The sequence below is a fragment of the Hibiscus syriacus genome, unplaced genomic scaffold, assembly GCF_006381635.1.
Source record: "Hibiscus syriacus cultivar Baekdansim isolate YM2019G1 unplaced genomic scaffold, ASM638163v2 tig00111648_pilon, whole genome shotgun sequence".
NCBI lineage: Eukaryota > Viridiplantae > Streptophyta > Magnoliopsida > Malvales > Malvaceae > Hibiscus > Hibiscus syriacus.
The window spans coordinates 548549-620637 of record NW_024063145.1 but is presented as its reverse complement, the minus strand read 5'-3'; the positions used below and the strand labels follow the sequence as shown (position 1 = coordinate 620637).

At 34.5% G+C, this 72089-nt stretch overlaps 1 protein-coding gene and 2 pseudogenes across 1 annotated transcript; all 3 read right to left on the bottom strand.

Moving 5' to 3' along the window:
* Nucleotides 1-4269: 4269 nt before the first annotated feature.
* Nucleotides 4270-21659, bottom strand: LOC120166882 (annotated as a pseudogene).
* A 30284-nt stretch (nt 21660-51943) lies between these two features.
* LOC120166837 lies at nt 51944-58573 on the bottom strand (annotated as a pseudogene).
* A 754-nt stretch (nt 58574-59327) lies between these two features.
* LOC120166839 lies at nt 59328-60713 on the bottom strand. The gene is made up of 3 exons (XM_039176030.1): nt 60137-60713; nt 59662-59953; nt 59328-59403 (listed from the first exon to the last, which is right to left on the bottom strand). Exons 1-3 carry the CDS (start codon nt 60704-60706, stop codon nt 59381-59383), a joined length of 885 nt encoding a protein of 294 aa, XP_039031961.1. The 5' UTR covers nt 60707-60713; the 3' UTR covers nt 59328-59380.
* Between the last annotated feature and the right edge of the window lie 11376 nt (nt 60714-72089).

Sequence of the window (72089 nt, the reverse complement as noted above, 5' to 3'; positions counted from 1 at the left end):
TTTGAATTTCTTTCTGAAGTTCTCCCTCTAGACTCCATGTGCAAGGCTGAGGATCTTGATGCTTCACCCGATTCTCTCCGTCGAATTTCTTCACTCAATACCAGATCCCGAACATCGTCAAATTTTAATTTGTTATTTCCCGACGAGCTGCTGACTGTTGTAACAGTAGCATTCCGACTATCTGTTGAGATGATAAGAGAATTAAAGCTCAAACTTCATCATCGAATTCAATTTCCACGAAACTCAACTGGGTTGTGATTGTGTTGAGTTCATTTAGGTGTTGAGCCACTGATGCCCCTTCCGCCATCCTCAAATTGAATAATCACCTCATCAAGTAAACTTTGTTTGAGGCTGATGGCTTCTCATACATACTAGAGAGAGCCGTCATAAGACCCATTGTGGTCTTTTCCTTTACTATGTTGAAAGCAACATTTCGGGACAATGTCAGTTGGATAACTCAGAGGGTTTGTCTGTCGAGAAGAGCCCATCTTCATTCTTCATGCCCTCTAGTTGCTTTCCTGAGAGAGGTTGATATAAATTTTTCTGGTACAAAAAATATTCAATCTGCATCTTCCAAAAGCCAAAGTCCGCACCATCAAACTTTTCAATTTTCACATTCCCTTCGTCTGCAGCCATCGCTCCCACTCGAATCTGGCTTCATTTGGATCGTTTCTGACAATTTCTGAAAACCGCCGTGTATTATAACACCTCCGTCGACAAAATCGTATCGCCGAAAATTTTTTTTACTATTCACAAAATTCATTATTCATGTGAATAGTAACCTCACAAAAAAATTGACAAAATTCATAATCAAAAGCTCTGATTACCAGTTGTTGGGAAATAAATCGAGTACGAGTAATTTCCCTATAACCAGATTAGTGAGAATGCGAAATCAAAGCGGAAAAATAATACTCGAAATTGATAATAGAGTTCAACCAATTTTGCATACGTCTCCGGACTGCTGCAGATCTTTTACTAAGGAGAGAAAATTTACAGGTGTTTACAAAACACACTTGAGAGAGAGCTAGAATGATTTTGGGATGATTTTGAAGCTAAATGGGCTAGGGTATTTATAGTTGAAGCTTAGACACTAATATTGTAAATACTCTAAAAAATGCAATGACTAAAGTTGCAATTACCCCAAAAAATTCAACAAAACATTTATGACACCGAATTCGGTACCCCTAGCAATCGCACACACATATTGACTTTACAGAAACAAATGTTCCTAATCAATTAACTATCCACCTATAGTTCTTGTTGTTGATTTGCCTCCAACACATGTCCTTTTATGTTTGAGAGTCTCATGCAAACCATGGCCTGACCTCAACATCAACCTCAACTTTTAATCTCTCGAGCTTTGATTGATAAGCTCTCTTAGTATCGAGCTTATACATTGAGTGGTTTAGATGATTGTCGTGAAATAACTGAGTATTGGTTAGATAATATTTTGAATATCTTGGAAAGCAACCATCATATTCTGATTAACGTAATGTGTGAGGAGGGAGGATATTGAGCCAATTTTGGATTGATTAATAGATAGAAATCAGGAACGGAGCTACTCTTTGTATGAGAAGGATTATTGTCCTTCCCAAATATTTTGGTATAATATCATTTTAAGTCTTTTTTAATTTATATAATAGTTAAATAAGACCTTTATCGTTTTTCTAATTTATTAATTTAAATATTTAATAAATCTTGCTCTTCAATCATAGGACTGTCCCTGGTAGGAATCCAACTCCTCGATTTGGTGGAGCTTCATAAGGGCTTCTGCTTTAAAAGCAATGAGCTGCGGGTTCATTTCAACATTATAAAATGGAGCCAACCTTCGACGAGCTCTCCCATAACACGAAGAGTTGCATGATTTTATGTTAAGAATGTAAATTTTTAAAATTTTAGGAATGGACGAAGTTATAAAACTTTAGAGGATAAAAACAGATTTTCAATAATAAATATATAATTTTTTTAAAATATATGATAATTTTAAATCTTATTATGAAAATAAGAGTCCAAACTATACTCAAAGTTAACTTCTGATGCCTGAAGAATTTTGTTTAAAATATGTATCTAATTTTTCTTCATTACACTTTTATGAGGCAACTGTTAAAAAAACTGTTAAGTGACACAAGTCACATTTAGATTTTTTTAAAATATTTTATTTAAAAAATTAAAAATATAAATGTGACACGTGTCACTTAACGATTTTTTTAACGGTTGAAACTTAAAAGTATAAAATAGAAAAATGTTATGCACCTATCTTTAACAAAAAAATTATCTAGGCACCAGAAGTTAACTTTGAGAACTTATTTTTATATAAAGCTTTAAAATTATCATTTATTTTTTATTTGTTTCTATGTATTTACTATTAAAAATCTATTTTAGTCTTCTTAAAATTTTATTACTTCACCTTTCTAAAATTTTAAAAGCTTATCCTTAACATAAAATCCTGTCACATGTTCTGACCATAACCAGGTCCAATCTAACAACCTCTCCCAATCTTCCCACCGCCGCCAATGTTGCCGCTCTGTTACTTCTGTATGCGGCGTTTTCGGGTGAAATGGATATAGCCTTAATGGGGTTACACCACCTATCTTAGATTAGGTATACTAACAGATTATGGATCCGAGAGATACATAAGAAAATGGGATGAAGCAATGAAATAAAGAATGTATATCACTTCACTCTCAATCTGACCGCCTACTGAAGTAATAACACTGAAACACTACTTCATTTATGAGGTAAAAAGGAAAATTTGTATTTGAAAAGTTATTTGAATTCTTTTAGGCTAAACTATTAAACTCCCCACTATTATTTTATTGGGTAAAGTACACAAATGATCTCTCAATTATAGAGTATTATTTTATTGAGTCGTGATTATTAAAAGATAAAATTATCCTTCAATTATAGGTGTTGTTTTGTTGAGTATCCCGATTATTAAAAGTTACAAATGGTCACTTAACTATTCATATGTTTCAAATTGTCGTTTTCTGTTAAAAAATTTACGATTGTCTGAGTTGGATGTTAACATGCTTACTGGATAGAATATGATAAAATATGATTTCATAATCTCAAATAACTATATAATTCAAACAGATCTGGGATCAAATTTATCACATCTTAGTCAGCATGTTAAAGTCTAGCTCAGACGACCGTCATTTTTTAACAAAAACTGACAAGTTTGAAACATATGAATAGTCAAGTGATCATTTTGTAACTTTTAATAGTCGAGAGACTCAACAAAGCATCACTCGTAGTCAGGGGATCATTTATATATTTTATCCTATTTTATTTTTATTCACTTTTGATCGTTGATTTTATTAAATTAACATTTTAATCGTTTATATTTTCCATTTATAAGGTACAGTGAAATTAGTTAGTTAGTTAATGACATGACATGTTAGCAAAAGAGGTTAATTTTTAATTTAACTATTAATATTTCAATAAAATATTAATTTGACCCTTGAATTTTAATAAAATATTAATTTAAGGTGGTCATTTTAGAAAAAAATGTATAAACTAGTTAAAATATTTTGTTACTTTCAATATAAATTATATATCAAAATATCATACGAATAAAAGAAAATTTTATAAATTCTTAAAATTTATTTGTTCAGAAAAAATTTAAAGAAATAAAATAAATCAATGATGATGTTATAAAAAAAACTGTGTAGTTTTCATTTTCAGAGATGAAAATTAATAAACTCACAATAAATATAGATATTTGAAACTAATAAATATAAATTGAATTGAAAAATATTTTTAAAAAAAAGAATACCTTCAAATGAAATGAAATTAAAATTGTATACTTAATAGCTTGATCAAAGTCTCAAAGTAGGCGAACACTCAAAGGAGATGAACAAACAAGAAAAAATACATATTATTTTTTTTTAAATCTTGGAATCAAAAGTGAAAGGAAATTAGATTTTCATTCATTTAGAAATGAAACAATAATACAAAAAATCTATGTTGACTTTTTTAATAAATGATATTTAAGTGATTTCCAAATTCATCAACATCCGAGACAACAATGAATATCTGAATTGATCAACATATAAGATACCTATTTACATAAACCAAAAGCTACAGCAGATTAAAAAGGGGTGTGTGGGTTGGGGGGGATGCCTACAGACAGAACCTTTAATATTCCACGAGACTGCAGGTTAGAACAAGCATGGGTGAGCAAACATTAGTGATGAATAACAATCTCCATATTTTCACCCATAACTGAGTAATGAAATAAATTTTTTATAAAATAGAAAAGCAGAAAAATTATTATCAGAAAGCTGCTGCATTGTTGACAATCTGTTGTTTTCTTCTTTTTCATATGAATGTCAAGCTTTCAACAAGGTAAAGTATTTACATGAAACCAATTATATCAGAGGTATCAATAACTGCAGATTCCATGCATTCCAATTTCAGGTTCCTCCATTGCAGTAATGGATGCCATTACCGTGAGGTTCTTTCTGCTTCGTGCTCGTGCTTAGATTATTCAATCCCCATATCCGAATCGTGCCATCATCACTAGCCGATGCCAACATGTGAGGGTTTGCTGGATTCCAGCTCACACAATTAACTGCTCCTGAGTGACCTGGTAAGGACTCTATAAGCTCCGCTGTGGCTCTATGCCAGATATATACCTAAACATATATAGTAAAACATAAGAAATAAATAAATTTCACTCGAGCTCTCAAGTAAATCAAATTCCTCCTAAGTTTACATTAAATTTCACTTGTGCTTCAAAAGTAAATCAATCTCCACATAAGTCTAGAACAGTTAGAAAAGGTGTACGCATAATGTCACATAACTAATCAGTATTCCAGCACTAGCAATCCATACCACATAGACTCCCCATTTCCCTTGAAAACTTAGGCATGGCTCATAAATAGCGAGACCATCATCAGCAAATAAATAATTGTCTAGCATTTCCTGTGAGATGAAGATATTATACAGACGTAAACAACTACCAAGGCAATCCAGCAATGTAAACATGTCTCCATGTATTCTTTTTCGTGTCATAGTTGTGTTAAAGGTAATTGATATAAATTTCGATACATCAAACTCAATATTAGTAACCGTATTAAGAGAATACTGCTTTACATATTAATCATAGGCTTACTTCCTATTAGAGGTTATATAGAACAAATAAAAAAGTCCATACCAGTGAGTCCTCACTGCCACTGGCAACAAAAGCTTCGTCAAGTCCACCAAAACAAGACCTAATGATGAAGCGGGTGCGTTTATGGCCTCTATATTTAGAAACAAGCTTCAGATCACCTTCTATATTCCATAGATGGATTTCTTGATTTAAAAGATCTACCAGCAGGAACCTATTGTCTCCGACAATGAGAATGAAGTTATTGGTTGATCCTCTTCGATAAATCTCTCAACTTTTGCTTCCCGGTCGAATAATAATATTGCTGTTTCCCGACATATACTAATAATCTGCTTGCCATCATCTGTAATTTCCAAATCAGAAATTTTTAGTGTTTGTTGCCCTTTCCAGCACTCCAGCTCTTTCCCATCCAATTCCCACATGCAATACTCCTATCATTCTGACCCGAAAATATCCATTTGCCATCTGGAGACCATCCACACGAAACCATACCAAGACCCGTTTTTTCATAAACATGAAGGCATTCGCCAGAAAAGACATCCCAGCGCCTTATATCTTCCTCTGAGCCGCATGTCAGAAGCTGATGGTCATCAGGACTCCATGAAACAGAAGAGAGAGATTTATGGTGACCAGAGAGTTTATGTTTTAAAGATACCCCCGTCTCGTGAACCTACAATGAGCCAATATTTTTAGAATGAGAAAATCGACCGATTGCTAGGCATAGGTGATCTCATCATTAAGTAGTGGTCTACGCATTGACACAATAATACAAGCCCTTATTTGCTTGAAACTCTGATTCCAACAAGAGTTTTAATCACCAAAAACCCTTCATTGTGGAAGAATTAGAAATAGAAAAAAGGTGGAGTGACTGGTCTTTGGAAATACCAAATACTAAGCCCTTACCAAAATAAAAAGGAAGGGGAGGGGGGATTTCAATGAAGGGCACCATCACAGAAAGCACCTCATTTATCATATTCCAACATTTTCTATTTTATTACATGAGAAAGTATTGGCTTTAATAATCAGGGTTCTCTCTTTGTTGTATCTAGGGTACTTATTGTTAGGTTCCATGTGGCAGATGCTTTTTCTATTTGTTCTTTGTTACTTGCTTTCCTCCATACACTTGACAAATAGAAAGAAAAATCATATTTGATTAAAATGAAGGGCATAAATAATCCACACATTCAAACATAACTCCTCCATTAAAGCAACAAGAAGAATCATGCATAAATTTAATCTCCACGAAACCAAGATTATTTTTCATTTCATTCTTTATTTTTTTATATGGAGTAGAATATAAATTAAAAATGAACCATTATGTATTACGAAAGATGCTAGAGATTGAACATTAAGCATCAAACAAGCTACGAAACGTTACTGGACTTAGTTGAAGGTACATAAAAATTACCAAACTCATTTTTGCAATGAGGTATGAAGAGCAGAGTTGAAAATGCAAATAAATTTATTACTCTAAGTTAGAATGTAAAAAAGTTCGACAAATGAAGGATACATGTTACTCTTGTTCCAAGTTAATAGCAATACCTCCCAAATGATTGCTGACTGATCATTTGATGATGAAGCTAGGTATTTCCCGTTATGAGAAAATTTCAAAAACCATACTTCATCGGTGTGAGCCTGTAATATCTGTTACAAGAGGATTCAAAATAAATAAATAAAAATTATTTGCAATTAAGATTTAAGAAAAGAAGAATGCAAGCAAAGTAGATAAAATTTCAGAGAAGGAAATATTGATGAAATTAATTCTCTTTAAAAAATATATAATAAAACTAATGCACTTAAAGTTGTATAGCTTCCAAGTGCACTTTCCATTAGTGTAAGAAATTTTTATGCTTGGAAATGCCATCACTTTATCCCGAAAACTCTTTCATAAAGGATGAAAATGAAATATACATCATAAATGTCTTCTAATAAACACAAGAATTATAATTTGCTTTGATGACATTCCCAGTTGTTGATTGTTTGTATCAATCATGTAGTGTACATCCACACGTTAGGTATCACAGGCAAAGCTGAGTTAACATCTCTCTTACCTAATCTTAATATTCTTGGAACAAACATATGGCCAATGAAAGAAGATATTGACATGGACATTTACCAGTTTAGAAATGATCTTTCATCAGCATACTTATTAAGTAATTACATTGAAACAATCTTTGCGAAACAACTCTCAATCACCATGATTAGGAACCATCCTCGCAAGTCTTCAGATCATGCATGAGATATTAAAGAGCTCGCTATCTACTCAATTACATACTTCAAATCATTTATTCTACGAGTACCTATGACTTCATCAATGTTAGATCTTTTTTCCTTCACATCACCTCTATAAAAGGTGAGAGCCTCAGAAAACAAATAACCATTCATCTTCTGTAACCTAATATTGGTCTTACATTGCCATTTTCAGATTCTAACAGTCCCTTCAACAAACTTTTGAGATTAGTGTAAATAGGGACACTGGGTAGAGAAAGCCTCAAGATGGCATCCAACAAAGAAATTGTCCCTCCAAAAAGTATTCAAGCTAATTCCAGTGAACATGTAAACAGTGCAATTAAAACCTAACTAATAACCAAATACCTAATATCGTTTATCTCATTCCTGAACCAAAAAAGATTAAAACCTATCCACACTGATAAAGCACAAACTTAAAATAGATATCCAATTTACACAAAATGAAAAAGAATGCACTTGTACAATTTGTTATGCAATGCACATGAAAATTTGCATCGATAAAAATGTAAAAAAGACTTAAGAATTTTGCCATATTTTAGCAAAAGAGAGAAAATCTGATTAGAAGCAAAAAGTAAACCTGCAATGCTTGAGAAGGAATGTGATCTCTCCCACACTGATGATCAGAATATAGTGACATTTCCTTATCCAAAGAGTTGTGAAACATGCAAGCATCTCGTTGCAAGACAAGGGCCTGTTCAACTAAATGCTCCAACCTTCCTTCGGGGATCATAACTGTAGGAGGAAGCAGCTTCTGTAATTCTTCCAATAGTTTACTCCGGGATCTTGCCCTCAACGTATCTTGTTTCAGTGACCGGACAGAAGAACAGTAAGATGGTGACACGATGTATGAAGAAAGCTCACGTACTCTACTATTATTGACACTAAGAGGTGCAATCTCAGTCCTCAATGTTTTCAGAGCATCCATTACCTTTTCTTCATCCAAAAGTTCCAAAAACTTATGTTCCAATATCAGAAAAGAGGCTGATTTTATGGTCTTTTCACCAGTTAGACCAATATTACGCAATGTGACAACACTTTCATCCCAATTTCCCTCAAGTATTTGCCGCATAAATACATGGATCAAGAAGAATGTAATGGTATCCCCGACTCTTCCTCTAGATGAGCACCACTCTTTTTATAACCAAGAGAGTATAATGTTTTTGCTATTATTCGGACAAATTCTACCTTCTTTATAACTCCTTTTGAGCCAACAACTTCTTCGCCCCCTTCAGACTGCAGGGGCCGAGCCATTAGGTCACTTGAAGACCCAGCTACAATCTCTTTAATAGTTGAACCGTTTGAAAGACGTCTCAGTTCTTCAGAGGATAGTTTCATACGTTTTGAGGCTGGTTCATCATCCTCTACACCTCCCATGAAAGGTGCACCTCAGCCCATATATTATTGGAGAGTTAAAGAAATGGCAGATAAGCTAATGCCTCTAATGAATCACAAGGAGCAAGCCCTACATACAATAGTCAACAAGGGGATATAAGCTATTAAAATTGACTGTAAAAAAGAGAGAAAGAAGTGCAAGGAAAAAATTCAAGGATTACCAATAATATTTTTTTTTTATAGAAAATTAGGCCTCATTAAAAACCCCTTCATACCCTCCATGTTACAACAGTAACATGAAGGACATTGGAAGGAGGAAAAGAGTGCCTATGAATTTTATTAATCAAAACAATAATACACAGTCAGTACCAAACAACCTACAGTTACAACATAACAATGATTACATAAGACTTAAACCAAACACCCTACAGTAATACAAACATTTCACAACACCTTAACACACCAAACACATAACCTATTAATCAACCTATACCATCTTTTACCAAGGACTGAAGCATAGGGGTGCATATATCCGGATTTTTAATCCACTTCAATGCAGTACTAGAATCCGATTCTAGAATAATCCTGACTTGGGACAGATCCTGATTCTTCAATAAGATGCAACCCTCTTTTTATCGCCAATAGTTCTGCAAGTATAGGAGGACCACCTCCAACCTTCTCTGAAAACGAATCAAACAACATACCTCTACTATCCCTAATCAGCCCACCTATTCCTCCTTTATCCCAACCCTTAACCATCACCCCATCTACATAAGATTTATGAACCCATCCGGAGGAGGTACCCACCAAGATGAAGGAGAACAACCCTTTTTCTGTCTTCCCACTAAATCTGCTAGTTTTTTATCACCCACTAAGGAGTCAAAAGGAATATGCACATTATTAAATCTAGCACCAAACAAGAAGCAATTCTAAATCGAACAAGAAAGAACAATAACGCAACACCTTCCCTTTTTGAAAAAATACCTCATTCCTGCACTTCCACACTGTCCACATCACCGCCTTAGAATGAATTTCCAAATAATGGAACTCGGTAGTAGGTATCCCACAAAATGATGAAAGCAATCAAATTCTTTGGAACCACAAAAGAAACATTCCAATAATTCGAAAATCTAGACCACAAACCCCATACCACCACACTGTGCAAAAAAATATGTGAAACTGACTCCACAAACCTACCACACATCGGACATAAGGGATCATCAATCCTAGCCACTCATCTCTTCAACAATTCCTCCTTAACCGCCACTCTCTAATGTGCAACTTGCCAAACAAAAGTTTCCACACGGGGAGGTGCTACCCCTACCCATACATGCCTTTCCCAAGTACCATCGTTCCCTCATTACCAACCTGATCAAAAAAAATTATTGATGCATGATTTAGCTGAAAAACAACCCTCTCCATTCCCTAACCATATCCAACAGTCTTCTTCTAATGGTGACAAATTTGTATCATTCAAAAAGAAATAAATTGTAACCATTGTTCGACCTCTCAATCCACCAAGTTCCTTCTCATTTGAATATCCCATACCCAGCCCGTAGCATTATTCACCCTAAACTCTACAACTTTACCCCCTTTTATTGTTCGAAAGAGCAAAAAGCCTCGGGAACCGATTTTTAAGAGGAACCACTCCCAACTATACATCATGCCAAAACTCCACTGATTCTCCATTTTCAGTTCTCAAACACATTTTTCCTAATACAATCCCCAAATTCATCACTAGAAAAGTTCTTAACTCCTTCCAAATCCAAGAAGCACGTGTTGTCCAAGTATTCCCAATCATACTAGAGTTCGGATCCAAGTTGTACACACAACACACAACCCTTTTCCACCAAGAGCCCTTTTATGAAGCAAATTTTCATACCCATTTTACCAGAAGAGCCCTGTTCAAGTGTACCAAATTCGAAATCCCTAAACCCCCAACCTCTTAGGCTTACACACCAAATTCCAATTCACCAATGAATGTTCTTTTTTCTGTCAAACCCCCCTCCAAAAAAAATAAAGGATGCCATGATAGAGTTTAATTTGTTTAGCACAGTACATGGAATTCGAAAAATAGAAAGTAAATGGGGAGAGAGCACAACACTGATTTCACCAACACCGCCCTGCCAGCCAACGATAAAGACTTAGCCTTCCATCCAGCAAGCTTGTTATGAAATCTCTGTACGACCGGCTCCCAAGGGCAATCGAATTTCTCTTGGTCCCCAACGGTAAACCTAAAACTCCGATGGAAAATATCCCACTGAACAATCAATTTCCATAGCCCAAGAAGCTAACACCTCCTCAACATTAATTCCAAATATTATGCTCTTAGCTAGATTTAACTTCAATCCCACCAACAGTTCAAAAATTAATAACACCCTTCTAACGTTCAGCAAATCACGTATAGAGGCCATGCTAAAAATTATAAGATCATCCGAAAATTGCAAATGCAATAACATGAAGAAACGTTCATGAGCACCTAACTCAAACCCGAAAACAGTCCCTTGTCCACTGCTTTAACCAATAGCAAATATAACAATTCACCACCCAAATTAAACATAGGAGATAGCAACAACCCTATCTCAATCCTCTTGCAGTGTGAATTTTCTCCATAGGAGTCTCATTCACTAAAGCCAAATGGAAGTTGTTGACTACATTAATAGATCCAAGAACGCCATTTATCACCAAATCCCATTATCCCATTATTTTCAGCAAAATCAATCAATCCACCGAATCATAAGCTCTCTTAAAGTCCACCTTAAAGACTAACCCTTCAACCCTTTCTTCCGCAAAAATCAATGCCTTCATTTGCAATAAACGAACAATCCATTATGTGTCTCCCCGGTATAAACGCAAATTGTGACGGACTTATTATTTCATTAATGCACAAGCTCAACCTTCTAGCTAAGACCTTTGAAAGGTTTTATATAACCCTCCAACGAGGCTAATTGGCCTAAAATCTTCTAGCCCCTCCGATTAACCCTCTTAGGTATAAGCGAAATGAAAGAATGATTCACCTCCATATCCCATTCCTTCCCCTAATAAAACTCCTTAAAAAACAGCACCATATCTTCTTTTAAATTTGGCCAAAATTTCTTAAAGAACCCTAAATTCAGACCATTAGGACCAGGTGCTTTGTTGCTATCCGAATGAGCAATTGCTTCCCAAATTTCCTCTTCAGTAAATGGCTTCTCAAGAGCCATACTTTGCTCTTTTGAAAGTTTTAAAACTCCAAATCTAGTTCCTCAACCTCCAAGGTATTTTTTTGGTTAAACAACCTTTAAAGAACTCCACCACCGAAGCTTTAATTAAGCTAGGATCAAAAGTGACTTCATTATCCACTTTGAGGGACTTAATACAGTTTCTCCTCCCTCTAACTCCAATACTTTAATGCAAGAATCTTGTGTTCTTGTCTCCTTCCAAACTCCACTTCAATGACTTTTGTAACCAAATCGATTATTATTTCTTATAAAGGTCCCATAAATTTTTTTTTTTTTGCTTCAACTAATGACTTCATTGACACCGTGAAAAGACCTTGTTACATATCCAATTCCATCTCCTGAATTTCTTTCTTCAACCTACTAATTTTTCCTGGCAGCTCTGGATAACCCTTCCTAGACCATCTCTTTACTGCATCCTTCACCCCATTTAACACAATGGAAATGGGCTTCTTCTTTTTTCTTTACAAAGTTTAACCAACTCCTCCATCATCTAGTCAAACCCATCCTCCTCCATGACATAATTAAAAATCCTGAACGGTTTAGACCCCAATTCCATTCACTATTTTCCAACATAATCTTATTATGATCAGAAACAGACCTTGATTGCAGAGTTTGACATATTTTGGGAAATAATGTTAAAACCTCTGATCAACCAGAAAACGTTCTAGTCTCATATAGGTCGTACTTCCCTATTGTTACACCATGTAAATCGACCTCCAGACAAAGGCAAATCTACCAAATTAGCTTTACTCACAAAAGCTCTAAAACACTCATTAAAACCAAATTCACAGCACCTCCAGCTTTCTCTTCCTATGACAAAACAGCATTGAAGTCTCCTCCTAAACACACTGGGCAATCAACATTTTTCAAAAAGGATAATAACTCCCTAAAAACAGCTCCTTTTCTGAATCTACACTCGGACCATACACATTAATGAAACAACAAATCCCTGATAATCCTTCCATAATCCCCTATATTGCCACAAATCTCCTATGAATGACTTCTTCCTTCACAACAAACTCCTCATTCCACATGGTAATTAATCCACCAGTAGAACCTTTAGCAGAAGCTACTGCCGAACCACTCAAAATTTCCCTCCCATTTTCCTCGCTAACGCATGACTCACAACTTCCACTTTTGATTCTTGTAAAAATAATATTATAGGCTTCTTCTCATCAGCAAACCTACTTACAGCTCGAGCTTTAACCCTCCTACCCAAACCCTAACATTCAAAGACATTATCGACCACTCAACCATCATCATCGTACCATAACCAATTATCCTATTCCAATTATCTTCCCCCATGCAAATCTCTCTCCTTAACCAAAGGAACTGCTTTGTTCATGAATGCTTTCTCACCTCCTCTAAACTTAACCCCAATAGTTTGCTAACATTCCAACATTCCAATGCCTCTGCCCACTCTCTTTGCCTCATTCACAGTAAAGTAATCTGAACCCTTACCAATACAGCTCTTAACTCCCTGCTTTACTAACTGATGCACTCTTACCAGAATGTCGATACTGGGCCGAGACAGGCCCATTCAGAAAGCCTAATGCAGTCTATTCAACATTCTTCACTTCTGTAGTCAAATAACATTTGTATTTGGTCTTAAGCTCCCTTGATCAGGCCCATTCACCACAAGCTTATCCAAGCTAATATTAAGCTCATTTTCCTGGTCAACCATATCATGCCCCGAAGTGAACCTCCCATGCTCCTCATTTTCTCTCCCTTCATTAAAAACTTCCGACTCATTCTACTAGATGGGGACAACACTTGTTGTCTCCTTACACAAGTCAACAGAAAAAATATTTTTTTATCCTATTTTTTCATTCAAACTCCCATCGATCTCTGTGCTACCACCTTGTTGAGAACCCCGAACCCATGCTTCTACCCTATTTTGAGAGTCTGACACCGCCAGTTTGCCCAACTGCCCTACCTGACCTTCCTGAACATCCCCTTGGCTCCAGTCCAACAAATTCTCCTCCCAAGGATCCACTGATACATCCTCTTCAACCACATCTGCTAACTCAGGAAAAAAATCTTCACTACCTTCAACCTTAATCTTGATAATAAACGATCTCCCATACGTGTTGATGGTGACATATGAAAGAATATCGAACGGAATCTCAACCCTCAAAAGCATATGCGCCACTCAACAATCCACCCTTTCGACTGTTTGCTCTGAATCTTCACTAACTTGCCCCATCTTGATGCCATACTAGTAAAGAATGAAACTGACCAACAATTTAATGGAACACCTTCATGGAAATTGCACAGTAAGCTAATGGAACACACCCATCCTCCGAAATAGACTCCAACCTTTCGAACCAAAGGACAAAGCCTCCCACTTATCTTCCATCGCTACCTCTTTCTCCTCCACTGTCTGGAAGACTAACAAACATGTATTTTTTGCATAACCCCACCTTACCACCTTGACATTGAAGCCCTCATTCCATAATGCCTTCTGCACAAATCAACTTCAAAAACCGCCTTGCAAATGCCTGTTAAAGACGAACTCAACCATAGCCTTTCCTCCACCGGAATAGAAACTTCCAAAGGTTTTTTCACCTCCCTCTTATCTCCAAAGCTACTCACTTGCAAACCCTCTGAAACTTTTTTCACCCCACTACCGTATCCTTATATGTCCTACCATCATGAAACATGTTCATCAACTCCACCTTCCTGACATCTTTAACTGGAGATATCGATCTTCTCCCTTTCGATTCCTCTACTACAACATCTTTTGACCCCTCCTCGCTATCACACTTCATGCTCCTCGTAACAATATTCTTCTAATATTTCGCAATAGTCACTGATATTCTCCTCCCATCCACCATGGCATTATTCATCTTTTCCTTTGCCTTAAGTAGATCCTCCATGCTTGCAAAATGAACAAAAGCAAACGAATTTTCCTTGTATTTAGGTCTCTTGTTAACAAACGGAATAAGAACCTTAATAACCTTGCCATGATAACTAAAATGTTCCCATAAAGCACTTCTATGCACTCTCCTACTAAGATTATCAACGAATGCCGACCACGTTACTCCTCCAGGAATCTCTCTACCTCTACCTGAAGAACCATTACCTTTTGACTTCTCACCCTCTCTCTCTAACTCTCTCTCCCATATTTTCCTCTGGATTTGAATTTGTTGAAGTTATGAGGATTTAGCATCCCTTTCTCAGTTGATAACCTTTCCAATTCGGTCCAAGAGAAAGACTTCTTGGAAGTGAAACCAGCAGAGGAGAAGGTTGCATCTTATCTCTTGAAGGTAATCCATTTAGCTATCTCTCATAACAGGTGCACATATAAATCTTTTTTACTTTTCATATCTAGATATCATTCTCTATATACAAGTTAAAAAAACTACTCTAGATAATTAGAATACCATCATTATACTACAATAGGTACATGTCAATCAATCGTTACAATGCAAATATGGAATTCGGCAAAGAAAGATTCGGATTCGTAGAAAACAGAGATATAAGGGAGAAGGTGATGAGGCACCAAAAAGATAAAAGATTCAAGTTAGAGCCTAAATGGCACCCATAGGATACTACGAATTAATTTTAATAACCTAAAAAGAACAGTGATCTAAAGAGACCAATGATCGTATAAGCATAAAGTTGGCTCAGCTAATAATGATAGATTCAATATAAGCTTCACCGATAGAAAAGTTAAGTTAAAGTTGGCTTAGATAAAATGGTCATATTGTGAGTTATATTACGATATTACTTTGTAAATATTAGTGTTTCATCCTAACACTAATTCTAGCAACCTAGTTTTCAGGTAAAATAATTTCAGATTAGTTAAAACTCTTGACTTAGATAGGGCTATTTTATTTATAACTAGGACTCCTTGAACTGCACCTATAAAAACAGTCTTGTACCATTCTTTTTCAATGTAAATTGAAGTAAATTCCTAGTATTTTTTTCCAGAAAATTATATTTTCTACATGGTATCAGTTAGGTTATATCCTGACTACGATGGTATTTCCTACCTTTTTCGAGGTTCTTTCGGAGGCCGCGACCTCTATTTCTCACCCAAATCCTACCATCGCCGGTAATTCTGCTACGATCAATGTTGCATTATCTTCTTTACCTAGTTCTATTTCTTGGATTGTTGATTCTGGGGCAAGTGATCATATGTCGGGCAATTTCACACTATTTCATAATTTTCAAAAAGCAATCTCTTACTCTAGTGTCCGAACTATTGATGGTTCGCTTTCAGCTATTGCTGGTCGTGACACTATTCACATCAATCTGCATATTGTTTTATCTTCTATTTTTCCGTTCTGAATTTAACTTGCCATCTTCTTTCGGTTAGTAAATTGTCTGCGGAATTGTGTTGCACTACAAGTTTTAACTCTGATATTTGTGAATTTCATGATTCAAACTCAGGAATAGTGATTGGCAGTGCTACGCGTTGTGGTGGATTTTACATCCTTTAATGATGTTTCTGCTGAGATAGTTTTATGGCATTTTAGGTTAGGTCATCCTAATTTTTTCAATCTTGCAAAGTTGTTTCCAGAACTCTTCATTAATAAAAATCATGCATCTTTCTCTTGTGATATTTGCCATCTTGCCAAACAAATTCGCAGTACATATCATCCTTCCCTATATTGCTCTCCTAAACCTTTTGCGATCGCACACAATGATATTTGGGGTCTATCTCATGTAAAAAGTCTGAATGGAGTTCGTTTGTTTATTTCTTTGATTGATGACCATTCTCGTACGACATGTACTTTTCTCATGTGCGATAAAGATGAGGCTGGTGATATTTTTAAGCGACCACAAAATGAGTAAGAAACAATGTCGAAATTCTATTAGGACTTTTAAAGTTTGATAATGGTAGTGAATATTTTTCACTCGTTGGGGTCTTTCTTTTAGGAAAAAAGGAATTGGCCATCTCACTTCCTGTGTCAATACACCTCAACAAAATGGGGTCGCTAAGCATAAAAACCGACAACTTCTTGAGGTTACTAGGTCACTTCTTTTTTTCTACTCATGTTCTTAAGTATTTTTGGGGTGAGGCTCTCTTAGCTACTATTTATCTCATTAATCGCATGCCCAATAAAGTTTTGCAATTTCAATGTCCACGGGATGTTCTTACTCAATTTTTTCCTCATTTTAAACCATTAATTATTGGTGTTCCTCTTCGTGTCTTCAGTTGTACTGCTTTTGTCCATGATCATACCAACTCTAGGTCTAAGCTTGATCCAAAGGCAATCCGATGCGTCTTCGTTAGGTACTCTTCAGTTCAAAAGGGTTTTAGGTGTTATTCTTCTCTTACTAAAAAAGTTTTTTCTTCAAGGGATGTTACCTTCCTTGAACATATACCTTTTTTTCTCCAAGTCTGAAATTCAAGGGGAGAGTAAGTGTGAATTTCAGCTTTTTCTAGTTAATACTAAACTACCAATCACCTATTTCCTTCTGAAACTACCGAAACTCAACCACCACTGCCACTTCTAATCCTAAAGGTCAAATAGTCCTACACCAAACCGAAAACCGTTAAATTCTCCTTGATCACCAAGCCCATTTGTGTCAGTGTTTATCTCCTAGAGTGACCTTACATACAAACGACGACCAAAACACGTCCCACCAATCTCCACACAACCTATGCACAGTCAAGAACCAAAACCAGGTTTGAATTCCTTGGAAAGTGAAGAAGGTTATCAGAGTAAGTTGGATGTATTGGTTGATACTAGTGAGTTACCAATTACTCAGAAGAAGGAAGTACGATGGTGTACAACTCATCCCAATAGTAAGTTTGTCATTCATGGTAAACTAATACCTGACTTTAAGAATTATACAGCTAAAATAAACAGCATTCGCATTCCAAACACAGTGGAAGAAGCGCTAAAAAGTCTCGAGTAGAAGAAGGCAATAGAAGAACTTTCGACACCTGAAAGTAACAAAACATGGATTATGTTGATCTTCCTAAAGACAAGAAACTAGTTGGTTGCAAATGGGTCTTTACCGTGAAATACAAGGTGGATTGTACTGTTGAACGATACAAGGTTAGATATGTAGCACATGTGATCACTCAGACTTATGGAGTAGAATATCAAGAGACTTTTGTTTTGGTTGCGAAACTCAACGCTGTGAGGGTTTAACTATCCTTAGTAAATGAGGATTGGGTACTTCATTAGCTAGATGTCAAGAATATGTTCCTCAACGTTAATCTCGAATAAGAGGTTTATATGCGAGTTCCACCAAGAGTACAATTGAAATCCGAAATTAAACGAGTGTGCAAACTGTTGAAATCTTTATATTGGACTAAAACAATCACCCGGGCTTGATTCGACAGGTTCACAAAAGTACTTTTGCAAGACAACTATAAGTAGTGCCAATCTAATCACACTCTATTCGTATAGACTGCGCCAAGCAAGAAAAAAAAATCTTAATTGTCTATGTTGGTATCATCATCACGGGTAATGACTTAGTGGAAATAAAGAGATTGAAGGCATTGCTAGCAAGAGAGTTTGAACCCAAAGATTTAGGGACCTTGCGGTAATTTTTGGACATGAAGGTGGCAAGCTCAAGAGAGGGAATTGTTATAAAACAAAGGAAGTATATTATGGACTTACTTTCTAGATTGGGATGACTGGTTGCAAGCCTTCGAAAACTCCCATGAAAGCGAACCTGAAGTCATGAAAAGAGGGGAGTCCAATAAATAAGTAGTATCAAAGGTTAGTAGGTAAGTTAATTTATCTATCACTAACGAGCCGGTACATAGTTTTTTCTGTTAGCATTGTGAGCCAATACATGAATGATCTTAAAAAACATTTGGAGGCTGAAAATCGAACCTTGAGGTATATAAGAATGACATCGGGACACAGATTGATTTTCATAAAACATGAAGATAGGACGATAAAGATTTTCTCAGATTCTAGCTGGGCTGGAGAGCTAACGGAACGAAGGTCGACTAAGGGTTATTGTTTGTTTGTGTGGGGAAAATTGGTGACTTGGAGAAGCAAGAAACAAGTTGTGGTTTCCAGAAGTAATGCTGAAGCAGAGTTTCAAGCAATAACACTTGGAATTTGTGAAAGAGTTCGGTTACAAAGGCTTCAACTGAGTTAGAGGTGTGCGATAGCAGCCATTTTGAGCTTCAGAGTGACAGTAAATCAACCATAAGTATTACTAAGAATCTAATACATCACGACAGAACGAAACATGCAGAGATCGACAGACATTTTATTGCTAAGAAGGTGAATGGTGGAACAATAAGACTAAACTATGTCTCTTCGAAAAATCAACTAGCAAATGTCTTGACCAAAGCACTTCCAAGGGTTACTCTTGACGAAATCACATCAAAGTTGGGTCTTTATAATATTTACTCTCCAACTTGAGGGGGAGTGTGAGTTATATTATGATTATTACTTAGTAAAAATTATTGTTTCATCCTAACACTAATTCTAGCAACCTATTTTTTAGATAAAAATAATTTGAAATTAGTTAAAACTCTTGATTTAGATAAAACTCTACTTTATTTATAACTAGGACTCCTTGAATTACACCTATAAAAACAATCTTGTACCATTCTTTTTCAATGTAAATTGAAGTAAATTCCTAGTAAATTATATTTTCTACACACATGTTTAAGTTTCTAGCTAGAAAGAAAATTTATATTGACCAAGACATCAGCTGTCTAACATCAGTTTCCATTTTCAGCTATTTCGTAAGACATGATTAATGGTCAAAATATCCATTTAACATAACCAATATAGCCAAATAACTGACTCAACCCATAGGGCATACATAATCGCAGTTGGTCGCATCATTTGTGGTTTACCTCCTAAGTTACAACACAATGATCAGTTTTATGGCTTGGGGTCAGAGCCATGTATGGTAACAGCTATCCTAACAACTTAGTTGTTTGTCTCGAATAAAAATACTTTTACATTGTAAAGTGATAGATATTATATGGAAAACTAAGGAAATCCTAGATGAATCTACTAGTTAGTCATCCTAAGGCTAAATTGGAGGATCACTAACTTCAGATTTCAGCCAAAAAAATGGCTTGGGAACTTGCACTTACAAATACAAATTATAAAGATCGGTACTCCCCTTCATGTTTAGGGTTTAGAACAATTTGTTAACTTGATATAACTGAAGATATAATAAATAAGAAAGAAAGAAAACATCATTCCAGCTACAAATATGAATTTAACTTCAGTAATATGTATCCAATTTGGTTAAAAAAGAGGGGAAGGGGAAGATTTCTTCAATTTGATATAACTGAAGATTCTACAAATAAAAGAGAAAAAAAAACAGGACACGAAGCATCAATATATCATTCAGGGATTATTCTTACCATACTATTTTCATGCAGAATGCTTTTTGAAAATTGAAGGGACATAAATTCTGATTTAGTCATTGAAACAATAAATTTAATACATTTCAATCAATTTTATTGTAGACTGTAATTACACATGATGTGCTGACAAAATCTGAAATCAAACTATGTTGTTCTTGAATAATTTCTTTGTGATAAAAAGTTATAAATGTTTATAACCCTACAATCACTTTACACTAAAAGGAACTGGGATTTAACAGTACAAATCTTTGTAACTTTAGTACACTAAGTTGTGCAAAGATAATTGTTAACAAATATTTGCTCAGCTGAGAAACTTCAACCATTACTTGGACAACAAAGACATTACATCCATTTTAGGAAGAAATTTATTTCTTCTTATAAATTTGAACCTACACAATGTAAATGTAGTGGTTGACATATCGCTAAGTACTCCATCCAAAATTAACATGAATAGAGAGAAACATGGACAAAAGCAAAAAGGACTGACAAAGTATAAGTTTGTTTTGCTAGGAGCAACGAGCTTAAGTAATCAAAATTCTTAATATCAATGTGCAAGCCTCGGAAGATTGCAAGTTTCAAAAACCAAATTGTTAGCTCGATGGTCTACAACTTAAATGCTGAGTCTGCTAACAAATGTAACTAAATAATGACACCTGCACTCAAAATTGATTGAAAGAATCACGTTGCCACAATAATATATGATGAAGTTCAAGCTGCACATATTACATTCAAAATAAGATCATTTAAAAAGATAAAAAGGAAGGACCATTTCACCGCAGAATCATGTAGAATGAAGAAAGAATATGGTTTTGGATCCAAAATTGAATAAAAACAAGTTCTTGAAAGAAATAATGGCAAACCCACATCAGAAATACAATCAATAATGTAGAGCATCTACAGTACCAAGCAGATAAAACTAATAACATAGAAATATACTTAAAAATAAAAGCTACTAACCAATTAGCTCTAAAGCAAAACTACCAAAACCAGCAAAACATTAGATTGCAAGGTAAATCAGGGTAAACCCAGCAGTAAAAAGGAAAAAAATCTGAAATACCCACAAAGGGAGTATGAACAAACAAGCCGATTCAGATCAGAAAGAATCGGATTGAGAAATCAATATTTCGAGAACTGAGAGAAGACATTATAAAAGAAAAAATTGCCCTGTTTTTATTTCGGCAAACACCTGATTTTAAGCAAGAAACATAACCAATAAATCGAAAGCAAAAAGGGTACAAGGATTAAAATCAGATGAAAAAAAGTCTAAAAGGCTATTCGTACCCAAGAGAAAGGAAGGTAAGCGTTTGGTACCTTTGCAGAGTGCGGTAGAAAACAAGAGCTTTTTTTTTCTCTGCGCGTGGAGGAAACAACCTCAACAGGAGGCTAAAAAGAGTGATAATGGAGCTATTAACTTGAGCAAATGGGGCTTTCTGAACAGCTTTCATCTTCTCACAATCTAAAGGATAATGCTTTCTCAAGGCCAATTTAGGCCAATCTTGATGATGGGTTGGGCTCGTAGCAGGATCAAATGTGTCTAGGTTTTGGAATGTTAGGAGGTAGGGTTTAATAGGGTATAAAAGAAACGGTTCAAACAAATCAAGTTATATTCGTGTGTTAGTTTATTTATTTTTAAGTTCATGTTTTGTTCATGTTCGGATAAATTCTTATTATCATGTTTGAACTCAATTCTTCAATGTTAACTAAACAAACAAACAAAAATGAAACAAAACAAAACTAACTAAATAAAGCCTACAATTCAACATGAGATTTGTTGAGTTCTAAAGTTGAAGGAAGCATTTTTAATATCTTAAAAAAACTAAGTACAAACAAGTAGTTTGATCGATTCAAAACAAAACATATTACAAAAGAATCAATTTAAAGCACGAATCAAATTGTCTTAGTGATTTTAGTGGTTAAAGAGATGTTTGTTATCTTTAGAGGTCTTAGGTTTGAGCACTAGTAATTGCAGGGTATTTGAGCGTTTATTGGCAAATGTTTAAAAGTCTCTAGAATAGATACTATCACTTCCAATCACCTCATATTAATAAAAAAATTAATTCAAAAAGATATCACCAAAAATGTTGCAGTAAACACCAACTGAAAAAGTTGACAACTTAAATAGCACATTCTCTTACAATGAATTCAATACCATATCCTAATAATATCAAACCAAAAAATTCAATAGTTTCACCCATCAAAATTATAACTTCAAAGTAAAAAAATCTTTCTAATTTTTACTTTGCTAAAAAAATAGTTGTTCAATTAAATAATATTTCAAATATTAAATAAATAGAAAAATACTTAAAAAGTACTTATTTTGTGTTTTTTCAACTCATAAATATTTTGATATCAGTTGGATGGATAAAGTAATATTTGCATTGTACCAATTCATAAAGATGAACAATATGCATCAATAACTCTACCATCAACATAAAAAGTAGATTCTAAAGCCACTATTGTAATAAGTATAGACAAGATTTTACCAATCATTTTTTATAAAATTTAAAACTTGAGGTACCTTCCACCACTTTAAGGCATCAAAATCACCATAATTTTCCTTACAAATGAACACTTAATCATCCAAGTATATATATAGTTCAGACTCAACATTGTCAATTGTGTCAACACTTAATATATCTCTCAAACTTGGACCTCATAGGCGTAATTGATGTGTGCTCGACCACAAGGATGAAGTCGACTCGTTAATATTCTTGATTGAATTAAGGAACCTGAGTGAAGGAGATATCGTATTGGATCCTTAATTTGGAAGTGCACATAAGTGAAGTATATTGTAATTGGAATGATAAGGATGGTGGATCTTTTAATGAAATTTGGATAGGTGATTAGATGATGGAGAATGCTTGGTGGTGGATCGGATGATATATTTTTTTAATTGATGTAAGATAGACTTGATATTAGTTTGAAGGAAACCATGGATGAACTAACATTATAAGAAGTGAAGATCCTAAACTTATATAGTTTTTTTAAGTAATAACAAAGAAGAAATAACATGACCCGCTATCTATATTGATATAAGAACCAACATTAACAAAAGATGGATGAATGTCACATTCGAAGAATGATAAGTTTAGTAGAGAGATATCATAAGCTATAAATGATAAGTATAAGGATAAAAAATGAGACAAACTCAATCATATATGAAATTTTAAAGGTTTACAAACTATGTTCCAAATGAGAAAAAGTAGCCACTATTTATAGGCTTTACAAACATATGATAAAACTAAAATAATTAAATGTAGATGAATATTATAGGAAAGATAAATGAATTCTTCATGTTTATCGTTCATTGAATACTATCAAGATACATGATGTGTCATTAAACAAACCCTGCAAATAGAGAATATATGTTGTTTAAGCCTTTCAAATGAATTTAGTTCCTTGATGTGGTGTGAACACAAGTGAAATATTAATAAAATATTGTATTAGTTTAAGATTCCAACTAGAATTAACTAATTGAATATCCAAAGTTTTCTCTAAGATTGTATGGCATCTTGTTGGTGGAGGTTAGGCCTGTAAATGAACTGAACGTTCAGCGAACCGTTCATGAACCGTGCGGTGGGAAGTTCGTTTATGTGCATTTATTTATTAAATGAACGAACGTGAACAAGATTTTGTGTTCGTTTAATTAAATGAACGAACATGAACATAGGTCTCGTTCGTTCATTTACATTCATTTACATTCGTGAACGTTCGGTTATATTCGTTCGGTTATGTTCGTTTTTGTTCGTTTGGTTATGTTCGTTTATGTTCATTCATTTATGTTTAACCCAATCTTCTTAAATCAATTTTGTGACCAATTTGTAAGTATCTTAAAAATATTAATTAATCTAATATTTTGATGACCAACTCCATAATTAACCTAATTTTATTTCAAAAACCCAACAATATTAACATGGTTTAGTTCTTTTTGAACGATCCATAAGCTGCATACCCAACACCGTCAACATCCACTGCGCCAGAACCCTATGTGACTGCGCCACCAGCTGGTTTTCCGATGAGCAAAGAGGAGTCCCAGAAACTGGTTGCTTTTGAAACCAAGTCCAAAGGTGATAGATTCCGGAAGGGATGTTAAGTATTAAGCACCGTTTCTTCTACTCAAATAATCTTCTTTTCTTTCATATATAATGGAGTATTCGAATTTACAAGTAAATAGTGATCAACCAGCACCACAAGTCAACTTACTTTGAACTCAAGAACCCAATAATAGTGAGGCCTTATTCCATAGGTTGAGAAGTTCTTTAACGCGTTTCATCAAACAAATTTTGTGCGCCATCCGGATATGGAAGTTTAGCCAGCTGAGAAAGAATGTTGAAAACATTTTGATATTTCGAATAACAAATTAAGTTAAATGAATTTTAAGATTTTACAAATGATTTTCTAAGGTATATTCGAATTAATTAATCGGATATCAAATTATTACTCAAAGTCTTTCAAGATCAATTTTAATCCTTACTAAATGTGTAAAATTGTGATTTGTACTTAAACTATTTTTGAAACAATTTTCACAAAGTATTTTGAACCAAAATCAAGCCTTAAATAAATTTTTCAATGGCATGCACCGATGCATCAATCCATGCATTGATGCACCATTGAATAAATTGAACATCGAATGCATTTCATGCATCGATGCACTCTCTATGCATCGATGCACTTGGGTTTTATTAAAACATCGAATGCATTTCATGCATCGATACACGAGCAATGCACCGATGCACTCAGGCTATTTTCAAACATCGAATGCATTTTTTGCATCGATGCACACTTGGTGCACCGATGCACTAAGTGTTCCAACTGTCAAAATATTTGAATTTTACACTGATGCACTATAGTCATGCATCGATGCACCGACGTTCCCAACCAGTTTTATTAATTATTTTCACACAATAACGGCTCTATTGACTCTACTAATCATCCTCAACATTTAGAATCATTTGAAGGTGTATTTAAACAAGCTTAGAAGCAATTGATCAATAACAATAAACATCAAGCAACTAGAATCAAGAGAGAATCAAAGAGAAAGCATCAAACCTCAAGTTTGAGCATTTCAAGCCTATTTTTCATTCAATATTCATTTTGCTTTCAAGAACACTTATTGTGCTCAATTGTATTTATTCTTGAGTGTTTTTTATTTGTTCTAGAATCGTGCAAACATATTTTCCTTGTGAGGTTTTTCTTGTAAGTTTGCAAATTTGTAATCTTCTCTTTGAGAAAATAGTGTTCTCAAGAATTTGGGTATATTCTTGAGGGAGTTATAAGGTTATCTCTTTGGCCTCAAAAGAAAGAACAAATTAGTGAATTTGTTGGAAAATCCTTAGTGTGGATAGCTAAGATAGTGGACGTAGACTTTGGTTGATAAAGTCGAACCACTGTAAATCGCTGTGCAATTACTTTCAATTTTCTGTAAAAGCTTCCACCAAAATTTTTATTGCCAATTCACCCCCTCTTGGCCGATTCCATCGATCGATTAACTCAACAATTGGTATCAGAGCCTCACTCATTTGAAGGTTTAATCGCCTCTTGAGTCGATTCGGGAAGAGTTACATCGATTATCAAGTCATCAATGGCCTCCGCTTCAAATTGCGACTCCGGTCTCGATTCGATGCCCGTCAACAAGCCTCTTTTCTTCAATGGAGCTAACAATGCCTATTGGAAAAATAGGATGATGTACTTCATTCAAGCAAGTGACATGAGAGCATGGAATATCTTAGAAGAATGATACATCAAGCCTCTCACTCATCCAAGGTTGTGGAGTCAAGGAGAGACAAGAATGTTCCAGCTCAACTCCAAAGCCATCCATATCATATTTTGTGCTCTTGGACCATATGAATACGGAAGAGTTTCATCTTGTACAACCGCCAAAGAAATATGGGACAAGCTTCATGTCACTCATGAAGGTACCGATGAGGTAAAGAAATCTAAAATTAGCATTCTAACGCATAGTTATGAAAATTTCAGGATGAAATCAAATGAAGATATCAAAGCTATGACGGATAGATTTTCAACGATTGCCAATGGTCTCAAATCATATGGAGATATCATTTCAAATGAAAAGCTTTTGAGGAAGTTAGTCTACTCTCTTCCAAAATCGTGGCAATCAAAGAAGACGGCAATCATCGAGTCTAAGGACCTAACGTCCTTAACTCTTGAAGAGCTAATCGGTTCCCTTCTCACTCATGAAATTATGCTTGAAGATGAAGTGGACCTCGATAAGATTGACGAGACACCAAAGGAGAAGGAGAAGAAGAAAAACATTGGAGTTGGTCTCAAATCCACAAAAGATGAGAGTGATTCGAATGACGATGATGATGACGAGGAAATGACATTATTTGCCAAACGATTCAGAAAGTTGATGATGCCCAACCGAGGGAAAAAATTCAAACGCAATGAAGGCTTCAAAACTAAATCGAAGGAGAAAGACCCGATCATTTGCTATGAATGTAAAAAGTTGGGGTATGTCAAATATGATTACCCACAATTGAAGAAAAAGGGTCAATCCAAAAAGAAGCACAAGGCTCATGTAGCTACATGAAGCGATGAAGAAGGTTCTGATGAAGAGGAACAAAAAGTTACAAACTTGTTCTTAATGGCTATCGGGAAAGATTCTAAGGTAACCTTTAACTCATTCGATTCGGATGAATTATCTTATGATGATTATTAGAGGATTATGATGATTTGGCTTCGGATTATAAGACTCTATTTTCAAAATACAAAAATGATATTTCAAAATTGAAAAACGAAAATAGTCTTTTATCCAAGACCATCAATGAGCTTGAAAGTAAGATCAAAGAATTGCAACTCAAAATTAATAATTTTGAAAAGAAAAAAACTGATTTGCATAACTTGCTTTCAAAAGTTCATGATAATCATCAAAAGAAGTTTCAAAAGAAGATTGATGATCTTAAAACTTCTTTTAATAAGGTTGGTACAAAAAGTTTTGAAAAAGGTGAGAATTCAAAATCCAACTTTGTTAAGAAAAGTTTTAGAAACTACAATCATAGAAGTCCTCAAAGAACATCAAATGGTAAAATCATTAGAAGTATATGGGTTCCTAAAGAACTCATTACTACTAAAGATAAAAATGTCCTTCATAAATGGATACCTAATGGGACAAGGATTTTAGAAACTAATGAATATGGACCCAAAAGAATTTGGGTACCAAAAATTAGAAATTAATCTATGTTTGTAGGAAAATGAGCATTGCTACAAGGCACGGGAAACAAATCCAAATTCATGGTACCTTGATAGTGGATGCTCGAGACACATGACCGGAGACAAAAGCCGGTTCATAGAGCTTAACGTCAAAAATGGAGGAGAAGTGACTTTTGGTGATAATTCAAAAGGTCGCATTAAATGTATTAGTACTATAGGTAATATCTCTTCCATACAAATTAAAAATGTATTATATGTGAATGGATTAAAGCATAATCTATTGAGTATTAGTCAATTATGCGATAAGGGATTCAATGTCATGTTTGAAATTAATGGTTGTAAAGTCATTGACATTGCATCTAATCAGATTATTCTTGTTGGTCATAGAATAGGAAACATATACATGGTGTATTTAGACTCTATTGATATGACTAATTTGTGCCTAGTTGCTAAGGATGAACATGATAGTTGGTTATGGCATAGGAGACTAGGACATGCTAGTATGAGTGTTTTGCAACGGCTAATTCAAGGATACTTAGTAAGAGGGTTGCCTAAGCTTAAATTTGATAATGATAAAATCTGTGATGCTTGTGCTAAAGGAAAACAAAAGCGAATTTCTTTTAAATCCATTAATGATGTATCAACTAGTAGAGTATTACAATTGATCCATATAGATCTTTTTGGGCCAACTAGGACTACTAGCTTGGGTGGAAAACAATATGCATTTGTCTTGGTAGATGACTATTTTAGATATACTTGGGTTCTATTCTTAAGTACTAAAGATGAAGCATTAGAAAATTTCATCACATTTTCAAAATTAATCCAAAACGAAAAAGGTTACTCTATCACTAGTGTTAGAAGTAATCATGGCACTAAATTTAAAAATCTTGGATTTAATGAGTTTTGTAATTCTAATGGTATTAGCCATAATTTTTCAGCACTTAGAACCCCTCAACAAAATGGAGTTGTTGAGAGGAAAATCGAACTTTAGAAGAAATGGCTAGAACCATGCTTTGTGAAAATAATTTGCTAAAATATTTTTGGGCGGAAGCCACAAATACCGCTTGTTATATTATTAATCGAGTAATGATTAGGCCATTTTTAAAGAAAACTCCATATGAAATTTTCAAAAATAAAAAGCCTAACATTAGTTATTTTCATCCTTTTAGATGTAAATGTTTTGTTTTAAACAACGGTAAAGAAAATCTTGGCAAATTTGATGCTAAAAGTGATGAAGGAATTTTTCTGGGTTATTCCTTAAATTCTAAAGCTTATCGTGTATTTAATAAAAGAACTTTAGTTGTAGAAGAGTCTATACATGTTGTTTTCGATGATAATCCCCTTCCGAGGAAGGATTCTTGTGTTAATGATGATGTAGGTATTGTACAAGCAAATGACGTTAGACATGACGTTGGAGAATCATTATCATCAAAGGAGGAAACGAAAGATGAGGAAACTTATGATCCTTTAAAGAATTCAACTATTGAAGAAAGGGAAGTTTCTTACCCAAGAGAGTACAACTATGTCAATGATGGTGAAATTATAGGTGATCCATCCAAAGGAGTAACTACTCGATCTTCTTTAAGAAATATTTGTAATTATGTTGCATTTATTTCATGCATAGAGCCTAAGAACATCAAATAAGCATTAAAAGATGAACAACAAGAAGAATTAAATCAATTTGAGAGAAGTAAAGTATGGACATTAGTTGAAAGGCCTAGTAATAAATCTACTATAGGTACTAGATGGATATTTAGGAATAAGCTTGATGAAAGTGGTAATATAGTGAGAAACAAGGCTAGACTTGTTGCTCAAGGGTATACTCAAGAAGAAGGACTAGACTATGATGAAACATACGCTCCCGTAGCTAGGATGGAAGCAATTAGAATGTTATTAGCATTTGTATGTTTCAATGAATTTAAATTATATAAAATGGATGTTAAAAGTGCATTTTTAAATGGTTTTATAAAGGAAGAAGTGTATGTGGAACAACCTCCTGGTTTTGAATATTTAAAATTTCCAAATCATGTTCTTAAATTGACAAAAGCGCTTTATGGTTTAAAACAAGCTCCTAGAGCTTGGTATGAAAGATTGTCAAACTTTTTAATTGAAAAAGGTTTTTCAAAAGGGAAGGTTGACACTACATTGTTTTTAAAGCATAAAGGTAAAGATTTATTAGTAGTTCAAATTTATGTTGATGATATAATATTTGGTTCTACTAATGATGTTCTTTGCCAAGAATTTTCTAAGCTAATGCAAAGTGAGTTTGAGATGAGCATGATGGGGGAACTCTCATTTTTCTTGGGACTCCAAATCAAACAAAGAAAAGATGGCATCTTCATCAATCAAGCTAAGTACGTCAAAGATATGCTCAAGAAGTTTGGACTGGAAAATGGCAAACCTCATGACACTCCAATGAGCTCTTCAACAAAGCTTGCCTTAGATGATAGAGGTAAATGTGTAGATGTTAAATTATATAGGTCAATGATTGGATCTTTACTTTATTTAACTGCAAGTAGACCCGTACATTATGTTTAGTGTTTGCTTATGTGCTAGATTTCAATCATGTCCTAAAGAATCATATTTACTAGCTGTTAAGAGGATCTTTAGATACCTTAAGGACACTCCTAGTATAAGACTTTGGTATCCTAGAGACTCTAGCTTTAGGTTGCATGCCTTCTCAGATGCGGATTATAGAGGATGCAAATTAGATAGGAAAAGCACCTCCGGTACTTGCCAATTCTTTGGAAATATGCTGATTTCGTGGTTTTCAAAGAAACAAAATTGTGTTGCATTATCTACCACTGAAGCGGAATACATTTCAGCCGGTAGTTGTTGTGCACAAGTTTTATGGATGAAACAACAACTTTTTTATTATAGAATTGAAGTAGGTACTATTCCTATCAAGTGTGACAATACTAGTGCTATTTGTCTCACTAAAAATCTCATCCAACACTCTAGAACTAAACATATTGAAATTAGACATCACTTCATTAGAGGCCATGTCGCTAAGGAAGATGTAGTTCTAGAATTTGTTGATACTTTGCACCAATTAGCATATATTTTTACAAAACCCTTAGATAAGGAAAGATTTTGGACACTTAGGAGAGAATTAGGTTTAACTGACCTATCTTCACTTAGTGTTTAAAATAATTTTAGCACTTTTAAGAATAAATGAAAAATGCTTATAATAATAATTTTTGATTGCATTCTTTGCTATTAGTTAGGGGGAGTTTATGTTCTTTGGTGAAAATTAATTTTATGTTCAAATAAAGTTTAAAGATTAATTTGATTGATTGAACATAATTAATTTTTGATATATGAGTTGCCAATACCAATAGAGCCAATTAATTTAGCATTTTGAGTGTTTAAAACGAATTTTTGACAATTTTGTGCTTAATGCATCAATACACTTAACAGTGCACCGATGCATCCCTTTGAATGTGCATCGATACATCAGCTGATGCACCGATGCACGCCCTTGAATGTGTATCAATGCACAAGAGCCATGCATCGATGCATCCGTCGGGTTTTGGGTTAAAATGCCTCATTTTCTTCATTTTTCTCAAACCATAAAACTAAAAACTCTCCCACCGTTCATCCCTCTCTAACTCTAAATCCTACTCTTGCTTAAAATCATCGGAAAATCATCGGTTTCTTCATGCTTTTCATTTTAAAAACCTGCTTATATCATTAAATCGTGAAAAAAAAACTCCTCATCCCTCTCAATCCGAATTTTCAAGGTAATATTTCAAAAACCTCTATTTTATTGATTTTTGATTTTAGAACTAGTTTTGATTAGTTCTAGGATTAACATTATAGCGGGCATTGATTGTTTGTTGGTTCTAAACTAGATTTTACTACCAATTTCGTCAAAAACAAACAAATTTTCAAGATTTTTCTTTGAATTTCGAACTTAAAAAAATTATGATTTCAAAAATTAGTAATATTTTTGATTTAATTGTGTTGTTTTCATGAAAACTATATTATCATTATCAAATATTATTAAATAGTTTTCAAAACATGCCCATTAGGATATGGTTTAGAGAACCTTGAATTGTTGAGGACTCATTTGAGTTTTGGGATTGATTATGCATACATGTGTTTCAAATTGCATGTGATATTCGTTATTCTGATTTCCTTTAATCATGTCAAACCCTAAACGACCTAGGTCATCTTCGAGTCGGTCAAACCAAAACCATCCTCCCGTTCCTCAACCTCCTAATAGCCTATTAGGATCTTGCTTTAATATGCCTGAACGTCAGAGAGAATAATTGTACCATAGGTACATGAATTTTTTCCAATCTTATAGAATTAGGGAAGAACGTATTCCATCTCTACAAGCCATGATAGACTTTAAATTTGAATACCTTTCGATTCTTAGAACATGGAAGTTTGATAAACTGTTCTCTTTTAAACCTGTCGTCTTTCATCAATTAGTCCGTATTTTCTATTCTAATGCGGTCTGTATTCAAAACGAAACTCAATGTGGAACTATAGGAATTAGATCCTACCTTTTAGGACAATATATTCTTATTGATTCCGCAACTATAGCTTCAAAATTTGGGCTAGACGACGATGGTGTCTATGACGAAAAAGAAACTGTGGATTATCCATATCTCCCAAACGGTAGTGTTAGTACCCTTCGATCTCATCAAGATCATTTTATTCATTTCATGATCTCATGGTGGTTTCGACCATCAGCGGGTGGTACTCCACACTATGTATTAGGGATTTATGGTGGATGTACTGTATAAAGAATAAGAAAAAAAATAAATTTTCCATATATTGTGTTCAGTGAGCTTGTCGATACCATAAACATTATCCCGCCCAAACATGTTGAAACCTTAGTTTATGGTTGTCTTCTAAGTAATTTCTTTATCAAACTGGGTCTAGATGTCTCCCTTAACAATCCTATACCACTTCAAAACCCTATCAATATCATATCCTTGAAGAAATCAGATTAGAAATTGGATGAGGTAGTTGGTTTATGGGCTTTTAAACCCGGTAAACAAACTCCGGGAGCTAGTTCCTCACGAGCTGCTCCTAGCTCTTCTCATGCTCATCCTCTTGCTCCAGCTTCTGACGATGATCCTGAATTTCAACAGCTTATGCAAGACATCAATGATCACGTACCCGATGACGAGCCTGCACCGGAACCAACTCCACAAGAAGATCAAATGCCTCCATATTTGCGTTCATTTTTGGAGACATTTGATTTACGGTATGCGTCCATGGATTCGCGCTTCACATTCATTGAGTCCCAGCTCTCTACCTTGGGAGCTCGACAACAAGATATGAATGATCATTTGGATGCTCTCACGCTTGAGATGAGAGCTCGTTACCCTCCTGCTCCTCCTGATCCTTCGATGGATGAATAAACTTATCTTGCTTTGATTTGTTTTGGGTTTGAACTTGAATTTAAATTCTTAAAACATTTTGGATTGTTTTTCTTTGATTGTTGGATGTTTGTTTGATGGATATTTGAACTTTTATTTCATATATATTTTGGTTTGTTTCAATATATGCATCATTTACTTTTTAGTTGAAATATGACCAATTTACCATTTCACATGAATATTGATTTATGAAACTAATGGCTAATCTCTCTTTGATTGTGATCTTAGCAGCTTAAGCTTTATATTAATCAATTGGCTTATGTTTTATAGAGTCTTTTTGATTTAACAAAAAGGGGGAGAAGTGTTATAGTAAGGGGGAGTAATAGTAATTTTGATTTCAAAAATAATTTTCTTAAATAAATCTTAAAATTACCCATGTGTTTTGTTATATCAAAAAGGGGGAGATTGTTGAAAACATTTTGATATTTCGATATAACAAATTAAGTTAAATGAATTTTAAGATTTTACAAATGATTTTCTAAGGTATATTCGAATTAATTAATCAGATATCAAATTATTACTCCAAGTCTTTCAAGATCAATTTTAATCCTTACTAAATATGTAAAATTGTGATTTGTACTTAAACTATTTTTGAAACAATTTTCACAAAGTATTTTGAACCAAAATCAAGCCTTAAATCAATTTTTCAAAGGCATGCACCGATGCATCAATCCATGCATCGATGCACCATTGAATAAATTGAACATCGAATGCATTTCATAAATCGATGCACTTGGGTTTTATTAAAACATCGAATGCATTTCATGCATCGATGCACTTGGGTTTTATTAAAACATCGAATGCATTTCATGCATCGATGCACAAGCAATGCACCAATGCACTCAGTCTATTTTCAAACATCGAATGCATTTTATTCATCGATGCACTAAGTGTTCCAACGGTCAAAATATTTGAATTTTACACTGATGCACCGATGCACTATAGTCATGATCGATGCACCGACGCTCCAAACCAGTTATATTAATTATTTTCACACAATAACGGCTCTATTGACTCCACTAATCATCCCCAACGTTTAGAATCATTTGAAGGTGTATTTAAACAAGCTTAGAAGTCATTGATCAATAACAAGAAACATCAAGCAACTAGAATCAAGAGAGAATCAAAGAGAAAGCATCAAACCTCAAGTTTGAGCATTTCAAGCCTATTTTTCATTCAATATTCATTTTGCTTTCAAGAACACTTATTGTGCTCAATTGTATTTATTCTTGAGTGTTCTTTCTTTGTTCTAGAATTGTGCAAACATATTTGCCTTGTGAGGTTTTTCTTGTAAGTTTGCAAATTTGTAATCTTCTCTTTGAGAAAAAAGTGTTCTCAAGAATTGGGGCATATTCTTGAGGGAGTTGTAAGGTTATCTCTTTGGCCTCAAAATAAAGAACAAATTAGTGAATTTGTTGGAAAATCCTTAGTGTGGATAGCTAAGGTAGTGGACGTAGACTTTGGTTGATAAAGTCGAACCACTGTAAATCACTGTGCAATTACTTTCAATTTTCTGCAAAAGCTTCCACCAAAATTTTTATTACCAATTCACCCCCTCTTAGCCGATTCCATCGATCGATTAACTCAACAGAATGGTTTTTGATGTATGAGTTGGTGTGGAAAATAAACCAACCTACTTCTCTCATCTCCCAATTTTCAACTTCTACATAGCACGAAGCTAAGGACATGTTTGTTTGATCCCCAAGGATTAAGGTCGAAAATCACATGAAACACAATCTGTGTTCATCTCGACAGTTATTGAAGGAGAGAGGAAGAAAGAAAGTGGAGGAACTTTATGCAATCCCACATCAGTAGCAAACAAGCAGCTCGGGGTTGGTAACTTATATAAAAGAAGATGGGGGAGAATAGGTTTAAGTATCTTTGTGCTTGGGACAATGTTGAGCTTGAATCGAGCTCAAAATCGAATTTTAATCGAGCTCAGAATCGAGATTCAATCGAGCTTGAATCTCGAGTTTTAATCGAGCTCTTAAATTTTTTTTGAGTTCGAGCTTTTTCGAGTTCGAGTCAAGTTTCAATATTATATTTTGAGTCGAGCTTGATAATTTTAAGCTCGTAAGTTTTCGAGTCGAGTCTAGCTGACTTTGAAAGCTTTCGAGTTCGAGTCGAGCTTAGCAATACTCGAGCTCGAATCGGCTCATTTAAACCCCTAGGTAGGGTCTCCAACGTTTATGTTTGTGTTCATTTATGTTTGTGTTCGTTTATGTTCGTGTTCGTTTATGTTCGTTTATTTATTAAATGAACGAACATGAACAAGTTATATTCCTTAATAAACGAACATGAACAAAAAAATTTGTTCGTTTATGTTCGTGTTTGTTTATGTTCATTTATTTATTAAATGAACGAACATGAACATACCTCCGTTCGTGTACGTTTGGTTCATTTACAGGGCTAGTGGAGGTTCCTTTTTGGGATTGAAATAGGAACAAACAAATTCAATCTTGCTTTAAGAAGCATGAATTAAGCTTGCATTACCTCCTTGAAGCTTTTCGAAAATTTATAATTCGCCTTGATCAAATAGCCTGGCAAAAGTTTTCATGAACCTTACTAAGCTTGTGGTCGTGCATATAAAATTACGTCCATCTCTAAGGCGATTCATCCTCGAATCGAAACTACTGAGTAGAGAATGAACATAAAAAGTCTTTACCATAGGTGGAGCAGTCCAGATACTTTCCTCCTGGTGGTTTGATAAAATCCTGAAATAAGACAACATTATTAGGAAATTTTGGGTCATCTTTAAGCAAATGATCTTTCACCTTTAATTAGAAAATGACTTTTTGCATTTCTTTTAGAGTCTTGAGAATGAGAGTAGTCGACCTTCCATAGAACTATTGGCATTTGATTGAAAGTTCATCATGAAAACTTCCTCTCGTATTACCAATGCCTCCATAATACAAACACTTCTTTGATTAAACAATGGAACTTGAAAGTTTGAAGATATGTTGTTGGTGCTTCAAGTCGTTCTGTCAAGGTTGCACTTATTACTTTTGTATAACAGTCTTTATCTTTAATCATACTGGCAACCTATATTTTGGTGTGACGATTAGTTTCAAGAACATTTTCCCATTATCATCCATCATACACAGTGCAAATAATTAAGGATTGAGTGCATTAGAACAACTCTCCTTTGGTTGGATACTCGGCCTTACTTATCTCTTTTACGGTCTTCTCTTTTAAATCATCCTTAGTGACAGATTCACCTTCTTCTTTAGGCATCATGGTGCTTGTGTTACGACATTGTATTAAATTGTGACCTCTACTTAAACACCTAAAACAACAAACATATTGATTCTATCCTTATTGAACTTCATGATCGAAAACATGATCTTTATTGTTCTATTTCTCTTTAGGATGTCTTCATTCCTCTTCAAATTGGGCTGAAAGTAGAGATGGAGTTTGAATTACATAAAGGAATGAACCTTTTTCACAAAATGGCTTCCATTTCAATCCACGTTTCCACTCGTTGCTCGCTGCATCTCTTCCTACTCAAGGTTAACTGAACCTACCAATTAATCACATAATTTATAAATTAAATGGTGGCTAGTTTTACCTTCTTCAACTCGGAGTAGTTATGAAAATCAAAGAATCTTTTAATATTTTCTTCCCGCATGAGATTAGCCTATGGACCATTTATCCCTTTGGAAGAAAGAATGTTCTCTTTTATGCTTTTGAGGCAGTTATCGATCCATACTTGTTATCGCTTTTCTTTCGACCTTCGCTTGTAATATTATTCTTCTCATGATCTATGAGAAATTTTAACTTCTTAATTGTTTGGAGTTCTTCCTCTTTGTATTCTAGGTGAACTTCTACCCGAATGGATTAACTTTTCTTACATTGGATCTAGACGGAGTTATAGAAACTTATCCATCTCTCAGATAAAAACTTTGTTATGCTCGCCACTACTACTACCTCGTTTCTTTTAGGAATTTGAGGCATTATATACCTTAATTTATCATAGATCTAATACCAAATTATGCATGCTCAACCACGAGAATGAAGTTGAATCCTTCATATTATTGACTGAATTAAAGTAACTCGAGCAAATGAGATGTCGTATTGGATCCTTAATTTGAAAGTGCATGGAAGCATAATATATTGTGATTGAAATGATAAGGATTGTGGATTTGTAACGCCCTCAACTCGGTTTAGTTGGAAATCGAATCGAAGATGTAATAGAAAGTCTAAATAGAAACTAAATCAAATCATCCAAACAACTAACATAACAAAAATTCACATTAATGACAAAACATACTAAAATCATCATTATTGAACATTTTAAGGTGATTATTGATTAAGGACCAAATTGTAAATTTCTAAAATTTAAGAAATAAAGTGTAAAATAGTCACATATTGGAAAAATTAATATTCTATAACTCATGAAACACCACTTAATAGTGTAATTAACAACAGGTTGAACTTAAAATATGTGAACTTCTCTTTTACAAAAGTTGTTATTAATTATCGGTCCATTAGGGACTTAATAGCATATTATCTAAAAGATTGAAACTTGTAACTTAAAATCATGTTCCACCGTAGATCAAACATTATTTTCTTAACTCATATCATCTCATTAAACTATTCTTAACCATAACTTTTGATTAGGGACTAACTTATAATATTAAAAAAAGTATAAGGACTAAATTGGTATTTATTTAAAACTCAAGGATTTAACTAAAATTAATCTTTAAACTGACATTTATTTACTAACTGTCTAATTTGTATATTATGTATACTATTTTTATCATGTAAGGCGTTAAAGTTCATTTTATTTGTTTAATAGTCATGTATAGGGACCAATTAACAAAGCATCATCAATCTAGTGACTAAAAGAGCAATTTTTAGGCTCTCAAATAAGGAGTTTCAAAATTAGGGATCAATTTTTAAAAATTCACCTCCAAAGTTTCGAAACTTCTGTAAAGTTTCCAAACTCTAAATGATTTTGGAATGCTAAGTTTTGAAACTTTCCAGAAGTTTAGAAAATTGGAAACTTCCCTTGAAGTTTCAAAATTTGGAAACTTTCCTTGCCACATTCTAGGAGATTAATCAAAACATCATTTACATTGATTTGCAACCCCTAGATACAATCACGAACTATCGAACTAAATTTCCTGAAATATTAAATCAAAGATGTATAAGCTTATTTAGCTTAGTGAGGTAGTATCATAATGCAAAATAAATCTACATGACATAAAAACTTATCCATAACAAACCTGAATGGAAACTAACAAATAATAGACATATCATAACATGCAACTTATAACAAGAACTCATATCGTATAATCATAATTTAGTCCATTGGGTTTATAAGTAGTTATGGATACACGAATCCCCTACAAATCGCCAAATAACCGAGAATGGTCTCCCTCCAACATCGCCAATGGACAATAAAATCCCTTAAATATTGCCAATTATGGATCGTAATCCAAAACCTGATATGAGCTCAAAAGAACTCTATGGCATACCAATTTCACCCAAACTAAACTTATCATCTAACGGAAATATTTATTTTTAACTTATCATAATCATATATTAACTTGGCTTACCAAGTGAGCCTTAGCATTTACATACATAACTTGTTTTTAAACATGTTTTTGTATCATACTTTCCCTTGTTTTTAAACATGACATAAAAATTATAGAAAACGCAAACGAAATTTTGGGGCTGATTTTTTACAGGTACATTCTTCATCGCAAGAGCAATTTATAATCCAAAATTCGAGTCAATCAAACTTTTACAGACCATTCAAAACCTTTATTTAAGTTTGTTTGGTAGATTTAGGGTTCATCTTTGAAAATTTTCTAGAAAACTCTACTGAGGAATTTTGATTCGAAATTTTACAAGATTCTTCCTTATACCAAGGGTGACTTCAAGTAAAAAAATCAGGTCTTTTGGACACCAACAACCCCTTCAAACGAAGTGATCAAGAAAAATATATAATTTTAGGGTTTATCATTTAATAGGTTCTATCGAATACTACTGAATGTATTTTGATCTGAAAAAATTATACACTGAAACTAAACCCAAAGAACAACATCCAAAAATGTTTAATATTTTTGGACATCAATCTCCACCTAAAAAATGTTGCTCAAGTTGATCATGCGTTTTAGGTTTTCAGGGTTTGGTTTTCCAGCTTTTTTAACTCTTACTACTTTTAGTTCTTTTGTTTTTCCCTTATATCATTTAACACATTCTTCTCTTTGTGTGAGTAGGATTAAAATAGTTTACATACTTCTTTTTCCTTGTATTCTCGTTCAATTGGAGTCGTTCATTTTGTTCGACCTCTTAGAGCTACTAAGTTTTTTTCTTCGTCTTTCTAGAGATTGAACTTTGACACAAAAATTATGAGACTTCTTGATAAGAGTGTTTTAAAAAGTATAAGATTGACTTACTTGCCTATCAGTGTATTACTTCTTTAGAGTAAATTATGAGGTTTCTTTGATTCTTTTTTCTCACCTTACATGTTTCTTTGAGTGTTTTGATTATCAAGATGTCCAAGCCAAATGTACCACAATCAAGCATTCTACAATTCTATGGCTTGGAAGCCCCACGCGTCTACTATGAGTGTGAAACCAAGATGGAGTTCATATTCTATGACTACAAGTGTTCCAAAAAGAAAAAAGTATTTGTCGCTATACATGGACTCTATAACAAGGCACTATTTTATAGTGTACAAGTTATATGTGGAGAACATCCAATCAATTCTTGGGATGAGCTCAAATATAAGACGAGAGAATGGTTTGTTCCAAGTTATTACACCAAGGAAAACAGTCAAAAACTTTGAAGACTACAACAAGACAATATATCCATGGAGGATTATTATAAAGAGATGAAGTCCTTAATACGATGATGAAGGATTTGTGACAAATATTATCATTGTTACAGACTCGTTAAAGGTCTCAATCCAAAAATATGTGATAAACTTGATAAATAATACTATATAGATCTTCAAGATACACTACAAAAAGGCATCATAATTGAAAACGAACAATAAATGAGATATCTATTCAGAGAGCAATATCAAGGTACTTTAAACCCTACAACTTCTTCTTCTACTATACCTTCTACCATGGATAATGAATATGACATTGGCAACAATGAATACGATGCTAACAATATTGTAATAGATGATATCGATCTTTAGTTACTTAGCCTTACACCATTGGAATCAAAAGATGCACTTTAAAGTCATGTGATGAAATTTTGTGAGGGTAGGGAAACACAAAAAGAAAAAGATAACAAAAAATTGGCAAAAACAAAATAGGTCACTAATTAAAAAACCAAAAGAATAATAACCCACGAAAGGTGAGTGAACTTAATTGTGAAAAGAAAAATGTGATTGAAAATACATACGTGAGCACAAAAGTATTGAGAGAGAACCTTCTTCAAAAAGTTCCTTGCATTCTTCTCCACTTTAGACAACCATCGATTTTGATTTATTACAATAATACTAGCTTGCCTAGTAAGTTTGTTCTTCTTTTATAGAGTTTTTGAATGGTGTTAGGTGACCCTCCTGAAGGATTACCACCAGAAAGCCTTAATCCCTGTGTCATATCAATGATGAATCACGATTTACAATAGTCCAAAGGTAAGTAGGTTATTTCTCATTTTAATGATATTTTAACCTGCTTCTTTTTTTTACAGGGTAAAGCTCTTGAAGTTGTCATCCATACTAACCGCAAATCCCTTAAGTGGTTAAAAATCGAGGTAAGCAAAACATAGTAGAAGATGCACTATCCCGAAGGTATACTTTTACCTAACAAAAACATACTACTATTCCGAGAATCGAACATATCAAAGATGTACATGATGATGACTTAGGGATTTCTGATATATACACCTATTCTTTTAAAAGTGTTTTTAATGAGTTTTATCTTGTAGATGGATTTCTTTTTCAACTGAACAAGTTATGTAGTCCAAAAACCTCCTCACGAGAATTCTTCGTTCATAAACCACACTTAGGAGACTTAAGGGATTACTTTAACAAATCACTTGACGTGGTTTTTAAACACTTCTTCTCACCACACATGAGCAAAACCATAGAGAAAACATATGAAACAATCACAATGAAAACCAACACTGGTCGGCACCAAAATAGAATTTCAACCTACACACCAGATTGTAAGACTTGCATGCAAAAGAGGATTCTAAGACAACAATAAACCAGTCCCAACAAAGAAAAAACCTCTACTAAAGCACATAAAGATATATCACATTGATTCGGGTAAGTGTTTCGTAAGCTTTCATTCCAACACATCTAATTCTTTTTTTTGGATTTTTAAATTCGTGGATGAATCCTTTTGAAGAGAAGGGGAATGATATATGCTCCAGAATATATGATGATAAGAGTGCATGATTCTTTGGACTAATGTTTTTACTCGAATCTATTAGAAGAACAAAGTCTCGAAGATTCAAAGCATATCTATTCAGTAAGTATAATGTGAGTGAATAATTAAAAAGTTCTAATGTTACCCCTTTTAATATTTCATATTTAAGGTTGAATCTTTTTGAAGAGAAGGGGAATGATACATGCATCACAATGCTAACATCAAAGAAAAATGGACTAACTCTTCCAATTGACCAACACGTCCAAGCTTTGGAAAATAAGATCAGAATAGCAACAGACTTGCAACAACTTTTTGAATAGGATCTTGACCTTATTTTGTCAATATGTCTTCTTGAGATATGACTGATTGTCTCTTATCTTTCTAACAGTTCTTGATTTGAATCAATATGATATCAAGAACTCAAGATTCGCTCATTTTAGTGAAGATAACACATGTAGAAATTCCTATACGATATTAATACGAGATTTTATAATATTACAAATTTTCAAAAAAATTATTTATTATTTATAATATAATTTAATATAGGATAATGCATTATCCTTTAGGATTATATTTATTATTTTATTAGGAATTAAGATAGGGCTAAAACATTATTTTTTTAGTTTATTATTATTTTATTAGGAATTAGGATAGAATAAAAAAATATCTCTAGATTATTATTATTATTTTATTCAGTAGTTACTTAGATTTATGGAACTCCTCACCCTATATAAAGGAGGCTCCATTCACCATTCTAAATCAAATTTCTTTGATTAATAATACAAGGAAAGTTCATTTTTGCAAGTGTTGATTCTCTTGTGCCTTCGAAGCATTCTTCATCATTAAGTTCTTCATGAGGGAGATCTTCACACTCTGGTTTGCCTTCTTATTAGATTAAAAGGGCTGGTTAGAGAAGATTATCGAGTTTTCCTAGTCAACTATGGCTATGAGGGTTCATATGACAATTATCTATCAATCACCATCATCATCATCGACATCACCATCACCATCGTCATCATCATCGACATCATCATCATCAAATCACCATTCTCACCCATCGTCATCGAAACCCTAATTTTGGCTAAGTTATCCCTATCTTATTATATTCTTTTTCTTTTTTTGTATTTATTATATATTTATTATCTTAGTCTTATTTCCTTTGACAAATGTCTAGCAAGCCTATATCCCTTAAAACCTTAATTATCGTCACCCCTTCAACTCTTCCTCCTCTCGTTATTTGATCGAGCATAGATTTTTGTAGGTTTGATTCTTCAACTACAAGCAATGTTCACTACTTCGTTGTCATCCTTTATCATTCAACCTGACCCGATCTGACAGAGTCAGATTTTTTTTTAAATTTGGGTTTGGATCAGCTCGGGTCGGATTTTTTAAGGATGTGAGGTCGAGTCAGATTTGGGTGGAGGGTGAAAAAACTCGAACCTGACCCAATCGGGGATAATAATGTAATTTTTTTAAAAACCATTATTTTTATTAAGTCCTTATTTTATGTCGGTTCGATTTAGATTTATACTCTAAAAATTTGAGTCGGGTCAGAGTCGAATAAAGGATATATATATTTTCAGATCGAACCGAATCAAATGAAGAATATATAATTTTCGAATCAGATCAGGTTCAAGTGGAGGATACATATCTTTGGGTCGGATCAAATTAACTAAAAACTTGACTCTAATCCAACTCGTTGCCATCCCTACTATGAAACCACAATAATGGAAAGTGAGTTTATCTTCTTCTAAATATGTTTATGATTTTTGTATCTAATATCTATCAAATATCAACGGAGGAACTGTGAATATTGATGGAGTCATTTGACATCTTTTTATCTTTAAGAAATTTGTAACACTTTGTTTTAATGTACCAAGTCCTCCACAATAGTGATATAATTCTTCTTCTTTTGATGAAAGTACTTATAGGTAGCATAATTGTGGATGAAAATCACATGTATTTTTTTGGTGTCCCTCTCTATGTCCCTTCCACCAAAACATGCCACGTTATTTTAATATTAATTGTTTTAATATTTATTATTATTTATTTTATTTGAATAAATGTTTAAACTTTTAATATTATTTCTATATTTATTTATTACTAATTTAAATTAAATTATATTAATAAATATTTTATTGAATATTTTATTTTATTTTTAAAATAATTATGTTACCAATTTATAATTAAAAAAGGTTTTAAATTAATTCAAAACTTACCGTAAATCTTATAAAATATTTTTTTTAATAAGCCAGATATAAATATTAATTTAATCTAAATATGTATGTATATATCATATTTTAATATTTATTGTTCTTTTTTTAGATTTATAGTTTTATATAATTTATTTAATGATAAACTTTAATTTAAATTTTTATTACTATTATTTGGGGATTATTACCATATTCCATTCTAAATTTCGGTTGAGAGATTTCCTAGAATGATTATGTTAATCTCAAAAGGTATCGTCTGGTGAAACGATTACATTAATCAGGACTAATTTATTTCTAAACAGTGATTTATCACGACAGATATTTTTTTAATTTTTTATTTAAATTAATTTTTATCAATCATGTGGTTACTAACGTCTCCTAAAATGACGTTTTTCCTGAAAAATCACTGGTGATCGGTATATTTATCGATCTAACATCGGTCAGATTATATTTCCCGATCTAACACCCGTAGCAGTAAAGCGCGCCCCCTGCCCTGCGCTATATGTTGATTTGGCACCACGTGGGGTATAGCGCGCCCCCTGTACCGCGCTATACGCTGACATGGGTTACACGTGTGTATAGTGCGCCCCCTGATCCGCGCTATACGCCACGTAGGGGTATAGCGTGGATCAGGGGCCGCACTATACATGGTTATCTGACATGTGGGGTATAGCGCGGTACAGGGGGGTGCGCTATACCTTTAATTACCCACCCGTTCACACCCCAATCCTCCTTATAAATACTCTCATCCTCAATCACTTTCATCACACCAAATTCTCTCAAATTTTCTCAATTTATCTCAAATACTCTATCTGTTTAAGGTATATTTTATAATATTTTTAATATTATGTATTTAATTTATTTAAGTATTTTACTTTATTTAATATTTTACTAATATAATTTTTTTTCAGATATATAATGGAAGACAGTCTACTTCGCTTGGATGGAAATCATATATCTCGACACTTTACTGATACGGTAACATTTTAACGTTTTAATTTAATTTAAATTATTAGTAATAATTAGTTGATTTATTTAATGCATGATTATTAGATTAAGAATTAATTTTTGTAATTATTTATTTTTAGGAGAAGGACCGTGTATTAGATCCTTTTATTAGGAATCTTAAGTTAGTGATACCTAGCCGTGTCTTACCGTATTTAGTAGAGGTTGGATTTGGTTACATAGGTAGATATCAGGGTCACTGTAAGATAGAACCAGACCTTATTTCTGCCTTAGTAGAGCGGTGGAGGCCGGAGACCCATACATTCCATCTTCCGTGCGGAGAGTGCACGATCACGCTTGAGGATGTTTCTATGCACCTGGGGCTTCCGGTGGATGGAGTTGTGATATCAGGTATAGCTTTCGGTTCTTGGACTACTTTGTGACGGGATAATCTAGGACGTGTCCCGGAAAGTTTTTATCGGAGGTAGGATACTGTTAAATTGGTTAGATGCCAATTTTCGGGAGTTGAGCGCAGACGCCTCTGAGGATGAGGTTAAGATGTATGCACGGGCATGCATATTGCAGTTGATAGGAGGGTTGCTAATGCCAGACAAATCGCGCAACCTAGTTCACTACATGTGGTTGCGATATCTTAGCGACTTTCGTCTCGCCGGATCATTCAGTTGGGGCTCGGCAGTTTTGGCTTTGCTGTACAGGGAGATGTGTGGAGCCATTTACTACAGGCGTAATACTATTGGCAAATGTCTCCTACTGCTGCAGTCTTGGGTATGGTATCGATTGCCCTTTTTATGTCCCGTTGTGAAGAACCCATTCATATTTCCACTACTTATGAGGTAATTATAAAACTGATTTTGTATATTAATAATTTTATACAACGTATAATAATTTTTTTCCTTGAATAGGTGGTCTACTGATAGGAAAAATCATCAGGAGCTACCTGATGATTAAAAAAAAAAATTAGGGTGCTAATCGATCAGAAGGCTGACACACATGTATGAATTTTAATGTTTAAAAATTGATTTTAGATTATAATTATATAATTAGATTATTATTTTGATAAAAATTATGTATTATTTGTTTTAGTTTGAATGGGTGCCATATTCTACTAATGATGTGAGGGCGGTGATCCCACCTGAGTTGAGGGGTCCATCAGATGTTTAGATGGTGATGGTCCCTCTGATCTGTTATGCGACTGTCGAGTGGCACTCCACTGATCGCGTGCTCCGGCAGTTTGGTTGTTTTCAACCAATTCCGGAAGCACCTCGCAATATGGACGAGTTGCATAGCTTAGATAGACGCGGTTAGAGAGATACAAATTGGCTGTTGAGGCATCATGAGTGGGTCGTGTTGTGGGAGGATCGACATCGACGCCTTCCCCGTAGAGAGCCCATTTTTACTGACTTCTTGATTGTTGCTGAGGGTTATTATGAGTGGTTCAACAGTAATGGGAAACCGTTTCTACTTCCTGAGGATGCACGAGGGTGGACCTTTCCACGACGTCGACAGAGACGTTCACCGACACAGCACCATCGTCCCCCGACTCGTGGACGAAGAGCAGGTGCTTCCGGTTCATCCTCAGCTGCACCAGCAAGACTTTCACAGCAGCCGCCGCAACCATTTATGATGTCGTAGCCATATATGATGCCGCCATCGCCTTTCCATTACCAGATGTCGCCGCCGCCGCCTTCACCTGGTTTTATGACCCCCGCCGCCGCCACCGTCACCGATGACCCGTCCTGGAGGCTATTATGGGTCTATGTTTGCAGATCTGACTTGGGGTTCATATGCTGGATATTTGGCGGGTTTAGCCTCATCACCCATGGCCGCAGCACAGACACCTCCTGTACAGTTTTCACACTCATCGATGTCCGGGTTTTCCCAGTTTTTGCAGGCCGGTGGGATAGTCAGTCATACACCTCCAGGTCCTTATTCTATGGAGGTGCTTCATCGTCATCAGCTCCTCATTAACCAAAGGTATCTGCTCAGGACGACGACGACGACGATGGTGATAATTATGACAGCGAGGAGTCAGAACCAGTGATACGAAGAAATCCTCCTCGAGACCGACAACCACTGCCCTGCGGAACACATTCGCGTCGCAGGCATCGATAGATTTTTTATTATATTTGTATTTACTTTATTTTGTTAAATTGTAATTTTTTATTATTTCTCATTTAATACTTACTTTATTTTGTTAAATTTGTTGGACTTTTTTTAATGTATTTTAGTTAATTTTGTTTATTACCATTTAATATCAGTTATTGTAATTTGGTTATCATTTAATACTTATTGTAAGTTTGTTGTATTTAAAATTATATTCAAATACCAATTTGGTTATCATTAACTTGCAGTAAATGCAAATTAAAGTACAAGAATTATTATTTGATAAACAAATACATCATTTCCTCATCAATTGTTACTTGATGACAACAGAAGTGGACATGTTTTTCTCGTGTGTCCTGGGTTTCTACAATACCCACATCTTCTATCTTGTCTAGATCTTTCTCGAATATCCATATCGCAATGAATTCGATTGGATATTGGACGACCACGCTCCCTTAATAAACTCGGATTTGGTACAATCGGAAGCCAATCTTGAACCTCATCAGGGTCTTTGTCATTACCTAAGGGGGGAAACTCAAATTCATATACCTTAAAAACTTTAGATAGTAGGTATACGAGATCCACAAAATGGTTATAGTATTGACGTGTGTGCGAGCAAGCTGCTATCACATGAGAGCATGGATACTTCAGATCTTGAAAAAACCCGCAGTCGCACATTCTGTCCCTTAGATTTACTCTTAACGACACAGCTTCAATCCCTTGAAGAGCCCGCGGTAACTCTGTGACACGAAACATTTCATGCCTTCTAGAGAAGCTTGTTACAGACATTCCATTTGATGCAACAATTTTTTTATGTAGATCTGCACTAATCTAGGGTGATAGACATGACCGCCTTGCATCCAGGTTTGAGCTTGTCCCCCGAGCTTCGCAAAAAGCGCCCCAAACAAAAATATGTAGTTTTTACCAAAGCCGCTACAGGTAAGTGACGTGCACCCTTTAAGGTTGAATTGATTGCCTCAGCCAAGTTGGTCGTCATGTGTCCATAACGATATCCACCATCATATGCGTTCGTCCACATTTCTTTATCGATGAGGTTGAGTAATCGTATCCTTCCTCGTTCTTCGCCCGTAAATCTTGAAGCATTGATTCAAACGTTTGAGGAAGTAGTTCGTAACCTGATCAAAACATGTATAACTTACTAACTTGCTTTCTTTGCAAAATTAAAATGATAAAAAAATGTATAACTTACTAACTTGCTTTCACTTACCCATACGCACAATTAATTGACGCTCATCATTCTTCTTGTACCTTCCATGATAGTTTGCAACAATGTGTCGGAGACAATACCTATGTTGGACAAAGGGTGATTGCCATATTGGACCCAAAGACTCCATTGCTGCTTTGATCTCAGCTCCGCGATCTGAAATGACACAGATGTTTTACCTCGTGATAACATGTGCACATAAATTTCGGAGGAAAAAAGCCCAAGAATATGTATCTTATCCTTCGACAAGAGCAAAAGCAACTGGAAGAATGTTGCGATTGCCATCTTGGACAACTGCCAATAATAAAACTTGCTTGTATTTTCCATACAAGAAAGTCCCATCGATCTGGACCATAGGCTTGCAGTATTTGGCAGCATTAACGTACTGTGGGTAACTCCAAAAAACCCAGTAGAATTGGCTTTGATCGCGAAGAACTCGATCATTATGGTATGCATAAGAGGTTTCGAAGTCCACAATTGTCCTGGGATTCAATGTCCGCACCAGCCTAAACCAACCTGGAAGTTCATTGTAAGATGCATCTCATTCGCCATGAAGTTTGACAATGGCATTTTGTTTTGCCAACCAAGCTTTTTTATAGGAGACAGTGTACCCTTACTGCGATTGTATAGCTGAAATCAACACTGCAACAACTATATGAGAGCTTGCTTTTACCGTGGGCATGATGGTTTGGCATATCATTTCAGAGTCCAAGTTGGGATGATCTTGGTTGACCCCTCCAACACAACATGTGTGAGGACCGTTGTATACTGTTAGTTCCCATATGTTGTTTTTCCTCTTCATTTTCGATACGCAAACCATTAAATTGCATCCGTTTTCACGTCGGGCATAATAGCATACATATTTTTCGGTCGTCGATCGGTTGACTCTGGACTGAACAGAATTACGAATATTGTAATTTTTGATACCCATCATCGCTTCTTCTTTGCTTGAAAACTCCATGCCTAAAGATAACTCACCATTATTTATTGATGAGTAATATCCATAGTCACTGAGATGAGGCATATCCACAAATTCTGGCCCGTACATTGCACCATAATCAGCTTTATACATGTGTGCAGGAGGGTCAGTTTGTGTCACATTTCCTGGAACTTCATCTACATCATCATCATCGGAGTTGAATTGCAGTGATTCTTGGTGAATGAATAGTCCAGTCTCAGTACCATCCGCACCAGGCTCACGAAGCGGTTCTTCTGGTGGAGATGATGGTTCCTCCATGTGCTCCACATTTAGGTCGAATAACCTACTACTTGCATGTCTTCCCCTTGAACTAGAAGACATATAGACATTGAGATGGAAAAAGCTCGCAGTCGAATGCCTCCCCCTGGAGCTTGAAGCCATCGTGTCAAATGGGAACTGCACAGATTGTTGCGTCGATGACATCTCCATATTAAGGTCAAAGAAATTTGCAGATGAATGTCTTCTCCTTGAACTGGACGCGGCGTTGCCATACGGATTATTCGTGGACCCACCTCGGTACATATCGTAAGGAGTTGCGGATGAATGTCTCCCCATTATGGAATTAAAATCATTACACATTACTATAGTCGGGCTGTCAACTTGATCAACTTGTTCAGCCAGCCCATAGTGGGAGCTTAATGATTGACCCCGAACAGCAAGCACTTGAACAAAATATGCATACATCTCAATAGCGGCATCTGAATAATTACTTTGAGCTTCAACCATCATTTGAACATCATCATTGTTCGAAAGTTCGAACGCTGTATAAGTTAATGGCAACAATGATGTTGGAAATCTGTACTGCAACGACGACATTCTTCTACTACTTCCAACATGAATCTTCCACGAAATCTTCGTTATCAGCTCCTCAAGAGTTATGTTTCTCTTGAATGATATTTTAACACGCTCATTTGATACGAAAACAATGCCGGTTTCATCTTCTCGAATTTAACATCATAATAAACAATAGCTGAAAGTCGCGCCATTCTTTGAGTTTAAAAGTGTGGCAATATTATATCTGCAAAAAAAATAACTGAAACAAACCTGATTAAATAAATTATATATGAACGAAAATATAACACAATAAATTTTTTACACATCAACGTAAATAATTTAAATAATATAATATTAGATTATTACCTGCACCGCAAAACTATTTCGACGTATGCTCCCACTTTTCAATTTTACAAACATAAAAATTAATTGAAAATAATTAGTATAATATTTTTTCAAATAATGATAATAAACAATAAGTATAATTAAAAAATTATAACAAAATTACCTTATAACGAAAAATCGCACGAACTTCTAAATCAAATATGAGAAGATTGCCTGAATTATTACTCGTTGACGGAATTGTTGTATTAATTTATAAGTTGAGAGGAGAGGTGCGAGGAGATGTGAGAAACTTAACCGGCGGAGGAGTGTATTTATAACCATATAAGGCGCGGTACCTGCACCGCGCTATATGTAATTATTCATAAAAGATATAGCGCGGACCAGGGACCGCGTTAAATATAATTTCGGTATAGTGTGGCCGGTGGCGTATAGCGCGGCCCCTGATCCGCGCTATACCCCTACGTGGCGTATAGCGCGGATCAGGGGGCACGCTATACACACGTGTAACTCATGTCAGCGTATAGCACTGTACAGGGGGAGCGCTATACCGCACGTGGCGCCAAATCAGCATATAGCGTGGGGCAGTGGGCGCGCTTTACTGCTACGGGTGTTAGATCGAAAAATATAATCTGACCAGTGTTAGATCGGTAAATATACCGATCACCGGTGATTTTTTGGGAAAAACACCCTCCTTTTTATCATTATAACTCCAACAACTAGCAACCTTAATATTCTTTAAAATTATTGTTTAAAATTATTATAATAGTCTTTTAATCAAAATAAAATAACTTATCTACAAATTATTGTAATAATAATTTTAATTGAAGTTTATCATTAACTAAATAATATATAAAAAAGTTTAAACGTTAAAAAAGAAGAAGTAAATATTAGAATATTATATATACAGAGGTGGTAATCAGGTCATTCGGATCGGGGTTGGGTCGGGTTGTTTTAGATCGGGTTATTTCGTGTTAGGATTCTATTCAGTTTGGATTCGGATCGGTTTGAGTCATATCGGGTTCAGGTTTAGTTTAGGTCAATGGAAATTCAATTCGGGTCGGGTCAAAATCGGGTTGATTGGTTTTCGGGTCGGGCCAAAATATGATCAATTGGTATTCGGGTCGGGTTAATCTCGGATCGGTTGGTGTTCGAGTCGGATCGATATCGAATCAGTTGGTTTCGACTCGAATCAAACTTTAGATTTTCGGGTCAATTCAGATTGGTTTCGATTCGGATCAACCTTTAGATTTTTAGGTCAATTCGGGTTGGTTTTGGTTTAGATTAACTTTTAGATTTTAGAGTTAATTCGGATTGTTTCTGGTTAGGTCAATCGTCTTCATTTTTTTGTTGTCTTAATCATCGGTGTTGCTCTTTATAACTTCTAATTCAGAAAATTTATGTGATTATATATTGTCACATCCCAAATTCGAGGCTAAAAGTTTTAGTTTAAATGAATTAAATCAAATTAGAATATTTGGAAGTATAAAATTAACTTTATAAATCATAATAAATTTCAGGATTGATTATAGTATTAACCCTCAACAATTTTTTACTTTTGTTATAACCAATTATCATTTATCATATTTAAAAAATACATAATATATATATTTATTTCAATTTAATTTTTTATATTATTTTGGAATGATTTAGAAATTATTGTCTATAGAGATAGTCTTTTAACAGAGTAAAGATTATATTGAACTATTAAACTATTAAAAAATTTAAATGTTTTCATGCAAAAAAAATCTGACAAAAAATATAAAATAAATGATATTAAATATTAAAATAATTAATATCAATATAACGAGCTACGAGATTAAGATATTACCATGTATCAATTTTTGTTATTATTTTTATAAATTGAAAAGGCAGTATACCAAATACGCTTGCGTAATTTTTGTATTACACCGTCAGTTTTATCCAATAATTACCTTAACAAAAACATATAACATTCTGTTTCAGCTGCTTCTTCAAAGTTTTTGCTGTCATTTGTAACTCTCTCTGTATAGTCAGAGCAGATTAAAGGCATGGGCTGCAATTTCACTTCTTATGAGAAACCAAAAATGGCCATTCCATTGTTCAGTTTAAAAGGAGAACAAGCTTTGGAAACTTGGTGTTCTCTAAACAAATCAGTGCAAAAATGTTAGCAATCAAACAAGAAGAGCTTGATAAATTGGTAAGAAAAATTCAGAGAAATACAGATTGACTCAGCTGGCTCCATTGTAGCAAAGAAATGACTGCTACCATCTCGAAAAAATTAAATAGTTCGGATACAAGGTATTCATTAACACCGATCTACAATCGAAAGTAATTCTTCGGTGTGTTGATTTGCAACGTGCAGACATTGTTGCCATTTGCTGAGATCCATATAGTTTACAAGGTGTCAGGGTCCTCAGGGAAGAGTAGCCTCAGTATAGCATGCATTCGAGAATGGAGAGGATGCGATACATCACCCGACAAGAACTCAGTTATCCTACCACCGACCTCGATCATACTGCACCCTGATGTTTTCTTGAGCCCTCTGTCACCGATCATCCTACGGATCCTATAACCCTCTTCACTTTTCTGAGCACTAAAGTAAATGTTAGATAACTGCACAAGAGCTGCATCTTCTTCATCGTCGTCACAATCTTCCACCTCTAGAAGCATTTAACAGCAAGCTCAGCTAGTTCGATATTGTTATGAATCCGACAACTATTCAATAAAGCGCCCCAGACCGAAGCAAGTGGTTTCATTGGCATTCGTTTTATGAGCTTTAGAGCTTCATCAAATTCACCTACCCTGCAAAGCAAGTCCACTACGCAACTATAATGTTCATGTTTGGGCACAATCCTATATCTATTTTCCATGTTATTCAACAAAAATAAACCTTCCTCGACCAAGCCTGCATGCTGGCAAGCTGTCAAAACACCGAGAAGAACAACTCCATCGGGCTTAATACGATAAGTTCGCATCTTTTCGAAACAATGAATGGCTTCCCTTGCATAACCGTGAACCGCAAAAGCTCCAATCATGGCTGCCCATGAAAACACATTTCTTGTAGTCATCCCTCGGAAAACTTCCACGGCCAAGTCTAAACACCCGCACTTTGCATACATGTCAACAAGAGCTGTTCCAAGAAACACGTCAAGTTCCAAATGAATTTTCTTTTTCTTCAAATACTCGTGAATCCATCTCCCTTCCAAAAGATTCCCACTTTGTGCACAAGCTGTCAAAGCTGTAGTCAAACAGAACTCATCAGCATCCAAACCGGAAGCCAACATTTCCTTAAACATACCCAAAGCTCGAGTCCCCAAACCACACCGTATTAACCCACTCATAACCACATTCCACTTAACGACATCAACGAAAGCAATTTCGTCGAACACTTTCCTGGCATCACTCTATAGCCTGACTTCAACGTAAAGCCTAATAACCCCGGTTTGAACATAAAAATCCGATGAAAACACTCCGTTTTTGAACACCCAGTTTTGGATTTGCTCTCCCGAAAGCAAAGAACAAGTTTTGGCACAAGAAACAAGAATAAAGCTAAAGGTTTGGCAATCGGGTCTTGTTTTTTGGTCCTTCAAAAGAATATTGAAGTAATGGAAGGAAGTTCGAGGGTCTGGGGTGTTCGAATGAGCTTTGATGAGGGCATTGTAGATATATAAGTTGGATTGTTGAAGCTGGTTGAAGATGAGGGATGAATAACGGAGGGCGAGGGTTGTTGAAAGAGAGGTAAGGGAGGTGATTAATTTGCTGATGAGATATGAGTTTTGGTGATGGCCTTGGGTGATTAAAAGGGCGTGGATTGGCTTGATTTGAGCTGCTTTGGTGCAGTGTTGTAAGTGTTGGGAAATAAACCGAGTACGAGTAATTTCCCTATAACCAGATTAGTGAGAATGCAAAATAAAAGAGAAAAAATAATACCCGAAATTGATAACGGAGTTCAGCCAATTTGCTTATGTCTCCGGACTGCTGCAGATCTTTTACTAAGAGAGAAAATTTACAGGTGTTTAAAAAATACTCACTACTCACATGAAAGCTCTCTAGTATTGGGAGAAAAAAATGACTTTTGGGATGATTTTGAAGCTAAATGAGCTAGGGTATTTATAGTTAAAGTTTAGGGACTAATCTTTGAAAATACCCTAAAATGCAATGACCAAAAAAAAACTTTCCCCATTTTTTTTAAGCAGCCGGCTGCCACTTTATTAATTTAGCAGCCCATGTGCTTTGAATTTTCAACAATCTCCCACTTGAAGACTGATTTTAAAATATCTTCACAACTTGATCAATGCAGCAGCATTTCTGGTCTTGTTAGTCTAGCTTGGCAACTGAAGTTGAACACAACTTCAGTTTGTCCGTAGTCACCGTCTTTGTCAACATGTCTACCGGATTTTGAGCTCCACTGATCTTTTCAAGTTTCATAATCCCATCCTCCAGAAGAGACCGGATAAAATGATATCTCAATTGTATGTTCTTCGTCCTGGAATGAAAAGACGGATTCTTTGCTAGATGGATAACACTGTGACTGTCGTAATACAAGACATTGTTTTCTTGTTTCTTGCTTAACTCTTCCAAGAAACTTTGGAGCCAAACCATCTCCTTGCTGGCTTCCGTAACAGCGACATATTCTGCTTCAGTTATGGAGAGAACAACTATCTACTGTAGTTGAAAAACCCAACTCACTGTAGTACCTCCTAGAGTATAGACATACCCTATAGTGTTCCTTCTGATGTCAATATTTCCGACTAAGTCGGCATCTACATAGCATGTCAGTATCGTATCTCCACCTTTGACACAAAGTACTTTGTTTGTAGTACCCCGCAGATATATGAGGATCCATTTGACTGCTTCCCAGTGTACCTTGCCTGGATTATTCATGTACATGCTAACATCTCCCACTGCATGAGCAATATCTGGTCTAGTACAAACCATGGCATACATCAGACTTCCAATTGCTGAGGTATACGACACCTTCACCATGGGTGCATGTTCTTCCTCCGTCTTTGGTGATTGTTCTTTGGAGAGTCTAAAATGAACACCTAAAGGTGTACTTTCTGGTTTAGCATCTTGCATGTTGAACTTGGAGAGTATTTTGTTAATGTACTCAGCTTGTGATAACATCAAAGTCCCCGACTTTGTGTCTCTCTTGATCCTCATCCCAATAATCTGCTTTGCAGTGCCCAGATCCTTCATAGCAAACTGCTTCGATAATTTTTGATTCAAGTGTATAATCTCTTGCATGTCTGAGCCTGCAACGAGCATGTCATCAACATACAATAATAAAATAATAAAGCTGTTGTCGAACCTCTTGATGTAGCAACAATGATCTGTTTGGCATCTGGTAAAACCATTGCTACTCATGAAGCTATCGAACTTCTTGTACCACTGTCTAGGAGCTTGTTTTAAACCATACAAGCTCTTCTTCAACATGCATACCAGGTTTTTCTTGTCTGCCTCTACGAAGCCTTCTAGCTACTTCATATAGATTTCCTCCTCCAAATCACCATGAAGGAAAATTGTGTTCACATCTAACTGCTCAAGATGTAGTTTTCTGCAGCTACAATTTTCAACACAAGTCTAATTGTAGACAACTTCACAACTGGAGAGAAAATTTCATTGTAGTCAATACATTCTTTTTGCTAAAAACCTTTGACAACCAATCTTGCTTTGTAGTGTTTGCTCCCATCGTGCTCTTCTTTGATCCTGTAAATCCACTTGTTATGGAGAGCTTTCTTGCCTGGTGGTAATTCAGCTAATTCCCACGTCTGATTTGACATAAGCGAGTCCATCTCATCTTTCATGAAAGACTCCCACTTGACTGAATCCTCCACCTGCATTGCTTCATCATAGCACTCTGGTTCACCATTGTCAGTCAGCAACAAGTAATGCAAAGAAGGCGAATAATGTTGGGTTGGTTTAGGAATTCTGGAGAAGCGTCTTAGTTTTGGTGTGCGTGGTTCTTCTTGAACTGCTTCAGGATTGATCTGAACATCATTTCCAGAAATCTTCTCAAACTCAGCAAATTCCTTTGTTTCAGCTTTGGTATTGGAGCTACTTGATTCTATGGTTGCCCTGTCTTTGTACATTACATTCTCATTGAAAATGACATCTCTTCTTCTGATGATCTTCCGATTTTCATAGTCCCAAAATCGGTAACTGAACTTATCACCAACATAACCAACAAATGCACATTTGTTGGACTTAGCATTAAATTTACTTCTTTCAGCAGGTCTATGTGTACATAAGAAATACAACCAAACACTCTTAAGTGTGAAAGGTTTATTTCTTTATTGCTCCAAACTTCCTCTGGTATTCCGCCATCCAAGGGAATTGAGGGCCCATGGTTGATCAGGTAAGTTGCAGTGTTGATAACTTCAGCCCATAGAAATTTGGGCAATCTGGCATATATCCTCATGCTTCTGGGACGTTCATTTAGAGTTTTGTTCATGCGTTCTGCTACGCCATTCTATTTCAGTGTCATGGGAATTGTTGTCTCCATCTTGATCTCATTGTTTGCGCAGAAATCTCTAAATCTACTATTTCTATACTCTCCTCCATTGTCAGACCTCAATCGCTTGACTTTCAAACCAGTCTCATTTTCCACCATGACCTTTCATTTTCTGAAGGTATCAACGACTTCTGATTTCATCTTCAGAAAATAAACCCACACATTCCTTGTTGAATCATCGATGAAGGTGACATAATATAATGAGCCTGTAAGAGATGGAACTGGAGATGGTCCCCATACATCAGTATGAACCAACTCTAACTTTTCTGCCTTGGCTGTCTTGCCAATCTTTGTAAAACTGACTTCCTTTTTTTTGTCAAAGATGCAATCTTCACATAGTCCGACATCTACATTCTTTAGATCCGACAGCTTCCCTTTTGACAAAAGTGTCTTCATCCCTTTCTCGCACATATAGTCAAGCCTTTGGTGCCATAGGTTTGATTTTCCATCAGCATCTGCTGCAGCAATTATATTCTCTAAATTTGAGGTTATATAGAGAGTACCAGTCTTCTTACCACGAGCAATGACGAGTGCTCATTTGGTAATCTTCCATTCACAACTTGAAAAGGTTGTACTATATCCTTCTCCATCAAGCTGTCCTACAGAAATCAAATTTCTTTTGAGGCTAGGAATATGTCTCACTCCTTTCAGCTTCTAGGTGGTCTGGTTTGGAAACTTTAATCGGATGTCTCCTTTTCCGATGATCTTCAAGGTTTCATCATCAGCTAGATGAACCTTCCCAAAATCACCACTGACATAGTTCTCCATGATTTCTCGGCATGGGGTAGAGTGGAAAGATGCCTCTGAATCCAAGATCCATGGTTCAATCGGACTGTTGACACTTAGAATCATGGCATCACCTGTCTCCTCTGTCACGTTGGCAGATTCCTGTGCGCCGGTATTTTTCTTCGGTGCTCGGCAATCTCTTTTAAAGTGACCCTTCTTACTGCAGTTATAACAGGTAAAATCTTTCTTTCCCGTTCTTGATTTTCCCGTTCTGGATTTGGATCTGCCACGATTTGAATTTCTTTCTGAAGTTCTCCCTCTGGACTCCGTATGCAAGGCTGAGGAGGTTGATGCTTCACCCGATTCTCTCCATCGAATTTCTTCGCTCAGTACCAGATCCTAGACATCGTCGAATTTCAATTTACTATTTCCCGACGAGCTGCTAACTGCTGTAACAATAGCATTCCAACTGTCTGGTAGAGATGATAAGAGAATTAAAGCTCGAACTTCATCATCGAATTTAATTTCCACGGAACTCAATTGGGTTGTAATTGTGTTGAGTTCATTTAGGTGTTGAGTCACTGATGCTCCTTCCGCCATCCGCAAATTGAATAATCGCCTCATCAAATGAACTTTGTTTGAGGCCGATGGCTTCTCATACATACTGGAGAGAGCTGCCATAAGACCCACCGTGGTCTTTTCCTTTACTTTGCTGAAAGCAACATTTCGGGACAATGTTAGTCGGATAACTCCGAGGGCTTGTCTGTCGAGAAGAGCCCAGTCTTTATTCTTCATGCCCTCTGGTTGCTTTCTTGAGAGAGGTTGATATAGATTTTTCTGGTACATAAAATCTTCAATCTGCATCTTTCAAAAGCCAAAGTCCGCACCATCGAACTTTTCAATTTTCGCATTCCCTTCGTCTGCAGCCATCGCTCCCACTCGAATATGGCTTCTTTGGATCGTTTCTGACAATTCTTGCGAACCACCGTGTATTAGAACACCTCCGTCGACAAATTCATATCGTCGACAAAATTTTTACTTTTCATGAAATTCACTATTCATGTGAATAGTAATGAATAGTAACCTAGAAAAAAATTGATAAAATTCACAACCAAAAGCTCTGATTACCAGTTATTGGGAAATAAACCGAGTACGAGTAATTTCCCTATAACCAGATTAGTGAGAATGCAAAATAAAAGTGGAAAAATAATACCCGAAATTGATAACGGAGTTCAGCCAATTTGCTTACGTCTTCGGACTGCTGTAGATCTTTTACTAAGAGAGAAAATTTACAGGTGTTTACAAAACACTCACTACTCACAAGAAACCTCTCTAGTATTGGGAGAAAGAAATGATTTTTGGGATGATTTTGAAGCTAAATGAGGTAGGGTATTTATAGTTGAAGCTTAGGGACTAATTTTTGAAAATACCCTAAAGTGCAATGACAAAAAAAACTTTCCCCATTTTTTAAGCAGTCGACTGCCACTTTATTAATTTAACAGCCCATGTTCTTTGAATTTTCAATAGTAAGAGGGTTAAGCAACAGATCCAGGCTCGGCTGCTGCTGCTTGGGTGATGATGGCTCATGATTGGGGCTTTTGAATCTTGGGGTCTACGCTTTGAACTAGAGGCGGAGGCTAGACGAGGTTGGGCACCCCGTGGTAAATTTACATACAAATTCTCTTTAAAATTAGGGGAAAATACACAAATGAACTCCTGACTGTAGGGTTTCGCTTTGTTGAGTCTCACGACTATTAAAAGTTACAAAATGATCTCTCAACTATAGGACATTGCTTTGTTGAGTCAATCGATTATTAAAAATTACAACCGAACTATTTATATGTTCTAAACTTGTTCTTTTATGTTAAAAGATATCTGCTTGTCTGAATTGAAAGTTAAAAATGCTATATAAATATGATAGTCTTTTGAGATTCTAGGATCAAGTTTTATCATATCCCAAAAATGAGTTTTTTTTAATGTCCCAAAAATGAGTTTGGAACATATGAATAGTGGGGTGACCACTTTGTAACTTTTAATTGTTAAATGACTTAACAAAGTAATGCCCTATAATTGGGGATAATTTTTACAACTTTGAATAGTCATTAGACTCGGTAAAGTATCGCCCTATAATTGGAGACCAATTGGGTACTTTACCTTTAAAATTATAAAATTATAATTTATTAAATTGGAAAATTATATTACATTCAACAAAGTTTGAATTAATAAAAAAATAATTGATCTTATTGAGTATATTCTGTGGAAGCAGACCCCAAATAGCTTAAGGAGTTAAAACAGAACATTCCTTTAGCTTTCACACGCATGATAGAAGAAAATGGACTTTGCCTCATTCCATTCCTGCTAGCAGGTTTGGAGCAGAATTCACATTACAAGTTGAAGGTTTCTTCATGTGAATCAAAGCCATAGATCATCTGCAACTGGTAAAATTTTCCAGGAAAAAAGAAAACAAAATACTTTAGCATGTGGAAATAATGACATGTGTCCTGGATTTAAATAGCGGTATCTATACGTCCGAAACTGTTATTGCACGATCCCGATATTTGAAATGACTATAATAACATTCGTTATGTCCGCAGTTGTAATAAACGCAGAACAATTGAAAATGGGAGCGCAACCACAATTTAAATCCCTAATCCACCTGCATTTGGTCGAATACATATTGGGTAAGGGTAAACCTTTAGACGATAGCGGAACGACGACGACATGCATGGCGGCATTATTGGGAGGAAGCTGCAAACGAAGGGGATAAAGACTGCCGTTCAATGGATTACGAGAACAAAGAGAAAACTCTTCCTTCACAGGAGCCTCTTCCTCCAACGCTTGCTTCAATTCCTCAACGCTATTCCCTTTAAAAGTGAAGCTACGCTCTCCAATGCTTTGATCCACATCGCCATTATCATCGACTACCTCGTACTTAATCATCCTTCCTTCAAACACCTTTGGCGATACTATTGTCGAGTCATCCGACTGCATACATAGAGATTAACGTATGATTTTATATTAATAGAGGTGAACTTTCAAATTTTAAGAAGGAACAAATTTATAGAAGTTTAGGATGTGAAAATAGATTTTCAATAGAAAATATATAAAAATTCTAAAATCAACCCAAAGATGATTGATTAAAAGAAGTGAAAAGCTTGTTCCTCAAACCTCAAGTCTAGTCATTCTAGGTCCGGTAAGTGAAAAGCTTGTATCTTCAGTGCTTGCAATTCTATCGATTCCGTTAACCGGCACTTGATGAGGTGGAGGAGGAAGCGTCGGGGCTTCCGCATCTCGGCGGTAACGTAAAACATCGACATGCCATACGATCCAATCTTGATGCGAGGTCCTATAAGGAGTATCATGTGTGACATGGTTCCTCCATGGCGGCAACCCTCCGTTGGCTCGTAAATACAGGCCGTATCGAGTCTTGAGCCGAACCAAGGCACCTTCTTGAATCGGTTCCCATTCGACGGAAGAATCAAGTCGTTTGGGTAACGTCTGCAACACCTTCTTTCCGGTCATCCCCAATAGGAAAGGCATGTTGGAAGCCGTCAAGTATTTTCCATAACAGCTTTTGAGACGAATGTGGGTTGAATTCACGAATTCCACCGTCCATCTCGCGTTCTTCCCTGTCCCACCTCGTTCTTGGGAAACAGTTTCCTCATCCTCGTCCGCAAGTAAGTACTTTTCGTGGTGGCTACGTAATCGAACAACGCTTGCTTCTTCGAAGATCTCCATGGCAGCACTATAACAAAAAAAAAAAAAAATATATATATATATATATATATATATATAAAACAAAATCTATGGTGTTTAATCAATTTTAACCTTTATTATACTTTCGTATTATTTCTTACCTAAATACGAAGATTTATATGGCCACCCGGAAACTGTTTGGAAGAAAAGAAAATTTTAGGAGACTAAATGGCCTAAAAGTTTAATATTTTTTTTCAATGAAGTGCTAATTTTATAAGTTGATTATGGAACCGACATTTTAGGGAGTTTTTGTGATTAAAATATTTTTATACAAAATCCTAAAAATGTCTAATTAAAATTAAAATTATCTAATTATGTTTCTTTGGACTTCAATGAATGAGAATTTAAAGAAACGCATAAACACGATTACCTTAACAACTCGGAGTATGAATATGACTTCACCACAAAACTCAATAAAGAAACGCATTGAAAACATATTCAAAGACACTAGCAAAAACACTTTAAAAAACGTACCCAAAGAGCATATAAATTTATAAATCAAATGATGAAGACCAAAGACGATGAGTGGCATCCTTACATGGAAGGCGGAGTGTCTAACCCTAGAACAATCTAACCCTAATTATAAAAACTAATAGAAGGCAAAGACTTGGGTGGCCACGTCTTGGCTGTTGATCCTACTAAATCTGATGTATGAGATTATAATCTATGTTGGAATTAAATACTTGGGCAGTTGGGATGTCACCCCTTACCAATCCTAGATCCAACGGCAAGGTTACGATTAAATGAATTATTAAACATAATATAAAGCCTAAAAACATAAATTAAAATAAAGATTTGTTGGGTTAAAAGACCCAATTTAGCCTAATGCTTTATAAACTAGTTTTAGGTTGAATTATTACATTTAATTGACCTAATGAATGAACTTCAAAATTAATTGAAGACTTATCTTCCAAAGTTTGAGCGTGTAGATTAATTAGGGTAGTCAATTGTTAATTTGTGACTCAATTATTTTTGGACGTACTGTGTATGTATTGTACTTCTTTCTTGTTCGCCTTTCTTCTTGAAATATATGATTATGTTGTTGAAATTCTTGATTTCTCAAGAAGGTTTGAAGACCTTGCTTATAAAGTCTTGTACAGTTGCATGTAACTTTGCTCTTGTGATTGTATTATGATCATGTACCTTGGTGCATGTATCATTCCCCCTCCTCAAAAAGATTCGTTCTCGAATCTGAAAAATCAAACAGAAAAATATCAGAAAATTAAAAGAGGAATTCATACTATATTCACCAAATAAATCAATGCGATCTACATTGACAATGATGCGTTCCGATACTTGAAAAGTCTCTTTCCTATTGAAAAATCAAAATTTTGCTGATATTCTACATGGGGAAATTTTTTACAAGGGTGATTAAAGGCGGCACTAAAAGCTGAAAAGGATTCGTAGTCTAATGGTCCATTGGTGTTTTGATGCAACTCTTCGGAATAAATGAGTTTAAGGAATGATTTGTTTGAATAATTTATCGTGACTAATTCTTTTGTGATGAGGTATTCCATGTTCATCGTACTAATTGTTGATGAGAATAAGTGAGTTGTATCGGTCGTTAACGATTCACCCTTTCTGGTTTAAACAGAGAACTGTAACTAGTATAAAGATGACCATCAATTTATTTTTTTTGTGGGGAAAATGAAGAGATAAAGAGGGGATATAGGAGTGAAGCAGAAGGAAGACAATTTGAATCTTCCTCTCAGTCATGATTGATAGGTATTTATAATGATTCCAACTTATGTTGCTAGACATAGGTTAATTATAGCTACACATAGGTCAGCAGGCTAAATAGATTTGATTGTCAAATCTTAAATTTCATTATGGTTGGTTAGATAGATATGTCAGATGTCATTTCTTTGTACTGTAGTTGGTTTGGAGACTTGTTCTCAGAGAATATAAGCTCCTTAAAGGCTCTTGTAAGCAAAGAGGTTTATTCGGAGGTCTTAGATAAGAAGACTAACAATTTCAAAGGTTATCTCCTAATGTATAACAAATATATATATATATGTTGGGAAAAAGGATGGACTACATTGATGAATCTAATATTTATATTAAATTCAGAGTCTTTTTAGATATTGCAAATTAAAAGATATGGTTTAATTTGAATATCAATAGGATAATTACTCTTTTAATATGTTAATTTAAAATTGTATGTGTTACCTTTTTAACTTTGAATATTAAAAGATAATTATATACTTTTTTTGAATTGTCACACCCCCAATTTATGGGCTAAATTTTAGAAATTATAAAGTATTGGATTTAATTGGTATTTTTGGAAGAAAATGAGGATTAAATTGTAAAATCGTAAAGTTTGTAGACCATTTTAGGAACTACAGGAAAATCAATGACCAAACTCATAATTTACCCAATTTTTCTTAGGAGAGAATTATAAACTCTCTCCCCCGGTATGTTTTCTGCAGAAATTTCCATCTTTCCTCTCCCCAGTCAACGATTTTGAACTCTGATTTCTCCACCGTCTGGCCACCGTTCGACAATCCGAAACCACCATCGTGTTCACTGTCAACTAAAGAAAAAAAACCCTTCAAACCTCTCGTCGTGAATCGGCATCGTTCGCCGTAAATCTCAATTGGAAGTATCGTCGGTTTTAAATCAATTTCAGTTGGTTTTTCGTCGATTCACGTCGATCCGGCCACCCGTTTTGGACACCTTCTGCACCATTGTGTTCCTTGTATTGTTTCGAGTCCACCGGTGTCCGTCGCGTCTCTGTAGTCGCTGACGCGTGGAGAGGTGAGGAAGTCAAAGTTTCTGACGTTTCAAAATCGAGCTGTCCATCGTTCAAAATTATGAATCGAGCTTGGTAAGTGTCTCAAAATGCCATAAAATATTTTTATAAATTTTTCGGACACCGTAGCATTGTTCACGCGCCACCCCTGCGCATATTTTAGTCAAACCCGTTGACTTTGATCAAAAAGTTAAAATTTTTGAAAAGTCATATTTTATGTTTTCGACGTCCTGAATCTGAATCCGAAGTCCATTTCATCAAATTCGAACCCGGTAAACTGTTTTTGACTGATTAATCACTCGATTCGATCTATTTTTCGCAATTAATCTCCATTTTTAATGAAATTTCTATTGATATGTATCCAAGGAATTATTGAAAGTTGATTTCAAGATCGAGAACGTTCGAATGGAGTTTAAATGGTCAATCAGTATGGCACGAAAATCGAGGTAATACGTTACTACCTCTTTATTCTTTATGGAACATGTTGATATTGACAAATGCATGAATAAGATAATGTTTGGTCTCATCAAGCTAGTTAATTAACTCATACACTCGATATGAATGTGGTAAAAATTTGGTAACTGAATACGGCTCGGATGATTAATATAAGAAATTGACGGATTGCTAGAATTAAATTACGAGTTCTGTGAGTAGTGATAAAGGAATTAGCTGGATATGTAACTTATAATTTATATCATCAAAGGTTAAATGTTAAAGGCACTTGAATGAGAAATTATGAGAATACTCCGGTTGGGTAAAATTACGAAAATACCCTTATATTGTAAAATGACAAGAATTGTCCCTGAAAGTTTATTAATAACTCTGAAAAGGCATATTGATCTGATAAAACTAAAAATGTGCATAAGAAATGCTAGTTTTGCTTAAGAAATTTGGATAATCGGTTTTTAACCCCAAGAAGGTTTGTGCAAGATACTAGAAGTCTGTTAAGGAATCATTTCAAGATCAGAAAATGTTCGGGAAAGTAATTAACCCTAGGATATTTAAATTATATTAATTTCGTTAAGAGTTAATACCGAAATTAGCTGGTTAAGAAATTACGAAAATGCCCTTGAGAGGTAAAAAAAGTTTAAGTTAACCCTGAATGAAAAAGTACTTTAAGGATTCGTACTTAACTCGATAAATTACAGATTTAATTGTTAAGATCCGTCTTTGTACAGAAAATTCCTGATAACCTGTTTGTAACTTCTGAGAAGGCAATTCACCTGAAAATCTACAAGTTAAGAATAAATTATCGAGGGTGCTCTTTTGTCAGAATTGTTCAAAAGGTCTGGAAAAGATGATACGTTTGGCCTAGATTATGGCCTAGATTAAGTAAATGTCTTGGGTTAATTAAGGAATCTAAATAAACATGGGTGTTGGACTACCCTTAAAAGTTATGAAACTCAACTTAAGTGAGTTGACCAACGCTAATGCTATGTCAGTACCTGAATAACATAAATACCACTTGAATCATTGTTCGTTTCCTCAAGTTTGGATCGATGATAATTCTGGAAGTACTAAGCTCATGTCAACTCTAAAGAGAATTCGGTACTAAGAAATAGATATTCGTTAGACAAATTAGCCACAAATACCAAATTGAACTGAACGGAAGTACAATATATATCCGAAATTCAAAAACATCCGGATTACTCTGGAGTAACCGGGATAGACTTGACTACTAAATAAACTAAGTAACCTCAATGATTGAGGTTAAGTAAGCGATTGAGATAAGTCTGGAAACTCGGATGAACTTACATGATGTATCATTCATATGGGTTATGAACCATAAATCAAGTACGTCAGTATTTTCTGATAAAGTTGAAACATAGAAATGAAATAAAGACCATTAGAATATTTGTTCGTCTCTCAACATGCATTAATTCTGGGAGTTGTTCAGCTTGAGTTATTTTGATAATCCGATAGATCGACACAGACTGTAAATGTCCTGAACCTTTATTTCTTTCTTATTAGCTCAAATCACATTCTAAATAACTAATGAATCCGTCAGTTAATGAACTATTCCGATTGTGATTCTAACTTTCGGTATTCTATCGGTATACTGAAGATCTGTGTTTCTCTGCCCAATAAGATTATCCAGTATCTATGAATAATATCTGATAAATACTTTGATCCTCTAGTGTATTCCACATGTACTACATGACGGTTTTATATGTTTGAAATGAGTTTTAACAAAAAATATTGATATACTGGTTTATGAACCATGGAAATATTTATGAGATCTTGGAATTTACTAGTTTATGAATTATGATTACCTGAAATGTGTTATCAGGTTTCCTATTTTCACTGGAAAATATGAATTGTTATTGATTTATGGAATCATGGAATTTACTAGGTGTGCAGGTGAGTGTATGGTTCTGGGGAACCTACACATTATGTAGTGTTCAGTTGGAGGGATTACTATTGTTTTTGATAAATGTTTTATGTGAGGGTGTTGTTGGAGGAAGTTATTGTTATCGTTACTGCAGGCTCCCCTGCTTTGTGCTCAGGGTAAGTCCTTACTTGGTGTGTAGGTGGGTGTATGGTTCTGGGAAACTTACACATTATGGAGTGTTCGATTGGAGGGACTAATATGGTTTTTGAATAAAAATATGTTTTAAACTGCTACTGTTTTAAAATAAAAGATCTGTATCTTTTCACAGGTTTTACGGGAACACACTAGATAACCTATTCTGAACTCATAAACTCATTCATCCAAAATATTTCTCTGAACTGAAAGCTCACTGTCTGTTACTACCTGAAATATCAGTATGATTTCCGCTCAATATAAAAGATATGTAGATGTCTGAACCGATAAGGAAATATATGTTTATCTGTATTTTCACGTTCTTCAGCATCATCTGGTAGTTATGTATTACTGAGCTTTCCAAAGCTCACTCTGTTACTCACATTTTTAGGTTAAAAGAACCGTATCAGTGCATCTATCGACATCAATAAAGAAGTTCTTCCGGCGTTGCTTGCAGAGTATGGTACATGTGATTAGGGGGCATGTAATTGTATTTTGTTTTATATAAATGAGTCTGAAAATCTGTTTTATTTCTAAATACTAATAAATTTTATTTTGTATTCATAAATCATTTTATAAGTTTATATGTTTTGATAAAAGTTTTAAATTTTCTGAGATTTTTATAGCGGGTCGCGGTGGCCCTAATGTGACACCATAGATCTGATCGGATTACCCACATCAGTCTGAGGGGGTTGCATATCAGTAGGATAATTACTCTTTTAATATGTCAATTTAAAATTGTATGTATTACCTTTTTAACTTTGAATATTAAAAGATAATTATATACTTTTTACGAATTTCAAATTAAAATAATATTTATTTAATTTGAATAATAAAAAGAGTTTATATTTGTTTAATATTTTAAAACTATAAGATATTATTATCTATTTAAATTTATATATTAAAAGATATCTGATTGATATAAATCTCTCAGGTTTAATATTTTAAATTTAAAAGATATTATTATCTATTTAAATTTAGTTATTAAAAGAGATTTTGTTGGAGAAAGACTCTCTCGAAATTCCCCTATAAATAGTGAGCAAATCTCTCAGTTTTTTTTCACAACTCAGAATTCAAGAAACTTTCTTCTCTTGAAAATATTTTCTGTGATTCTAAAAAAATATCTATTTTCCTTTAGTTTTTCGGTGATAGTCGAAGGCAAGGAAAGTTTGTGATCTCTACTGTTACAAACGACCAAAGAATCTCGAGCACCAAGGAGTGGCCGAAAATATGTCTTAAGGAAACTGTGTAGCGACAAACCTCAACTGGTTCCGATCTCATGATCAAAATACAGAGTATTTTATTTCCTGTAGTTCTTTTTTATTTTTTTTTTTAAAATTGGTTCTTTCTTTTACTTTTCTCAAGTTCCAATTTAGTCTCGGATTGTTACTCTCGGATAACAATCTTAAGCAAAAGTTCTCTTATTATACCTTTCTTGATATGAGATAATTTAGAATTGTGGGGAAAATGAAACACGAGATTGTAAACAAATTTGTTTCGGGATTTATCCTGTCGTCTTAATGGGTTTACTAGAATATCAAGTGGACAAATTTGTATAACGGAAATTGTCATAAAAGTAACTGTGGTTACTGATTTTGTTTTCAAATTTAGATTTTGTCCGATAACAAAATCTAAATAAACGAGAATTAATTTTTTGTTTATTGAAATTATTTCTAATTCTGGTTAAGTTTCTTTTACAGAAAAGTAGAGACAATAGACTCACAGGTTCACCCAACATGAATGATGAGATGGTGGTACCGATTTAGAATCCAAATCTAAATGTGAGTCAATTGGAAGTGGCAATTAACCACATCGAAAAGTCGGCAAAATTCTGCAGAGAGAATTTCATGATGTGGCAATAGAAGATGGCTTTCTATTTGACCACAAAGAACCTCTCAAGGTTCTTGAAGCAAGATCCTCATGTTCTTAAAGATGGAGAAGACAATTTTACTGCTTTCAACATTGTTGAAGCTTGGAAGAATTCATATTATATATGTAGTAATATAATACTAAATTGTCTTCAAGATTCATTATATCTGGTATATGCTGGTTATGAAACATCAAAGAAATTGTAGGAAGCATTGGACCACAAGTACAAAGCTAAAGATGTTGGAACTAAAAAGTTTTTAGTTGCCAAGTTCTTGAATTTTACTATGGTTGAATCTAAACTAGTAGTAAAGCAAGTGAAAGAATTCCAACTATTGATCAATGGAATCCTTGCCGAGAGAATAGTAATAGGTGAATCCTTTCAGGTAGCACCGACAATTGAGAAATTGCCTCCTGTATGGAGTGACTTCAAGAATTATATGAAGCACAAGAGGAAGGAAATGACCATAGAATAACTGGTTTGTAATACCACAAATTTTAACTAGTGACTAAAATATAATTTTTGAAAGTTTAGTGGTTGAAGTATAAAGTTTGAAAAGTTTAGGGACTAGAAATATAATTTTAAAAATTTATAGAGTTTAGCTCGTAAATGAACATTTTGGTTTAAAACGAGGATTTTAGTGGGAATCAGATTTTTGGTACGAGATTTGTGTTAAAAGCTATAAAGCGATAAAGTTCGGTATTGAAATCAGATAATCAGATCAAACCTGAATTTTACGAAAATTTGAAAGATGTTATAAAATAGTTGGAAATATTATTTTTCATATTTTAGATCAGAGAAATTTGGCTCAAATAGTGTGATTTTCAGATTTGACCGAACAGTGGAATTTTAGTGATTAAAATGCAATCTTTGAAAATTGCATGGCCAAATTAGAAAGTCAAAGCCAAATTGATTCATCTTTGACTATGGAATATTTTAATGGAAGATAATACAATGACATTTGGAAATTTTCAAGATTTATTAAGGGTATTTTTGAGATTTTTCATTAATTGAATATTAAATTCAATTAATTAGTTAAATGACATGTGTTTTATCTTTTAAATACTAGAATAATCATGAAAGTTAATCCATTTTCATCTACAAATTTTCATTTGGCAGAAACTTCAAGTGCTCCCAAGGTAAGCTTTTTATTTTGATTTTTGAATCTATATACTTGATTTTTGAATTTAGCTATTAGATAGAGAATTAATCTACCTGAAATTCTCTATCATTTGGTACCAATATTTCATGGTGAATATGATTGTGTGATGAGATTTGATGATTAGGGTTTAGTGATCTTGAAGAATTGATGAAGGATTTTTATGTTTTTGATGTTAGTGATTATTTCTAAAGCATATACAATGATTAAAATTAATTGTACATGCATATATAAGGTTTGGTCATGTTAGGGTTTATGAAGAATCATGAGATTTTGATTCAATTTGATGTTGTGATGATTGGAAATGCATGAACTTAATCATAGAAGGTTGAATTCATACTTGAAATTGAACAAAAAGCCCTCCCTTGGTGATATAAAGCATTCGACCATAGGAAAGAAACTTAGGGGAAAATGTTGAAAATTTCCTATGGATTAGAAATGAAAGTAGAAGTATTCCATGTGATTTGGAGATTGATTTGGATCAAATTGGAACCTTAAAAGTGTAAAAGGGCTAGTTTACATGTTTTTGGAATTGTGGAATATTATCGTAAGATTGTATTATTTAAAGGATTCAATGTTGATTTTTGATATTTGTAATGATGGAAATTTAGTTGGAAAGTTGTTTGAAAATCAAATTGCAAATTTAGTAAAAAATGGAGGTGGAATTCGAAAGGTCCCAAAACCTTGGGGACTTGTTTGTAAGTTAATAAATGTAGAAGTATCATTTGGGTAAATTAGGACAATTCTGGAAATTCTGGAAGCTAGCTGAAATTTTTGTTTAATTATTAAGTTTGAATCAAATTATAATTTTATAGAGATTGGAAGTTTAATTGACAAAGTTTTAAAAAGTATAAGATGAATTTGCAAGCTTTTGAATGTTTAAGTATTGGTTTGAATACTTTACGGAGGTACTGGAAATTTTATGTTATTAATGTGAAATAATCATAACGGTGAAGGATCATTATGAAGTTAATAGAAAAGTTAGGTGAATTCTAGAAAGAATTCATAACTAGTGGGTTGATTGTGTAGTTGGCAAAAGTTGAAGGGTTGATAGAGAAAATAAATATTCATAAGATCGAATAAGTATTTTGAGAAGTTTGAAAGTTACGTGGAAATATGATTTAGTTTTATATTGATTTAAGTATCGGATTTATTTCTATCGAATTTTATAATTAAGTTTAGATTATGTTAGTTTGATGCTAACATATAGTTTGAATATTTTATGATATTATATAATGTCGTCAGATCAAGGTAAATATAGTGATTCAAGTTGCTTGAAGGGAAGGAAAAAGTATAGGATCGAGAAGATTATTGTGGAGAAGGTTCGATAGCGAGGCAAAGGTGAGTGCATTTAATTCATGTTTGTATTGTCGTACAAACATTGGCTTGCAATGAACCAATGACGGAGTTACTACGGTAAGAACTGACTCCTAATGTTATGTGAATTGTGATTATAGCCTAAAGGTTTGTTTATTAAGTTTATAGAATTATGAAATTAAGCTAAGGAAGCTAATTAAGGAAAGTTGTCTGGAAATTTGAATTCGAACAGTGAGTTTAGAAATTCACCATAAATTATAAAAAACTGATTAGAGGATGATCTCTATACTGTTAAATTCATATCTCAGTCTAGTTTCGTTTAAAACAGACATTGATTGATTTCGTTGTGTACACAAAAAGATATGAATTTTTAATCAGTGATGCAGATTCTGCCGAAACAACTTCTATCAGTCAACTTTGAAAATTTTCTATAAATTGTAAAGTGAAAATAGACATAGTACCTTAGATGGTTAGATTCGTATTTGATTCTAGTTTTCATTAGTGGAAACAAAATAATTTTTTAGTACATTAATTAATACAAAATAATATTTGTTTGATGGAAGTGTAAACTTTCAGAATATAGAATTTTGATAAATTGTATATTGAAAGTAATGGAAGAAAAATGATTTATATCTAAAGCTTAGTGAAGATTATATTTTGATTTTAAATAATAGTAATAAAGTGTTAAAGTGAATCCAATTTGTTTATTTGATTATTATTATAGTCGATGATAACTTGTGATAAATCAACCTCATTTTATTTTCCACAATGATTTATAAATTTTCAGTATGAAATATTTCTATAATATTTTGTTTTGTCAAGTTTTATGAATGATGTTGGGTATGAACTGTCCAAGTATGATATTTATGATGATGAATTCTAAATATTTAAAGTTATCAGATAATTTTTAGTTACTAGATAATTACAAAGATCATATATTTTACGGTTGTCAGATACAGAATAATAAATGATCCTATGATGATAAATATAAGCCCATTGTAGGTTGCATTGAGAGTCTTAGGTACATTTGGTATGCCATTAAGTGAGTGCTTATCAATTCAACTTTGGTACATTCGTGTATCAATGTTCAGCACCATTGGTGCTTATTCAGGTTATTATTACACTGAAGTGCATCATATCTCAGTTTCAGTTATGATTCAGCACCGTTTTGTGCCTAGTGCGCACTTTAAACTCACGTACCTTATATTCTCTTACATATACATTAGGTTATAACAATAAATGTGAAAGTTATGACAGTATATAAAATAAAGGAACATAGAATTGAAAAGAAAGTTTTGAAACGTGTTCAAATGAAAAGAACAAAAGTTATTTATGATATTCGATGTTTGCTTACATGATTTTATCAAAATCATGAGATGATGATTTTCATGTTTTCAGACGGAAAAACGACTGGATTAGCCAGGTTTGAAGTTTAATGTTTCTATTTAAATTACAGTTTGTTTCTTATATTTTATGAAATTTATGGTTTTATATCACTTTAGTTATATTTTTGCCTCACTATGTTTTACTTAGCGCGTGATGATTTTCATACGTATGTTTGAATGAAGTAGAGGTCAAGAAGAAAGGAGCTTGTCAATGTCTTATGCAAAAATGAAACCTACCGAAAGTATTAGTAAGACATCTTAACTTTGACTTATTAGTGGCATGTACATTATATTATATCTGTTGGATTGCTTTATTAGATTTATTTTTAAAAGGGGTTTGTAATAGTAATTAGGATTATTT

What these genes read in the sequence shown, in the direction of transcription:
- LOC120166839 (XM_039176030.1), bottom strand. Translation starts at nt 60,706, where the DNA reads ATGGAGATCTTCGAAGAAGCAAGCGTTGTTCGATTACGTAGCCACCAC. An exon ending in CTAGAATGACTAGACTTGAG is followed by an intron (nt 59,954 to 60,136) that starts GTTTGAGGAACA and finishes CTATGTATGCAG; the next exon opens with TCGGATGACTCGACAATAGT. An exon ending in CGTTCCGCTATCGTCTAAAG is followed by an intron (nt 59,404 to 59,661) that starts GTTTACCCTTAC and finishes AAATTTTACCAG; the next exon opens with TTGCAGATGATCTATGGCTT.